Genomic DNA, 72,089 nt, shown 5'->3' on the forward strand with positions numbered 1-72,089 from the left:
TTGTACACACATGCCACAGTTTCTATTTTTTTTTATTATTGTATACAAATGGGATACATGTTGTTTCTCTATTTGTACATGGAGTCAAGGCATACCATTTGTGTAATCATAAATTTACAAAGGGCAATGATGTTTGATTCATTATTTTTTCCCTTACCCCACCCCTCCCACCCCTCTTTTCCCTCTATACAGTCTTTCTTTCCTTCATTCTTACCACCCTCCTTATCCCTAACACTAAACCTAACACTAACCCTAACGCTAAACCCTCCCACCCCCCATTATATGTCTTCATCTGCTTATCAGCAAGATCATTCATCCTTTAGTTTTTTGAGATTGGCTTATCTCACTTAGCATGATATTCTCCAATTTCATCCATTTGCCTGCAAATGCCATAATTTTATCATTCTTTATGCCAGAGTAATATTCCATTGTATACATATGCCACAGTTTCTTTATTGATTCATCAATTGAAGGACATCTAGGTTGGTTCCACAATCAGGCTACGGTGAATTGAGCAGCATTGAACATTGATGTGGCTGTATTCCAGTAGTATGCTGATTTTAAGTCTTTTGGGTATAGGCCAAGGAGTGGGATAGCTGGGTCAAATGGTGGGTCCATTCCAAGATATCTGAGGAATCTCCATACTGCTTTCCAGAGTGGCTGCACTAATTTGCAACCCCACCAGCAATGTATGAGTGTACCATTTTCCCCACATCCTTGCCAACACCTATTGTTGCTTGTGTTCTTGATAATCGCCATTCTAAATGAGGTGAGATGAATCTTAGGGTAGTTTTGATTTGCATTTCTCTTATTACTAGAGATGCTGAACATTTTTTCATATATCTGTTGGTTGCTTGTAATTCTTCTACTGTGAAGTGTCCATTTCCTCAGCCCATTTGTTGATTGGATTATATTTGCCTAGTATGAGAAAATTGTATTTATTTGAGTTTGTGTCCATGTCCTCTATTCTGTACCATTGATCTACTATCTATTTTGGTACCAATACCATGCTTTTTTTGTTACTATTGCTTTGTAGTAGAGTTGAAGATCTGGTATTGTGATACCCCCTGCTTCGCTCTTTCTACTGAGGATTGCTTTAGCTATTCTGGGTTTCGTATTCTTCCAGATGAATTTCATGATTGCTTGCTCTATTTCTGTAAGGTAAATCATTGGGATTTTAATTGGAATTGCATTGAATCTGTATAGCACTTTAGGTAGTATGGGAATTTTGACAATATTAATTCTGCCTATTCAAGAACATGGGAGATCTTTCCATTTTCTAAGGTTTTCTTGAATTTCTTTCTTTAGTGTTCTGTAGTTCTCATTGTAGAGGACTTTCACCTATTTTGTGAGATTGATTCCCAAATATTTTACTTTTTAAGATCCTATTGTGAATGGGGTAGTTTCCCTAACCTCTCTTTCTGATGATTCATCACTTATGTATAAAAATTCATTGGATTTATGAGCATTGATCTTGTAACCTGCTACTTTACTGAATTCACTTATGAGTTCTAAAAGTTTTCTGGTGGAATTTCCAGGTTCCTCTAAATATATAATCATGTCATCAGTGAACAGGGATAGTTTGAGTTCTTTTTTCCAATTCGTATCCCTTTAATTTCTTTGGTTTGTCTAACTGCTCTGGCTAGAGTTTCAAAGACGATGTTGAATAGAAGTGGTGAAAGGGGGCATCCCTGCCTTTTTCCAGTTTTTAGGGGGAATGCTTTCAGTTTTTCACCATTTAGAATGATATTAGCCATGGGCTTAGCGTAGATGGCCTTTACAATGTTAAGGAATGTTCCTACTATCCCAATTTTTTCTAGTGTTTTGAGCATGAAGGGGTGCTGTATTTTATCAAATGCTTTTTCTGCATCTATAGAAATAATCATGTGATTCTTAACTTTAAGTCTGTTGATATGGTGATTGACATTTATTGATTTCCGGATGTTGAACCAACCTTGCATCCCTGGGATAAAACCCACTTGATTGTGGTGCACTATCTTTTTAATATACTTTTAGATGTGATTTGCTAAAATTAATTGAGAATTTTTGCGTCGATGTTCATTAAGGATATTGGTCTGAAATTTTCTTTCCTCGATGTGTCTCTGTCTGCTTTAGGTATTAGGGTGATATTGACTTTATAGAATGAGTTTGGGAGGGTTCCCTCCTCTTCTATTTCATGGAATACTTTGAGGAGAATTGGAATGAGCTCTTCTTTAAAGGTTTTGTAGAACTCAGCTGAGAACCCATCTGGTCCCGGATTTTCTTTGTTGGTAGGCTTTGGATGACCTCTTCTATTTCATTGCTTGAAGTTGATTTATTTAAGTTGTGTATAACCTCCTCATTCAGTTTAGATAATTCATATGTCTCTAGAAACTTGTTGATGTCTTCGAGGTTTTCTGTTTTGTTGTAATATCGATTTTCAAAATAGCTTCTAATTGTGTTTTGTATTTCACTCATGTCTGTTGTGATATTTCCTTGTTCATTTCGAATTTTAGTAATTTGAGTTTTCTCCCTCTTTCTCTTTGTTAGGGTGGCTAAGGGTTTATCAATTTTGTTTATTTTTTCAAAGAACCAACTATTTATTTTGTTAATTTTTCCAATTGTTTCTTTTGTTTCAATTTCATTGATTTCAGCTCTGATTTTAGGTATTTCCTGTCTTCTACTACTTTTGTTGTTGTTCTGCTCTTCTTTTTCTAGGGCTTTGAGCTGTAGTGTTAGGTCGTTTATTTGTTGATTTCTACTTCTTTTGTTGAATGCACCCCATGAAATAAATCTTCCTCTAAGTACTGCTTTCAGAGTGTCCCAGAGATTTTGATATGATGTGTCTTTGTTTCTCGTTTACTTCTAAGAATTTTTTTATTTCCCTCCTGATGTCTTCTGTTATCCATTCATCATATAATAGTGTATTATTTAATCTCCAGGTATTAAAGAAGTTTCATTTTTTATTCTGTCATTTGTTTCTAATTTCAATCCATTATGATCTGATAGAATACAAGGTAGTATCTCTATCTTCTGCTATTTGCTAACCAGTACCTTTGTGGCATAAAATATGCTCTATTTTAGAGAAGGATCCATGTGCTGCTGAGAAGAAAGTGTACTCACTCTTTGTTGCATGGTATATTCTATATATGTCGGTTAAGTCTAAATTGTTGATTGTGTTATTGAGATCTATGGTTTCTTTATTCAATTTTTGTTTGGAAGATCTATCCATTGGTGAGAGAGGTGTATTAAAATCGCCTAGTATTATTTTGTTGTGGTCTATTTGATTTCTGTAATTAAGAAGGATTTGTTTGATGTACATGGATGAGCCAATGTTCTGGGCATAGATATTTATGATTGTTATGTCTTGCTGATTTATGCTACCCTTAAGCAGTATGTAATGTCCTTCTTTATCCCTTCTGACTAGTTTTGGCTTGATGTCCACATTATCTGAAATGAGGATGGATACTCCAGCTTTTTGCTGTGTCCATGTGCATGGTATGTTTTTTTCCATCCTATCACCTTTAGTCTATGGGTATCTCTTTCTATGAGATGAGTCTCTTGCAGGCAGCATATGTTTGGATTTTTCTTTTTATTCCAATCTGCCACTCTATGTCTTTTGATTGATGAGTTCAGGCCATTAACATTCAGGGTTATTATTGTGATATGATTTGTATTCCCAGTCATTTGACTCATATTTGTTTTTTGACATGATTTGTTTTCTCCTTTATTTGCTATTCCTTTAGGCTAGTTCCTCCTGTTACTATTTGCATTGTTGTTTTTCATCTCTTCCTCATGGAATATTTTGCTGAGAATGTTCTGTAATGCTGGCTTTCTTTTTGTAAATACCTTTAGCTTTTGTTTATCATGGAAGGATCTTATTTCGTCGTCAAATCTGAAATTAAGTTTTGCTGGGTATAAGATTCTTGGTTGGCATCTGTTTTCTTTCAGGGTTGGTAAATGTTGTTCCAGGTCCTTCTAGGTTTTAGGGTCTGGATTGAAAAATCTGCTGATATTCTTATTGGTTTCCCCCTGAATGTAATTTGATTCTTTTTCTCACGGCCTTTAGAAATCTGTCTTTATTTTGTATGTTAGGTATTTTCATAATAATGTGCCTTGGTGTGGGTCTGGTGTAGTTTTGTATATTTGGAGACCTATAAGCCTCTTGGACTTGATTTTCCATTTCATTCTTCAGATTTGGAAAATTTTCTGATATTATTTCATTGAATAGATTGTTCATTCCTTTGGTTTGTTTCTCTAAGTCTTCCTCAATCTCAATAATTCTTAAATTTGGCCTTTTCATGATATCCCATAATTCTTGTAAATTCTGTTCATGATTTCTTACCATCTTCTCTGTTTGTTCAACTTTGTTTTCAAGGTTAAATATTTTGTCTTCAAAGTCTGAGGTTCTGTCTTCCAGGTGTTCTATCCTATTGGTTATGCTTTTGATGGAGTTTTTAAATTGGTTTCTTGTTTCCTTCATTTCAAGGATTTCTATTTGCTTTTTTTTTCAGCATCTCTAAATCTTTATTGAAATGATCTCTTGCTTCCCATATTTGCTCTTTTAACTGTTGATTGGTGCGATCATTTAATGCCTGCATGTGCTCTTTCATCTCCTCCTTCAATACCTGTATTTGCTCTTTCATCTCCTCATTTGCTTCCCTGATTGTTTTACTTATGTACATTCTGAACTCCCTTTCTGACATTTCTTCTGCTGTGCTGTCATTGGGTTTTATTGATATTGTATCTAGGTTTGTTTGGGACATTTTCTTCCCTTGTTTTCTCATATTGGTCAGCTATCAGTGGGACCCTGACATATTGCAGATTTCCTCTATTGGCTTATAGTGTCCCTGTAGATTTCCAGTATATCACCTCCCTGTCTTCAGTAGCCTGAAGTCTTGGAGGAACTTGATAATGCAGTGCTTCCAAATAAAGCTGCCCCAAACCTGCTACTGGTTCCAGGGCTTGGAGCTGGCACTCTGTAGAAAGGTTCTCACTGGGGAACCTGCTCTGAGAAGCTGGTCGTGGAAGGAACCCACCGCCTGAGGGAGCAGGGCTGCCCTGGGAAGACTCTAGCTTCCCTGCCCTGCTCTGAGTAGTCGTCCCTGTCTGGGCCTGCCGCCCGGGCCGAGCTCAGCCAGTGGGTGAGACTCACCCCATGGCTCTATGTTAGTCCGAGTCTCTCAATGCCTCCCCTTCTTGATTCCTGGGTTCTGGAGCAACAGGAGATGCAGTCACCCTCTAGTCTGCCATCTTAGATCCTGTCATATATTATTGATTATATGAATTATAACATAGATGATCTTCTGGTAGGTAATCTATATAACTTGCATCCAACCTATGTTGAAAATTTTTTAAAAAATTTAACAGCAGGCACATCTTTATACTACAAGATATGTATTTATTCTAAATATTCATTTTGTATATTAAGTTCCAATATTCTTCATGGGAAAGGGAACCCATGATGTCTTGGTGAAGACTTTCCTCTCAAATGTGCACTTGAAAGTTGATTGATTTAAAACATCCATTCTGATAATTGAGTAAATGTTAGTACTGATCCCAGAAACTGATATGGAGTTGCCCACAGGCAGGAAAACTCACAAATGAACTGTTGTTGGCGAGACCCGGGGCCCAGGGTTACGCCACATGCATCCAAGATGGCGACTGGCAGAGAGCCAAAGGGCGTGCTGAATGCACCTTGAGAAAAACAGGAAGCGTTTACCATTGGATGTATGATAATTAGTTCAGCTGCTTAGCGCGTGGACAGATATATCTTACATGTATGCTTGAGCTCGTGATCGCTTGACCTTTAATAGGATTGGATGAACATATCTTGTTACAATTGCTTATGCATGAGACTGCTTATATATTGAGGATGTTATCCGAATAAAGCGGAAGCTGCTTCATGAACTTCTGAAGTGTATGTGTTGTTTGTCCCGCTGGTCGGTGGCAAGCAGCAATGAACTGTACAGATGTATGCCTCATCTATTAATCCCTTATGCCTTTAGTGCAGTGTCACAAACAAAAATAGATAGTAATTGGTGCTCAAGGAATGGATCACTTGCAGACAAAAAAGCAACAAGCTGTTTCTTGGGAGAAGCTGCTGAAGAGCCATCTTCATGTATGGAAACCCCCACCTGACTCCTTCAAAGAATGAGTTCATTTGCTCTTTATCCTGGAGTACCAGTATAGAATCAAAAAATGTTAGTTGGGCAGGAAGGAAAGAAATTTTGTAAGTCATCCCTGAGGTACAGATTCACCATGTGGGGAAAGAACCTATCATTTTTCAACTCCTGTCTCCATGTTTAAACCCTCATCTTATTCATTAATAAAGTTATTTCCTGAGAAGAATTGAAGAATCAGAAATCTTTCTCGACAACACAAATGCAAATTTTTGATCCTCAGCATCATTTGTGTAACTGGGAGAACAAAGTAGAATGGGACCATCTAGGACCATTGATTGTGTCTGATTGTTTTAGCCTGAAACTCCGTAAAACTCAAAAATATAAAAGGAAACGAACATGGAGTTTTTCTAGTTGAACCAGGTGAATAATCTGCATCATCCATGCCCACTCCATGACCATAAGGCAAACTGTAGTCAAATGACTCCGGGAGTCATCCTGAAAAATCACTGACTGAGGAAAAATATTGAGGAAAAAATAAAAAAGGATGATAGGGAGAGGTAGAAGACATTCTGTGCACAGTTCTTGTGTTAGTCAACTTTATGTTACTAAACAAATACTCAAGGTAATCCATTTTGTCATGATTAAATCTTTTGGCCAGGTGCAGAGGCACACGCCTATAATCCCAGCAATTTAGGAGGCTGAGGCAGGAGGATCACAAGTTCAAAGCCAGCCTCCACAACTTATCAAGGACCTATGCAACTTAGTAAGACCCTGTCTCACAATAAAAAATAAAAAGGGCTGGGCATGTGGCTCAGTGGTTAAGCACACCTGTGTTCAATTCCTGGTACTGAAAAAAAAATTCTTTTGGCTAACAGTTTCATAGGTTTCTGTCCATAATCCACTGATGACATCATTGTTTTGGACTGTGATGAGTTAGCACATACTGATGGGAGCAGGTGGTGGCAAAAACAGGTCACCTCATGACCTGGAAACAAAGAGAGAGAGAGAGACAGCAAGAGACCAGGATCTTATAATCCTTTTCAGAGCATACTCCAAATAAATATCTAAAGACCTCTCAAAAGGTCCCACCTCTTCAAGATTCCATCACTTTCCAAGTATGCCAACTTGGGTACAAAGCTTTTAACGTAAGTATCTTTAAAGGGGGTTTTAGTGTTCAAATTGTAGCAGTTCCCAAAATATTCTTTCTTATAGGTAAATTGTGCATTACACTCACATAACTCCCCACAAATTCCTCATAGCTAGTTGTGGGTTTTATTCATTCATTTATTTATTTATTACCTTTATTCTGGTAATTGTCTGGTAACATTTTCCTTGCTTAATATTTTCCAGCCCACATAGAATATCTCTGATTTCAGTATTATATGAAATCCTTCTATAGTTCAGTTCTTTCCTAGCTGCCTGACTTCCAACCATTTATATTTTGTTCCCCCATGTGTTTCTGGTCCATATGTCCTCAATGTAGTTCATGTTTCAGGCATTCAAGCTTCCTGATTGCCTTCACACATCAAGACTTTGAAATGATTAAGATTTAATGGATAAGTTTTAATGGGAGCAATGTGTGCACACAGGCAAATGAGTCTCAAATTGTGTTAAAGATGCATCCCTTAGAGAATCCTTTCAAAACTCTCTTCATGACTGGATCAAGATGGTGGAAATGAGGTAGGCTGCAGGTCTCAACTCCACAGTTTGGAAACAAAGCAGTGAGAGAATCACATAATGGAGAGGTGGGTGAGAGAGGGAATACACTGATTCACAGTACTGAACTACCAGAGCATTGTAGGGACTTGAAAATTCTGGTTACTAGAAATAACAAACAAACAAAACAGAAAAGAATGTGTTACCCAAGAGGCAGCACCTGCAGCATCAGGGCAAGTCTGGGGGGAGAGGAATAAGATATGGAGAAAGAAGGGGCAAAGCTGACAAGCTTAGTTCAGAAAAGCAGAAAAGAGAGAAAGACAGAGTTAGTGCAGAAGTTGCAAAGACACGTGTCGAGCAAGAAATGTTCTATTCTCTCAATTTGCCAGTGTAGAACTGTGGTGGGCAGCCCTTTTGTAGAGACCATATCTCAGCTTACAGTTAGGGAAAGCCTTCCTACCCAGATATAACAACAAATATTATCATAGGGAACACCTTTAAATGAGGCAGCTGAGTAAACTGTGCAGTGGGATCACAGTCTGTGAGGTGAAGACACCCGAACTGTCCCACCTGCTCTGGCTTCTGCAGAGTGAAGTGGAGCAGAACAGAGCACATGACACTACCAGGGAGCACAGCACCTATGGTGTGCTGCACACTTCTTCCCCAGGCCACCACTTTTTGCTTCTGCCAGGAGTTGCGACCCCCATAAAATGGCAGGTACCTCTGCTGTTGGCCACCAACAAATAACCAGTCTTTCTTCACCACCCCATGCCTCAGTTGCCAGGCTGTCCCATCCCTCTGCTACTGCACTCTGTGCACTGAAACTCACAGTTGTTTTGACAAACTCAAGCATATACTGCATTTCTATAGGCAAGTGCACAAGGCTGTAGTCCCAGGCAGAGAGAGACCTGTCCACTATTGTGCAATTAAGGGTCATTTCCTCTGCCCTTCCTGAGAGTTACTAGGTGTCAGTCATGCTGAGGAAGTGCAGAACCCAACTAGGTTCATTCCAGAAGTGGGGAGACTGAGGTCTGTGTACATAGATGTAATGACCTGAGTTCTGCACAGTTCTTTAAGGAGAAAGATGAGCTGAGTGCAGAATAAACTAAATATACAGCTCCTTGTTCCATCATGGGGACAGCTAGTATTGTTACTACCTTTGAGAAACTTGGAGAATAAGCTGAGGAGACATGCACATTTACTACACTCTCCAGAACCTGACAGAATCCAAATCTGGAAACCCCAGTAAGAAATCTCTCTATCTCAAATAACCTGTCTTGGAATAATTTTATACTCCTTAGTGTTCATTTTCTTTCTGGAATTGTCTACTGTGTTTATTTGATAGGTTCTTCTCCCCCAATTATTTGACTTTGCATACTTTAATCCTAATTCATGTATTTTACAAAATGTTTTAATGTCTATCTTTTTTATGTTTAACATTCTTTCTCTCTCTCTCTCTTCCCACCCACCCACCTCATACAGGGAATTGAACCCAGGATTACGGCACCCACTGAATTACTGCATTATATCTCCACCATCTTTTTCTTCTCCTCCTCCTCCTGTCTATTCTGGTATTATCCACTTCAGTCTCTCCACACCCCCTCCCTTTTTTTTGTTTTTGTTTTTTTTAAATGACAGATCAAATATCCTGAAACATACATATATTTTGATAGTCTTCTAATCCCAGTTGAGTTCAAATATTAAAGTAACACACACACAAGATAATTCAATATTGTCCCAAGGCACTTATAGATTCTCCATGACTAGATGAAAACAAGAACAATTAGGATGACAATTAGCATATAATAAAAATTAATTTTGCTTACAATTTGCAAAATGCGTTATTATTGCAGTCTTTGTTTCCTGACAACCTGCAATGCTGACTGCATGAATCCAGTGATTTTAAAATTCAGAAACTATTTTCTAAAACTTCAGAACAAATAATTTACAATTACACAAAGATTTAGACCATGCAAAATTTCTTACATCTTCTTTTAATAATATTTTATGACTGCAACTTTATCAAATCATATACCTACTCTCCCTTTACATATACAAAATAATGCATATATGATAAAACAGCAAAAGAGTAGTCCTTCAACTCAATTTATCCTGAAAATATTACCATATTAACAGGTCTACATGCAGTGTGCAACAGGATTAAGAGATAGTAAGGCAATAATACTTGAAGTTACAAAATAAACAATATGTAATACTTTTTCCTAAAGCAGGTAGATGGTCCCAGCAAAGTAATATTATGGTAACAATATACATTGCTGTTAGTCCCACATTTTCAAGATGGAATACTATAAATCTGGCTTTAGTGGCACTTAAATTTTCCAGTACAATTTAAAGTGTCTTTTAGTTTCTTGAATCATGTTCATTCTGAAAGTGTTTGGGTTTTCCACATCGATTACCAAAACCAGTCTCTTGGTTTCTGTTGAACTTTCTGCTATTTGAGCTTTCTTGTCACTGAAAGTAGGTGGACATTCTGTACAAGTCTCTGTGTGAATGCCTCCTAATGGATGATCACATTTTCCATTTCCAGAGGTTATCGAGCCTTTAGATTCTCTTTGTTCAGACCATTCCTGAATTTGAAGTTCATTTCATTCTTCTCTTATAAATGTATAATGTTCACTTGCCAATACAAAGATTCAGCAGTTCTTTCAGGTAGGGGTGGTGATGAATCTTCACTAACATCACCATCTTTTTCCGCACCCAAATGTATATCATTCCTGCCATATCATGTCTAGCAAAGGACATTAGCAATACTTTCCTAGTAGAAATGCTTTCAGTACTAGTGGCAGCAGAAACCGTGGCACTTGTTTAAATATTAGTTTCATTCTTGGGCACAGCACCATCAGATTTCCTTTCATCTGACTCTGAGTCATCAGAGTGAAGAGGATTAGTAAAACTAAGAGGTGCTCTGAATAGAGGTGAACTATTTTGATGATCCACAATATCAAAGGTTTCAACTTGTGCTGTAGGGCTCAGTGTTAAATTCAGTTTTCATAGTTTGACAGTGAATATCTGAGGATTTGCCTTCAGATGAATGAGGTGTGGCATTTTCAGGTCCATGAAATGACCACATTACATGCCCTTGCTTATCAAGAGGAAGGCAGTCTGACCTGGGAAGTGTGTCTAAATTCTTCAGTGATTCTTCTGGTGCAATAACAGAGGAGCTTTGTTCAACTGTACTGCACTACTAGTCCACATAAGAATTCGGAGAATATCATCAACTTTTAGATCCCCTGAACTTAACTCCTGTGACTTAGAGATTTTATAAATTATACAAAATAAAGCAGATTTAATTTTATTTGCATGTCTCCTATTCAAGAGTGTGTTCCCAACAAAACTTTTTGGTCCCTCTTGGATAGCAACTTTCTTAATCTCAAAACTTATATTTCACTCCAATTTTTTATCTATTTGTTCAATAGTTGATTCATTTTTTTCCCTGGAAAAGATACTGAGGTCTATTGAGTGTTGTTCTGAGGAAGCCTCTTGCAATACTGGCTTTGGGTGGTATCTACCATTGTCCTGCCACACAGTAGTGACTGTTGGAAAAGCTAAAGGGAAACAAGGTGTCAAGATGGGTGGTTGCAGTATTTCTTCCTTAGCACCCCCTTCCACAAGGCAACTATGAGTCCTTGGTGGTTTTGAAGGAGGAGAATCTTATTTTTCCATTATCTATGGAGCAGACCATACTTTCAGAGCTAATTTCATTCCCTTCCTCAGCAATTTTCTGGGTTTCATGAATTACATATACCCGTAGTTGTTTTTTAAACAGTTGGGTGATAGCTCTATGAACAAGCTCATATTGCTCCTTTGTACTGCAGAGTGCCTTTGAGTTGTCATTTCTTGTATTAAATTAAATACATTAAATTCTTCTAGTATTTTCCCAGCTTTAAGTAAATTCCACATATAATCTGTGGCACAAATGGCACCTGTTCTTCCACAACCTGCACTGCAATGGATTCATACAGGAACATCTTCATGTTCTTGGTATTTCCTCAGTAAGCTTATCATATTCAGAATATAATCAAATGATGAAGGAACATCATGGACTGGTCAGTTCACGTAATGAAACTGATACAGCTTAAAGATTCATTTTGAAATTCAAAAAACAGTGTCCTAAGGAAGTAGTCTGTCCTTGCTTGTTTATCTTCACAAGAAATTTTGAATGGTACTAATGTTATAGGGTCTTCACACAAAGGCCAGTAGCGCTCACATTTTTTCCTTCCCATATCAAAATCTGGACAGGTTATTACAATGATTACAATATTGCACTCCCATTCATCCAAGAATTAATCACTGTATTTGCTAAAGGTCCTTGTGTCACCACACAAGGTTTTGGCCCACAGACACCCTTCATAAAATTTGCAATGATACAGTCTGAATCTTGAGAAAGGAGTCTTTAAGGTCAACTTAGCTCTAATAGAACGGCGGTATGTCCTTCTATCAGTTATTTTTTAACATTTTCTTCTTTTTCTCCAGTAGCTGTGGGATAAATCTTTTCTGTTCTATATTTGGAACCTAATCTTCTTAATCACAACATTCCTTTGTCGCCTAGTGAAGCTGTCACTGTAATCACAACTACTTGGGAGGGCTGAGGCAGGAGCATTGGGAATTGGAGGGTGGCCCGAGTCACATGAAATCCTGGGTGAAGTTGTCCTCCGCAATGTGGTTCAGATTCTTCATGGTCAGGACCCTTTAGATTAATTTCTTCAGGATCTCTACTTGCTCCAACCTCCTGCATTCCCCAGGCTGTTGTGGCTGGCCTTGGCGCCAGCCTGCTCAGGGTCCACAAACCGCGCTGGGTTCTCCCAGCTCACTCCGCCTAGCCTGTCCCTCCCTCCCGAACCCCGCCCACCCTCCACTCCCTACTCCTCCCCACCGCCCCTATGGCAGCTGTGGCTGCACCCCGCCCGGGTTTCCGGACCCTGCAACTTCCAGGAGCAGCCAGCCGCTCTCCCACAGTATGAGGTGAGGTGAGCTCCTGCGGCTAGCGCCAACCCCAAACCGCAGCTTCCTCCAACCTCCTTCCCGCCACCTTCCCTCTCCTCCCCCTCCCCTCTCCCCGCCTCCCCTCTCCCCCTCCTCTTCTTCCTCCCTCCCCCTCCTCCTCCTCCCTCCCCCTCCTCCCTCCCCCTCCTCCCTCCCCCTCCTCTTCCAGCCTCGGCCGCCGCTGCTTTGGAACGCGGCTCTCCTTTCGACCTGCCGCGTCGTCCCTGGTTCTTTCTCAACTCCTCCACCAATGAGCCTCTGCCGCCCCCGCCTCCTCTCAGCCTCTCTCGGCCTCTTTCTCCCTCTCTCTCTACCCTCCTTTATTCATTTATTTTTACTTCCTCTTATTTCTTTTAAAACCCTATATAGTTTAATAGTAATACTTAGGATCAAATAAAAATGAGAACTTAGGCAAGAGAAAGAAATAACAGGTCTATAATTAGGAATGGAAAAATTCAAATTGTTCCTATTTGCAGATAATATGATCTTATGCTTACAAAATCCTAACGTTTCCCCCACAAGACTTATAGATGTGATAAAAAAAATTCTGTAAAGTATCAATATAAAATCAACATGCAAAAATCAACAACTTTTCTATGCACGAATAGCGAATTTGCTGAGAAATAAAGTCAGGAAACCAATTCCAATCACAATAGTTTTTAAAAAATACCTAGGAATAAGGGTAACAAAGAAAGTGAACGACTTCTACATTAAAAATTATAAAACACTAAAGAAAAATAAAAGGAGACCAGATGAAAAGAGCTCCCATGTTTATGGATAGTCAGAATTAATATCATTAAAATGGCCATACTACCAAATGTGATCTACAGATTGAATGCAATACCTATTAAAATACCAATGACACTCTTCGCAGATCTAGAAAAAACAATCCTAAAACTCATATGGAGGAACAAAACTCACAGAATAGCTGAATCAATACTGAGGATCATTGGAGGCATCACAGTACCTGATTTCAAATTATACTACCGAGCCATAGTAACTAAAACTGCATGGTACTGGCATAAAAACAGACACATGGAGCAATGGAACAGAGTAGAAGACACAGAGGCAATCCCACATAGCTATAGTCATCTGACTCTTGACAAAACTGACATAAACCTACATGGAAGAATAGAAAGTCTATTTAACAAGTGGTCCTAGAAAAACTAGATATCCTTATGGATCCATATGGATACAGATCTCATAGCCTGCACAAAAGTAAACTCTAAAATTAAGTGAAGGCAAAAGTATTAGATCAAAAACTTTGCAACTATTAGAAGAAAAAATTGGGGAAACTCTTCGATATACTGGCACAGGTAAAGATTTCCTGAATAGGACCACTATACCTCAGGAAATATGATAAAGAATCAGTAAATCAGCATCAACTTTAAAAGCTTCTGTACAACAAAGGAAATAATTATCAGAGTAAGAGACCACCTATAGAATGGGAGAAAATCTTTGGCAGCCACTCTTCAGAAAATAAATATCCCAAATGAATAAAGAAATATAAAATCTCACCATTAAAACAAATAGTTCAATCAATACATGTACAAATGAACTGAACAGGTACTTATCAAAAGAAATACACATTAAAAAATGTCCATCTTTGTTTAGCAATTAAGAAAATGCTAATTAAAACTACACTGAGATTCCCTCTCCTGTTAGAATGGCAAGCAAGAAGAATACAAATAACAATAAATTATGTGGGGAAAAGAAACACTTATACACAGTTGATGAGGACTTAAATTTGTATAGTTACTGTAGAAATGAGTATGGAGCTTCCCCAAAAGGCTAAAAGTAGAACCACCATATGATCAAGTTCTGTCATTCTTTGTTATTTATCCAGAAGAATAAAAGTCAGTAGACTTTAAAAAAATATGCATACAAATGTTTACCACAGCACAATTCACAATTGTCAAGTTATGGAATCAGCCTAGATGTCTGTCAACAAATGAATGGATAAAGAAAATATTATATACAAACACACACACACACACACACACACACACACACACATACACAATGGGGTTTATTCAGTCATAAAGCACAAAATTGTATCATTTGTGGGGAAACTGATGAACCTGGAGAATGTAATTTTGAGTGAAATAAGTCAGACTCAGAAAATATTGTATGTGGAAACTAGAAGGGTGGGTGGAGGTGACACCATGAAAGTAGAAGAGAGACCAAGAGAGTACCAGGAAGAGGATCTGGGAGCAAGGATGGGGGAGGCATTGAGAAGTTAAGTTAATCAAATTGTTTACATAGATACACAAACACACCATTTTGTAAAGTAGACATCAATAGGGCAGGGACGGGAAGATGAACCTCTCTTCAAGAGTGAAAAAATTTCTCCCCCAAACACAAAAAGTTGAAAAAAAACCCCTGGCAAACAAAATTGAGGTGATTAAGAGCTCCTGCTTCCTACTGTCACTCCCTTAAATTACGTGACCAAGAACCAGGCTGAGAAGCAGTAGAAATCAGGTTGGGAAGAGCACTAAAGACTATGGACAGGAGTGCTGGACACTTGCACTGAGGCATTTAGAAGGGCTCTGGTAGATGGTGTGGGGCATTGCAGTGTGTGGACAAGGGGAATAAGCCAATCAAACCATACCTTAGGTGAAAGTTTGCTTTAGCAATGCTTAGGATGTACTGGGATGAATTGATAGATTACTGCAGAAGGCTAATTGAAAGGTTGAGGTGGGACACAAAGTTGAATGCAATGCGCAATGGAAGGAGAGGAGGGAAAGGGAAGGTACTGAGGAATGAGATTGATCAATTTATGATATGTGCATGTATGAATATTGCACAATGAATTCCATTATGTATGGTTATACACCTATAACAAGGATAATGAATTTTTTAAAAGGAAAGGACTTATAGGGAAGTGAATAAAGAAAGAACTAAATTAATGCAATCAATGAAAATCACCTGAAGAAGTCCCCAAATTTTAAAAACTGAGAAAATAGCCAAAATAAGCAAGCTGAAGCAGCTTCTGGCAGAGGAAAAAAAAGATGAGTTCCAGGGCAAAACACACCTGCAGTGTTCTGTGGGTTTGCCACCACCAAAGAGAATCCCCAGTAAGAACTAGATGGAAGGGCTTGCCTGAGGTTTGAAATCTTTTTTATATTGTACAGGTGACCTAACTCGAGTTTTCCTTCTCTGGTGGGGACAAAGTGTCGTCATGCCATTCACACTTGAACAGTTAGAAGGGCCTTGGTAGCAAGGCCTTCCTGTAGGGAGGGGTTGGGTAAGGTTCAGACAGGGCAATAATTGGAGAGAATATGGTCTCTCCTGCAACTGTCACCCATGAGAGCAGCACCTGGCTAGAACCCCTGCTCCCTCTTAAAAGTATCTCTAAGTCTTTGGAACCAGGGGGGCTCAGGCTGAGGCTCCTCCAACACTTTGTCCTCAAGTGGTCTATTTTATGTGCTCTGATTGCTCCCTGCTTTAGTCAGCTCATGGTACTACAACAAACCATAGCCTGGATAGCTGAGGCAACAGACATTTAAACATTTTTCACCTTTCTAGAGCTGGAAGTGGAAGATCGGAAGGCCAGTTATGGTTGGGTTCTGGTGAGAACTTTCACCCCAGATTGTAAACCCAGGCTTTTTTGTGTGTCCTCACATAGTAGAGAGAGAGGGGGGAAGCAGATTCTCTCCTTCAAGAGGACTAAGCTCTTTCATGACAGTTTCATCTCTGTGACCAAATTACCTAACAAAAGCTCCATCTTCCTAATAAACACAATGACCTGGGGGACTAAGCCTTCAAAATATAAATGATGAGGGGGAGACATAAGCATTTAATCCATGGCACCCCAAATACTGGAAATGGAAGGAGATAATCCCATAGACAATGGATTGAGGAATGGATACACTCAGAATTATGAAGGTTCATGTTTCAATTTGTACTTGTTTACATTTCTCCTGATCAGTGTCTTAGAAGTCAGAACTCAAGGGAAGACTTGGACAGTGACTGACATGTCATGCACTGCACACACCTAACACCAAGTAGCAGCACAAAGACAGATGGATGCTAGCAACAGGCTTTGAAGGGGAATTGTTCGAAGCTCATAGAAGGCACCTCTTTCTCTACAGGTATGTCCAGGATGTGTTTCCAAGATCCTTTCTGCATGTTGCATTAGATGACTCCCAGTTTGTCTCATGGCTATTGATTTTAATTCTAATATATTTCGCCAAGTTTATACTGAAATATTATTATTCAATGAAATTTATCAGTCTTGAAAATGCCCTCTACAGTTTTAAAACAAATTCCCCTAAGGTTTCTTGTATGACATTTAAAGTATTTTTATAACAATACATTATTTTGAAATAAATTTAGGTTTGCAGAAAAATTGCAAAGGCAGCACAGAGAATTCCTACATGTTCTTTACCCAGACTTTTCTATGTCACATGATACCATTTTCAATGCAAAGAAATTAAAATTTATGCATCACCATTAGCTAAACTGGACTATTCACATTTACTGAGTTTTTCCACTGCTGCCTTATTTCTTCTTGTTGTTCCAGTATGCAATACAAGACACCTTGTTGCATTTAGTCACCATGTCTCCTCAAGTTTCTTCAGTCTGAACACTTACCAATTTCTCCAGACCAACTGAATGTGCCCTATCACCGGGACCCAGACCAACTGATTGCACCTGGCCTCCAGGATCCCACAACTACACCAGACACACCGGACCTCCAGGACCTCTGCCGGACCAACTGCATCCCGTCTCCAGGACCTCCAGCTGACCACGTCCACCCCTGAGCTGCAGCTCCCCATTTGCCAACACGTTTTGAAGCCAGAGCGGCCATCTTGGATAATCCTGGAAGCCTTACCTCCGATCTTTGGGTGGGGAAAATCCCATCCTGTGACGCCTGCTGGAGGCTTGAAGCTCATTGTCAGGTACCTCTCATGCATCAGGCTACTGAACGCTGGGAGGTTTCATTAGTATATGACTGTTATACAGATTTTCTTTTTTCTCCTCTTTTAAAAAAAATTAAGTTTTTATTTCTTTACCTTTCCTGCTTTCTTTTCCTTTTGTTTACCTGTTCCCTCAGAGACTCTTTCTCCCTTTTATGCATGCTAACAGCTGATTTCTTTTGATTACACTCTCACACTTTCTATTTTCTAGAACTTCCATATATTCTTTTCTTATACCATTAACAGCTACATCCTACATCCCTCTGCATCCTCTTTGTCCTCCATTAGAAACTGCAGACCTTATTGCAAAGCTGTTTGTTATACCGAAGATAATATTTGAACTCATTTTGTATATTATGACAATTTTGTTATTGTCCCCATAGGGGCTATTTGGTCTAGGATTGCATAGTGTCTGAATTGGGCACTGCTAACATTGATCTCCCCTTAAAGAAAGGGTTTTGGAAACCTATAGGGCCACTATAAGCCTATAGGGGGAAATCTGCAATACCCCAGATCTGCACTGCTAGAGGGGAAGATACATGAACAACATGAAAAAACAAGGGAAGAAAATGTCCCAAACAAATTAAGATTCTATATTCATAGAATTCAATGACAGTATGTTAGAAGAAATGTCAGGAAAGGACTTCAGATTATACATGATTAAGATGATTCGTGAAGCAAAGGATGAGATAAGAGAGCAAATGCAGGCAATGAATGATAATACCAATAAGCTGAAAGAGAACCTGCAGGAAGCAAAAGATCATTTCAACAAAGAGATAGAGATTCTCAAAAAAAACCCAAATGGAAATCCTTGAAATGAAGGAGACAATAAACCAAATAAAAAATTCAAGGGAAAGCATCACCAACAGACGAGACCACTTGGAAGACAGAACTTCAGACAATGAAGACAAAATATTTAATCTTGAAAATAAAGTCATCCAAACAGAGAAGATGGTAAGAAATCATGAACAGAATCTCTAAGAACTATGGGACATCATGAAAAGACCAAATTTAAGAATTATTGGGATTGAGGAAAGCACAGAGATACAAACCAAAGGAATGAACAACCTATTCAATGAAATAATATCAGAAAATTTCCCAAACCTGAAGAATGAAATGGAAAATCAAATACAAGAGGCTTACAGAACACCAAATGCACAGAATCACAACAGATCCACACCAAGGCACGTTATAATGAAAATGACTAACATTCAAAATAAAGATAGGATTTTGAAGGCTGCGAGAGAAAAGCATCAGATTATATATAGGGGGAGACCAATATGGATAGCAGTCAACTTCTCAACCCAGACTCTAAAAGCTAGAAGGGCCTGGACTAACATATTTCAAGTTCTGAAAGAACATGGTTGCTAACCAAGAATCCTATACCCAGCAAAACTAACCTTCATATTTGAAGATGAAATAAAATCCTTCCATGATAAACAAAAGTTCAAAGAATCTACAAATAGAAAGCCTGCACTACAGAATGTTCTCAACAAAATATTCCATGAGGAGGAAATGAAAAACAACAATGTAGGTCAGCAAAGGGAGGAACTACCTTAGAGAAAAACCACTCAAAGGAGAAACCAAGCCAAATTAAAAACCAAAAATAAGTCAAATGACTGGGAATACAAATCATTTCTCAATAATAACCCTGAACATTAATGGCCTAAACTCATCAATCAAAAGACATAGACTGGCAGAATGGATTAAAAAGAAAGACCCAACAATATGCTGCCTGCAAGAGACTCATCTCATAGAAAAAGACATCCACAGACTAAAGGTGAAAGGATGGGAAAAAACCTACCATGCATATGGACTCAGTAAAAAAGGGGGGTTTCCATTCTTATATCAGATAAAGTGGACTTCAAGCCAAAGTTAGTCAGAAGGGATAAACAAGGACATTTCATCCTGCTTAAGGGAACCATAAATCAGGAAGACATAATGGTAGTAAATATTTATGCCCCAAACAATGGTGCATCCCTGTACATCAAACAAATCCTTCTCAATTTCAAGAATCACATAGATCACAACACAATAATTCTGGATGACTTTAACGCACCGCTGTCACCACTAGATAGATCTTCCAAACAAAATCCAACCAAAGAAACCATAGAACTCAATAACACGATCAATAACCCAGACTTAATAGACATATATAGAATATTCCATCCATCAATGAGCAGATACACTTTCTTCTCAGCAGTACATGGAACCTTCTTGAAAATAGGCCATATGTTATTCAACAAAGCAGCCATTAGGAAATGCAGAAAAATAGAGATACTGCCTTGTGTTCTATCAGATCATAACGAACTGAGAGTAGAAATCAATGACAAAATAAAAAAGGGAAATTACTCCAACACTTGGAGACTAAATAATATGCTATTGAATGAAACGTGGATAACAAAAAAATTCAGGGAGGAGATTAAAAAATTCTTAGTGGTCAATGAGAACAATGATACAACATATCAAAATCTCTGGGACACTATGAAAGCGGTACTAAGAGGAAAATTCATTACATGGAGCGCATTCCAGTAAAGAATGAAAAGTCAACAACTAAATGACCTAAAATTACAGCTCAAAGCCCTAGAAAAAGAAGAACAGAATAACAGCAAAAGTAGTAGAAGACAGGAAATCATTAAAATCAGAGCGGAAATGAATGAAATTTAAACAAAAGAAAATATTCAAAAAACTGACAAAACTAAAAGTTGGTTCTTTGAGAAAGTAAACAAAATAGACAAACCCTTAGCCACACTAACAAAGAGAAGAAGAGAGAAGACTCAAATTACTAAAATACATGATGCAAAAGGAAATATCACAACAGAAACCACTGAGATACAGAACATGATGACAAGCTACTTTGAAAATCTGTATTCCAACAAAAGAGAAACTACCGAAGACATTGACAAATTTCTAGAGACATATGCTCTTTCCAAACTGAACCAGGAGGACATACACGATTTAAACAGATCAATATCAAGCAATGAAATAGAAGAAGCCATTAAAAACCTACCATCCAAGAAAAGCCCAGGACCAGACGGATTCTCAGCCAAGTTCTACAAGACCTTCAAAGAAGAACTCATTCCAATACTTCTCAAAGTATTCCAGGAAATAGAAAAGGAGGGTACCCTACCGAACTCATTCTATGAAGCTAATATCACCCTCATACCCAAACCAGGAAAATACACATCAAGGAAAGAAAATTTTAGACCAATATCCTTGATGAATATAGATGCAAAGATCCTTAACAAGATATTTGCAAACCGTATCCAAAAACATATTAAGAAAATTGTGCACCACGATCAAGTGGGGTTCATTCCTGGAATGCAAGGAGGGTTCAACATTCGTAAATCAATAAACGTAATCCATCATGTCAATAGACTTAAGGATAAGAATCATGTGGTTATTTCAATTGATGCAGAAAAAGCGTTTGACAAAATACAACACCCCTTCATGCTCAAAACACTAGAAAAAATAGGGGTAGTAGGAACATACCCGAACATTGTAAAGGCTATTTATGCTAAACCCATGGCCAACATCATTCTTAATGGAGAAAAACTGAAACCATTCCCTTTAAAAACGGGAACAAGACAGGGATGTCCTCATTCACCACTTCTATTCAACATTGTCCTCGAAACTCTAGCCAGAGCAATTAAGCAGACTAAAGAAATTAAAAGGATACGAATAGGAAAAAAGGAAGTTAAGCGGTCACTATTTGCGGATGACATTATTCTATATTTAAAGGATCCAAAAACTTCCTCCAGAAAACTTCTAGACCTCTTCAATGAATTCAGCAGAATAGCAGGCTGTAAAATCAAAATGCATAAATCTAAAGCATTTTTATATGCAAGTGACAAAACATCTGAAAGGGAAATGAGGAAAACAACTCCATTTGCAATAGCCTCAAAAAAATAAAATAAAATACTTGGGCATCAATCTAACCAAAGACATAAAAGATCTATACAATGAAAACTACAAAACATTGAGGAAAGAAATTAAGGAAGACCTTAGAAGATGGAAAGATCTCCCATGTTCTTGGATAGGCGGAATTAATATTGTCAAAATGGCCACACTACCAAAAGTGCTATACAGATTCAATACAATTCCAATTAAAATCCCAATGACTTACCTTACAGAAATAGAGCAAACAATCATGAAATTCATCTGGAAGAATAAGAAACCCAGAATAGCTAAAGCAATCCTTAGTAGGAAGAATGAAATAGGGGGTATCACAATACCAGAACTTCAACTATACTATAAAGCAATAGTAACAAATATGGCATGGTATTGGCACCAAAATAGACAGGTAGATCAATGGTACAGAATAGAGGACATGGACACAAACCCAAATAAATACAATTTTCTCATACTAGACAAAGGGGCCAAAAATATGCAATGGAGAAAAGATAGCCTCTTCAACAAATGGTGCTGGGAAAACTGGAAATCCATATGCAACAGAATGAAACTAAACCGCTATCTCTCACCCTGCACAAAACTCAACTCACAATGGATCAAGGACCTTGAAATCAGACCAGAGATCCTGCATCTTATAGAAGCAAAAGTAGATCCAAATCTTCACCTTGTTGACTTAGGATCAGACTCCCTTAACAGGACTCCCATAGCACAAGAAATAAAAGCAAGAATCAATAACTGGGATAGATTCAAATTAAATAGCTTTCTCTCAGCAAAGGAAACTATCAGCAATGCAAAGAGAGAGCCTACAGAGTGGGAGAATATCTTTGCCACTCATACTTCAGATAGAGCACTAATTTCCAGAATATATAAAGAACTCAAAGAACTTTACACTAAGAATACTAATAACCCAATCAAGAAATGGGCTAAGGATATGAACAGACACTTCACAGAAGAAGATCTACAAGCAATCAACAAACATATGAAAAAATGTTCAGCATCTCTAGTAATAAGAGAAATGCAAATCAAAACTACCCTAAAATTCCATCTCACCCCAATTAGAATGGTGAATATCAAGAACACAAGCAACAATAGGTGTTGGCAAGGATGTGGGGAAAAAGTACACTCATACATTGCTGGTGGGGTTGCAAATTAGTGCAGCCGCTCTGGAAAGCAGTATGGAGATTCCTCAGAAAGCTTGGAATGGACCCACTATTTGACCCAGCTATCCCACTCCTTGGTCTATACCCAAAGGACTTAAAATCAGCATACTACAGAGATACAGCCACATCAATGTTCATTGCTGCTCAATTCACCATAGTCAGACTCTGGAACCAACCTAGATGCCCTTCAGTTGATGAATGGATAAAGAAACGGTGGCATATATACACAATGGAATATTACTCCGCCATGAAGAATGATAAAGTTATGGCATTTGCAGGCAAATGGATGAAATTGGAGAATATCATGCTAAGTGAGATAAGCCAATCTCAAAAAACTAAAGAAGAATGAGACATATAATGGGGGGTGGGAGGTTTTAGTGTTAGGGTTACGGTTAGGTTTAGGGTTAGGGATAAGGAGGGTGGTAAGAATGGTGGAAGGAAAGACTGTATAGAGGAAAAAGAAGGGTGGGAGGGGTGGGGCGGTGGGGCGGAAGTGAAAAAAATAACAGAATGAATCAAACAACCTTGCCCTATGTAAATTTATGATTACAGAAATGGTATTCCTTGACTCCATGTACAAATAGAGAAACAACATGTATCCCATTTGTTTATAATAAAATAAATAAATAAATAAAGAGAAAAAAACAATAAAAACACAGTTAAAAAAAAAGAATACAAGCAACAATATGTGTTGGAGAGGATGTGGGGAAAAAGGTACACTCATATATTCCTGGTGGGACTGCAAATTAGTGCAGCCACTCTGGAAAGCAGTGTGGAGATTCCTTAGAAAACTTGGAATGGAAACACCATTTGACCCAGCTATCCCACTCCTTGGCCTATACCCAAAGGACTTAAAATCAGCATATTACAGAGATACAGCCACATCAATGTTCATAGCTGCTCAATTCACAATAGCCAGACTATGGAACCAACCTAGATTCCCTTCAATTGATGAATGTATAAAGAAACTGTGGTATATATATACAATGCAATATTACTCAGCTATAAAGAAAAATAAAATTATGTCATTTGCAGGCAAATGGATGAAATTGGAGAATATCATGTTAAGTGAGATAAGCCAATCTCAAAAATCCAAAAGGCAAATGATCTGAGTGATAAGCGGATGATGACATGTAATGGGGGGTAGGAGGGGGGCAAGAATGGAGGAAGGAGGGACTGTATAGAGGGAAAAGAGAGATGGGAGGACTCGGGGGAAAGGAAAAAAATAACGGAATGAATCAAACATCATTACTCTATGTAAATGTATGAATATGCAAATGGTATGCTGTTACTCCATGTACAAACAGAAACAACATGTATCCCATTTGTTTACAATAAAAATAAATTTTAAAAAAAGTCAATACTCTTTTCATATGTGAGGGGGTGTGACAGGTCTGGCCATACCTGCTCTGGCCTCTTTACAATAACATGGAGTTGCCCAACTCTCCTTTATTCATCATTTTACAGATAAGGGGGCAAGGACTGGGAGGAGCTTCTGATGGACAGGATAGGGGGGAGTTTGGGAAGCCATTCTCTTAGAGGGAAAATTCCAGAAGGAGACAGGGAACCACTCCCACACAGTGCCACATACTTCCCAGCAGTTGCTAGAAGCCAGGCCCCTTCATTGCATGGCTCAACCTAGTCTGATTCTGCTAAATAAGAATGGCTTCCCACAAGAAGGTATACCAGGTGTGGTGGCACATGACTATAATCCCAGCAGCGCAAGAGGCTGAGACAGGAGGATCACAAGTTTAATGCCAACCTCAGCAACTTAGCAAGGCCCTAAGCAACTTAGCAAGACCCTATATCTAAATAAAACATAAAAGTGGCTGGGGATGAGGTTCAGTGGTTAAGCTCCCCTTCGTTCAATCCTGGTACCAAGGGGAAAAAAAAAAAAACAGAAGAAGAAAGGAAAAAAGTCAACAGATGTTTCGGCAGCAGTGTTGTCATGATGTTCTAATGGTGATTTTCTATTCCCTGCCTTTCTTCTACATGTGTTTACTATAGACTTGTAAGGAAGATTTGTTCCTTCCCTTCTGTTAATTTATTCATTCAGTTTGTTGGATATAGAATTGAACTCCAGAAAGATTAAAGATCAAAATAAGAAAACTGAGAATATAAAGCTAATCTGGGCATTCAGAAAACATAAACACACCAAAAAATAAGCTTTAACAACAAGCGTTACCAGAGACATTAACAGGCATGGTACAAGGCATTGGAGGCATACTTCAGTTTTTAGAAACTAAAAGATAAATCAATCTAAAAAGATAATAAGTCAATGTCTAGTATTGCCAAACATTCTTATGAATGAACTATAAAAACCACAATAATGACAACAGAGGTAAGAGGTTGCCTTTAAAAAATTCACAAAGGATGTGGATGGACAATTGCCAGGAAGGGACTAGTAAATCTGAAAAAGATGCTTACTTTTCTCATAAATAAGGAAATGTAAATTTTTAAAATGAGCTAATATTAAAGATAGATGAGAATGTGTGTTACGCAAGATGTGAGGAAACAGGTCACTTAAGTCCTCTGGTGCAAGTGTGTATCACAGAGCATTCAGGGAAGGAATCTAGTTAAAGTAAGTACGTGTTCATCTTCTCATGGCCATTTCATCCCTACATGCATCTGAGACATTCTTAACAGGTCTACAGGTCCCTGAGGAGACACATGAGAAGGATCAGTTGGTTGTGGCAGGGAATTAGAAACAACTAGCTTTTCACTACTAGGAAAAGGGATAAGAAAAATGTGCCTGGTGCTGGCTGTGAAATATTCCTCAGCAAATAGGAACAACAAAGTAAAGTACAAATAGTGACACAGGTAGGTCTATGGTGTCAATGGGAAAGGGGAAGATTCAGAATGAGATTTACAGCACAAAAAACCATTAGCAGAGATTGAAAGCACACATTCAAAACAAGTACAGATTTTACCAGGATGTGGGCATGTTTAATGACACACCTCAAACATAGTGAGTGAGTGTTTTTGAAGCAAAAGAATAGATTGGGGACAAGGATGAAATGAAAAAGTAATGAGTGAGTCTTGCATGCTGGTGATTCTATTAATTTCTGTATTGAGGAAGTTGATTAATTCAGAGAGATGCCTGAGGGCAAATGGGTATGGACCCATTTGCAGACAGCAGACATGTTTAAAGGAAATGTGGCATGTTCACATAAAAAGGTGACAACATGGATGAACCTTAAAAATATTATGCCATATGGATGAAGAGACAGACAGAAAAAGACAAATAGTGTATGAATCCATTTGTATGAAACATTCAGAACAGGTATACCCAGCAGACAGAAGGGTTAATGGTTGCCAGAGGCTGGGGAGAGGGGAGATTAGGGAATGACTGCTTAATGAAAGTAGGGTCTCCTTTTGGGATGATGACAATATTTCAGAACCAGATGGAAGGATGGGTGCAAAATGTGAATGTATTAAATGCCAATGAATTGTTCACTTCAAAATGATATTTATATGTTAATGTGAACTTTACTCAAAGGATAATTTTCACAAACATTAGGGAAAAGAGTAGATACCTCTGAAAGTACACAGACTTATGTAAAGCCAGGTTTACTAATATTGCTAATAATTAATTAGTCTCAGACCTGAAAACTAGGGGAAGCATATCTCTCAGGTTGATTAATTAGAGAACCAGGATGTAATTTTAGTCTTTATAATCTGCAGTATAATCAAGCAGCATTTAGTGGATATATACCAATATATATACACACATACAAGCTGTGTGTGAAGATTATGCATGCACACACACACATACACACACATAGATGATGGGGGATCATGATGGAAGTGAAGTTTGATGCCTTGTCATGAAAAGATGTGTTGATCTTATTCAGGGTCAGGTTCCCCTTCATCTTGTGAACAATCACAGTGCACTAAGCAGGGGATTGTCTAACTTGGCACACTTTTGAGAAGACCAGCCTGGCTGCATGTGGAGAGTGCATGGCAGGAGTCAAGGGTGGATGCCGGTGTCTCTGCTGAGGGCAAGAATAGGTTAGTTGAATTTGGAAGATGTGGAGACAGAAACTTCATGCCTGGATTTGAAGCAGCCTTAGGAGAAGGACCAGACTGATTGGATATTGGGAGAGAAAGATGTCAGGGACACTGCTGGGTCTGCCTTTCACAGCTGGTGAGATAATAATACCCTCACCCAAAGGACCAGGTATGGAATCATGGGTCCATTTCACACATGGTGGGTTTGGGATGTATTTGATGATTCCTGACAAGTATTCAATATGTACAGGCTGAGGCTGGGGCATAACAACTATTCTCTTATTAGGTGTTAACAGAAGCTACTGACATGGAGATGATGGATTATTGGATTCTAAAGTGAAATCTTTGAAAAAAATATCAATATCTACTTGATGAGTGAGGGAAGATCTTGCAGTATAGACAAATTTACAGTTGTATGCCAATATTAGAGCTAAAAGGGTATAAATAATGATATTTCATGTAAACACAAAGTTGCATAGCTTAACTAGTTATTGTTCTCACAAGCAAATAACCTTGACTTTTCTGAACCAAAGTGAATTTGTAAATAATAGTCTTTGCTTCCTTTCATTAAAAAATAGCACTACATGAAGTTTTTTATTCCAGAAGAAAACTCCTGCAGGTGAATACTCCATGATCCTTGCTTTACATGTCTCGAGGGCTTACTATCCTTGTATTGGTCTGGTTCATGGCATCCACTAGCTTATAAACCTTCAAGTGAAGGCTAATGGATGGCTATTCCCATGTTTGTTGAATATGTGTGTATGTGAGTTTCACATAGGTGGTGAATTAATATGTGACCAATATGTTTAATCTTATTATTAATCAGAAAAATTCAAATGAAATTCCTTGTGATATGCCTTTTTAGACGGAAAATGAATGATATTTTAAACATTCAATAATATTAGTATTTGGCCTGGTTTGTAGAGAAACAGAAATTTATATAGCCCCCAATTGGGCAATGTTTTTAAACTATATATGTGCTTGCCATAATTAAATTTCTAAGTACCTGTTGTAGAAAAATTGTTTTTCAAGTGAGTCATATCTATGACTTTGTAGAACTTAGTTATTCAAATAAATGGATTTAATGACTGGGAAATATGGGAAAACATGTCCATCTAGGAATCATGCTAGATTCATGTTGCTACCCAAATTCAGCCAGATAATAGCACTGAAAACCAAAACTGCAACAAGGAAGCATTAAGTAGAAACCTCAAAAATAAAACAACAGAAGTATATCTAAACACGCTTTATAGCAAATTAATATTTTGTGACATACTCCACTAGTAAAATATGAGATGAGTCTAAAGTCAGTTCACGTGATTAACTTCAACCACGTGGCATTGAAAGGGCCCCCTGAGTTAAAAGGGGCTGCTGAAGCTAGTGTTGCAAGGATGCAGATAAGTGGGAAATAAACCCTTTTATATGCTTCCCTGATCCTGTCTTCTTCCCCTCCAAATGAGCTTTGTTTACCTGCTTCTTAAATACACATTCATTTTTGCCTTCAAATTTACACCAGTAAAATTTGTTAAAAGATGCTTGAAAAAAATCTGTTGCACACAGAATTAAGGTACAAATATCAACAAGGCTCAGAGGCAAAGTCACTAACTCGAATTTATTTTCTCAAATCAGTTTATGGCGTCATCTATCACTCCAAATACTTAGTTAATTGTACTTTTTTTTCCCCATGAAAGCAGTAACCTAACTTTGAAGAATTTAAATATTTTTGGTTTTTGTTGTGTCCTACTCCCAGGAACAACTCAAGTTGGGCATGGCACATGGTAACTGATAAACAAATGTTGTTAGATAAGATTGGAAGATTTTCCATGAGTTCTAAAGAAGTACTTATTAATTTTTCTAAAAATTAAATGTGATTAGGGATTATGTTCAGCCCTTTCTAGCTCACATTGCCCAGTTTTAACAAGATTAGAGAAAACATAGTAATAACATGGATTCACTGCTACTTTATGAACAAGATCTGTAAATACACAAGCTTTGTTCTGTGCTCTTCAAAAAAGGACAGACATAAATGCAATCACATACAACATGATTAAAAAAATGCATACAAAATTTCATAATTAACTCTAAGTTTGAATGGCGATATACTTGGGGTTGTTAACAGCCAGATGAGTTAGTCTGGGTCAAGTTTCTCCATAGAACTGCATGCACTTTGAGGTCAGTCCCTGCAGCGGCCTCTGCTGCCTGAGGCCTCCTTCAGCCAGCAGCTCGCACCACCTGGGGCTGGCGTCTCAGGCCGGCGGGATTTAGGTAGCTGACAGGCGCTGCGGTGGTGGACAGTGGAGCTCTCCTCTCGCTTTGGTTCCTGATCAACGCTGCGGGGCTCCGATCCCGCGGCGGCATCTCCACAGGGCGAGTCAGCGCCGCCTGTGCGCTGTGAGGTGAGTGGGCGGTGGGAGGGAGGCACAGCCAAGTGTCCAGCCGCCCGCACTGACCCGCTCTGCCAGCAGGGGAACACTTGGTGGCAGAGAGGGTCGTGGGTCACTTCTCCTGGGTCCAGATGTCCTCGTGGTGCCCGAGTCGTCCTTGTGGCACCCACAGGTCGGGCCCCAAGCTGCACCAGCCACAGTGTCTAAGCACGCTGGGAGCCCCTGGGGATGCCTTTGGCTCCTCCAACCATTGTGCTCCTGGGCCCATCTGTGCCACTGATGATTTTAAAGTAGTCTGCCACCTCGGTGTTAAATGTGGTGCCACACTCAAAACCAGCAGACTTCTTTTGGAACTAGATAAAGAATCAAATATTGATGTCATTGGTATCAGTTTTCACATGGAGAATGGCTGCACTGATCCTGAGACTTTCCTGCAGGCCATCTCTGATGCCCACTGTCTTTGGCATTGGAGCTGAGGTTAGTTTCATCATGTATCTGCTTGATATTGGTGGAGGCTTTCCTGGATCTGAAGAAGTAAAGCCTAAATTTGAAGAGATCACCAGTGTGATTAACCCAGCACTGGACAAATACTTTCTGTGGGACTCTGGAGTGAAGACCATAACTGAACAAGGTAGATATTATGTTGCTTCAGCTTTCATGCTTGCAGGAAAATATCATTGCCAAAAAAAAAAAAATCATATTAAAGGAACAGGCAGGCTCTGATGATGATGAGTCAAGTAAATAGACTTTTATGTATTATGTGAATGATGGAGTACACAGATTATTTAATTACATCCTTTATGATCATGCACATGAAAAACCTCTGTTGCAGAAGAGACCTAAACCAGATGAGAAGTATTATTCATTCAGCATATGGGGAATGACATGTGATGGTCTTAATGGGATTGTTGAGGGCTACTGAAAATGCATGTGGGTAATTGGATGATTTTTGAAAACATGGTCGCATATACTATTGCCACTGCTTTTACATTTCATTGGATTTCAGAGGCCAACTGTCTGCTATGTGATGTCACAACCAACATGGCAGTGCATACAGCAAATCCAGAACCATGGCTTCCCACCTGAAGTAAAGGAGCAGGACATTGGCACTCTGCCTGTGCCTTGTGCTCAGGAAAGCAAGATCAAATGTTATTTGGCAGCGTGTGCCTCCACTAGTATCAACCTGTAGATGCCACTCTGTAGCTGTTAACTGCAAGGTTAAGTTAAGGGATCTGGGGGAACTACTTAACTTAATTACTGCTATTTTTGAAATGTCTTTCTAAGAGTAGAATTGGCACAGATGCAGCACTGTGGACTAGAAGTTGGGGTCACACTTATCTATGTTTTTATGGAAACTATTTGAATATTTGTTTATGGATTTTTATTCACTTTTCAAACAATCTACTGAAGAGTGTCCCCTCGGCTGGCCAGCAAGCATTTGTAGCTTGTACAATGGACGAATGGGTAAAAAGCTTAATGTTGTGACCTATTTTGAAAATAAAGTATCATGAAATAATTAGGTATTGGGGGAGAAAAAAGAACTGCACTCTGAAGGAAATCTTCTGGGATTGAACATAAGCATCATCTAAGAAAGAAGTTGGAGCAATTATCTGCTTCAGCCTCAAACAAATCCAAACAAAATAGAGGTTGTTCAAAGAAAACCCAGGCATCAGTTCTTTTCTCTTAGACAACAAAATCAGAATCTCCAAACGTCCTGATAATAATAATAGAGGTTTAATTAACTGGATAATCAATATGTTCTCATTTTCTGGGTAAGTTTCCATTAGGTCCTCTGTTATAGTTTGGATCTGGAATGTTCCCTGAAGGCTCATCTGTTGAAGACTTTGTCCCCAACATAGTAGTGTTCAGAGGTGATGTTTTCAGAAAGTGGTTGGATCATGAAGGTTTTGACATCATTGACTGATTATTCTACCAACAGATTCATAATTCGATGGCATTACTGGGATGAATTGGAAACCATAGTAAGTGGGATCTAGTTGGAGTACGTGGGTCCATGGGAACATGCCTGAGAAGACTTGTCCCTGGCAGCTTCTCCTCTCTCTGCTTCCTGAGTGCCATAATGTGAGCAGTTTTCCTTCATCACACCCTCCACACCATGACATTCTGCTTCACCACAGGCTCCGAAACAATGGAGCCTAGTACCATGGACTAAATCCTCTGAAATGTGAGGAAAAAATAAACCTTTTCTCCTGTTTTTGATGTTTTTATTAGTGCCTTATAGTTATACATAACAGTGGGGTTCATTGTGACATCTTCATAAATGCATATAACATAGATTGCTCTGTTTCAATCCATAGTACATCCCCTTTCTCTTCCCTCCTTCCTCTCCCTGATTCCCTTCCTATACTTTATTGGTCTTCTGTTCATTTTTTAATTTATGCATTGTACTTATATATAAAATTGTGATATATGTCATAGATGACCATAGTATATTTTAGTCAACTTCATACCCAACTCTTCCCCTTTCCCTCCTATTGTTCATCTAACCTCTATTTCACTTCTATTTTTGAGAGATCACTTTAAAATTTTTTTTTTCTCTCCATCTTTCCTGTTTGAGAGAAAACATTTAACCTTTGGTTTCTGAATCTGGTTTATTTCTCTTAGACTGACTCTCTCCAGTTCCATCCATTTACCAGCATATGACAAAGCTTTGTTTTTCTTTATGACTGAGTCAAACCTGTGTGTGTGCGTGTGTGTGTGTGTGTGTGTGTGTGTGTGTGCTTATACCACATTTTCTTTATCCATTCATCTATTGACGGGCACCTAGGCTGGCCATGAGAGAACATCTGTCATCTGTAGGATAAGTATTTACAGTCACCCCAATAGACATGTCAGTCCAAGTAGTATTGTAGAGCTTTCAGTCTTTAGCTATCTGAACCCTCCTGTGAGAGCTGCACCTAATGTAGGCCTCCCACTGGGCTCTACCAGGAATAGGAGTCCAGGGAACCTGGGAAGGAAGTGAGTCAGGGTGACAACCAAGTGTCCTGGTGCCTGCATTCCTGCTTCCTGGAGACCTTGGTGTTAACATTTTCTATTTCTTCCTAGGCGGGAATCCAGAGGTTTGCCTCCAAGAGCCCAAGACAATTGGATACTGTGAGGAAACACTGGAGGAAAAAGGGAGGGAAGAGCAGAAATGAGAAGACTTGGTCACATGGAAAATAGGTTCTTGAGAAGATGCCAATGGGGTGAGTGGCTAAAGTGTTACACTTTGCTTGTTTAATTTTGTCTTCTCTCTCTCTCTCTCTCTCTCTCTCTCTCTCTCTCTCTCTCTCTCTCTGTGTGTGTGTGTATGAGTGTGTGTGTGTGTGTGTGTGTGAGAGAGAGAGAGAAAGAGTGTTAGTTACTGGCATGGAATTCAGGGCTTTGCACATCAAATCTCACATGCTATAAGCATTGGTATGTATTTATCTCCACAGTATGCTGATTTTAATTCTTTTAGATAAATACCAAGGAGTGGGATATCTGGGTTATATGGTGAATTTATTCCTGGTCTTTTGAGGAATCTCCATAATACTTTCCAAAGTGGTTGTACTAATATGCTTTCCCACCAATAATGTGTGTGTACCTTTTCCCCTCTACCCTTGCCAGCAGTTATCATTATTTTGATGATTGCCATTATGAGCAAGATGAAATCTTAGGATAATTTTGATTTGCATATTCCTGATTGCTAAAGATGTTGAACATTTTTTTCATATATTTGTTGTTCATTTGTATTTCTTCTTTAGAAAAACTCTAATTAGATTGTTTTTGGCTATTTATTGAGTAGGTTTTTTTAATTTTTTTTTTTTTTTGCTACTAAGTGTTTTGAGTTTTGTTTTTTGTTTTTTGTTTTTTTGGTCTAAATGTTTTTATTGAAATAAATAGTTGCAAGAACTTACTTTCCTCATTCTAAACTAAAACATAACAATACAGGCAAAATTCATTTGGTAGCATAGTTCCAATATGTGAACTTTCTCCTCATCATGGTTAGGGTAGTGTTGTTCATAAGCAGTTGTTCTTCTGTAAAATATTACCCCAGACTACTAGAGTCACACAAGGTGGTCTTAATTCTGTGTGTGGGCAGTATGTTATATAGGTGCAGAAAGGTGGGAGAGGTACAAACACAACTTTTAAGAAAGAAGTACAAACACAAATGTTTAAGAAAACTAAATAATTGAAAGTCGAATTTTTAATTCCCCCCATCTCCCATAATAAAAAGTAGTGCTGGGATCTGACACCTACATTTGGTTTTTATCCTGACCATTTACAAAGTGTTCCCCCATAACTTGCATTGTTAGGAGTATGGGTAATATAGTACATTCACGCTGAAGACAGGTATATCCACTCCTTCCTCTTCTTCCCTCCTTGTTCATGTTCTTTATGGTATGTGCTATCTGAGGGTCTTTAAGAGTCACCCTACTGTTTAGCTCCTTCCAAAAACTTGTCCAAACCAAAAGAATCTTCTTCAAACTGAACTGGTCCTTCTTGGCCTCTCCATCTATGATCTGAACCAGAAATCTCCTTGTCAGGAACAAATCTGTTGGTCTTTATTCTAGTTTCTAGGTCATCACCATACATGTCCTTGTCCAGATTTTTACTGGGCCTATAAACACTCTGAGCCATATCTTAACCACCTCTCCCTGCTTGATCATATACACTGTAAATTTCATCTTCTCCACCTGCAAATCCATTGTCTACACCCTAGATTGGTTGAAAATCCTTTGGTCATACTGCAGTTCATTGGAATTCCAAGGATTGGGCACACAAGAGCAATGAGTTCACTGATATTTTGATTTTCATTTCTCTGCAGCTTTGATCTCTTATCAAGAGCTTCCCTAAAAAGATTCCAGTCATGCTGTCTCTCTTTTCATCTATCATGACAGATTTCATCTCTCTCAGGTGTCTCCCCATCCTCTTTTTCCACATGGGTTTTGATCCTACTTCCCTCTCTCTGGCTTCTTGGTCCATTTCTTTAAGTTTCTCTGTTTCTCCTTTTCTTTTTGAGTCATCTTTTGCTGTATTTGGACACGCATTTCCACAGCTTCATGAATCTTCCAAAGTTCTCATTTAGATTTATTGTCTAAAGTCCTCTTCCATCAGTAGCTAGATGTTTATCTAATGGAATTGTATAACCCTTTGCATTTTTCCACTTGGAAATAGGAGAAATCTTCCACTATTGTTCCTTTACAGTCATCTTTTGACTAGGAAAATGCATGATAGGTGCAGGAAGAGGTGTTCCCTGGGGAATATTCTTATTAATCTTAAACTTTGGAGGTTCCATTGGATCTTACTGCATTTCTACCATTTGACTAGCTCTCTGTTTAGCTCCAGAGTTGAAAACTACTCCCTGCTGAGATGGTGTGTAGTGGATGTACTGAGCAGGAACCAGTTTATCAGCTGCTGGTTCTGGCACGGCTGTGGCAACCTTCTGTTACACAGATTTCTCTAAAGCTACCCTTGTCTTTTCTGTTATCTCTTTAATAAAGGTATACCCAGGATATCAGCCCATGTTGTTCTGAGCTCCAGACAAAGAGAAGAAAAAGGTGGCTACTCCCAGACCCTTCAATATGGAGGATCCGATTCCTTTTGAGTTTTTATATACTCTGGATACTAAACCCTTGTCAGAAGAGTAACTGGCAAAGATTTTCCCTCATTCTGTAGACTCTTTTCTTTACAGTCTTAATGACTTCCTTTGCTGTGCAGAATCTTTTTAATTTAATGACATTGCACATTGATTCTTGGTTTTATTTCTTGAGCTATAGGAGTCTTATTAAGGTTGTTGCCTGTGCCAACATATCGGAGTGTTGAATTTATTTTCTTCTAGGAGTTTTACTGTTTCTGGTCTAATTACTATGGTTTTTATCTACTTTGAGTTGACTACTGTGGAGGGTGAGGGGTAGGGATCTAGTTTCATTCTTCTACATATAGATACCCAGTTTTCCCATCACCACTTGTTAAAAGGACTTTTTTCAATGTATGTTTTTGGCACCTTGGTCAAGGATCAGATGACTGTGTTTATGTGTATTTGTCTATGTGTCCTCTAGTCTATTCCACTGATCTTCATATTTATTTTTATGCCAATACTGATTTTGTTATTAAAACTCTGTAGTATAATTTGAGATCATGTATTGTGAAGCTTCCCAGCTTGCTCTTACTGCTCAGGATTGCTTTGGCTATTCTGAGCCTTTTATTCTTGCATATACATTTGAGAACAGTGTTTTCTAGTTCTGTCAGGACCACCATTGGCACTTGATATGAATCTCTAGATTTCTTTTGGTAATATGGTCTTTTGATTATTTTAATTTTACCTATTCATAAACATGTTCAGTCTTTCCATCTTTCTAAGGTCTTCAATTTATTTCTTCAGTGTTTTATAATTTTAGTTGTAGAGATATTTACCTCATTATATTCATTCATAAGTTTTTTTTTTTTTTTGAGGCTACTGTGAATCAAGTAGTTTCCTTGATTTCTTTCTTCATGGATTCATTATTTTTCTTTTCTTTTTTTTATTTTAAAAAACTTTTAATTTATTTTTTAAATTATTTTTTATTTTTACAGACTGCATTTTGATTCATTGTACACAAATGGGGTACATCTTTTGTTTCTATGGTTATGCATAATGTAGATTCATCCATTCATATATTGAAGCATAAGAAAGCTATTGATTTTTTTGTATGTCAATCTTTTATGCTACTGCTTTGCTGAATTTGTTGATCAGGTGTAGAAATCTTCTGGTGAATTATTTTTGCTGGGAGGGAATGTCCTCTCTGTATAGGATCATGTCATCAGCAAACAGAAATAGTTCGACTTCTTCATTTCCGATTTGCATGCCTTTAATTTTCTTCTCTTGTTTCATTGCTCTGGCTAGAGTTGCAAGGACTGTATTGAATAGGAGTGGTGAGAGTGGATTTAGAGGAAAAAGCTTCAGTTTTTATATTAACTTCCTGTTTGTCATATATAACCTTTATGATATTGAAGTAAATTCCTTCCATCCCAAGTTTTTTCACTGCTTTTAACATAACTAGGTGGTAAATTTTGCCATTGACTTTTTCTGCATCTGTAGAGACGATTGTGAAATTTTTGTTCTTGAGTCTATATGATGAATTACATTGATTTATGTATTTTGAACCAATCTTGCATCCCTTGGATGAATACAACTTAATCATGGTATACAATCTTCTTAATGTGTTTTTAAACATATTTGCTAAAATTTTACTAAGTATTTTTGCATGTATGTTCAGTGGTCTTGGTCTGCAGTTTTCTTTCCTTGATGTGTGCTTTTGTACTTTTGGTATCAAGATGATGTTGCCCTCATAAAATGAGTTTGAGAGTGTTCCCATCCTTTTTATTTCATGTAAGAATATGAGAAGAATTGGCATCAGTTATTTAAGGGTTTGGTAGAACTCAGATGAGAATCCATCTGGTCCTGGGGTTTTCTTTGTTGAATGACTTTTAATTGCTGCTGCAATCTCATTGTTTGTTATTGGTCTGTTTATATTTTCTCTATCCTTTTGATTCAGTTTGAGAAGGACATATGCGTCTAGAAATTTGTCAATATCTTCTAGATCTTCCAATTTATTGGGATATAAGTTTTCAGAATAGACCTTAAAAGTTCTCTGGATTTTAGAAATGACTGGTGATGTCTCTTTTTATCTCTAATTTTGTTGATTTGGGTCTTCTCTTTCTTTTGGTTAGTTTGGCTAGGGATTTATTAATATTGTTTATCTTTTCAAAAACCAATTTTTTGCAGCTTTGATTCTTTGTATTTAAAATATTTCAATGATTTTGGCTGTGATCTTTATTTTTTTCTGTCTTCCACTGATTTTGGAATTAGTTTGTTCCTGTGTTTCTAGAGCTTTGACATGTAGCTTTAGATTGTTCATTTGGTATCATTCTGATTTTTTGTGTGTGATGTGGTTGCTCTTGTTGTTTTGTGTGTGTGCGTGTATAGTCACTTAATGCTAAATGTCCTCCTATTAAAAGTGGCTTCATAGTGTCACAGAGATTTTAGTGTATTGTATCTCCATTCTCGTTTGATTTTAGTAATTTTTAAAAAAATCTCTGCTCTCATTTTTTCTATGCTCCATTCATTTAAAAGATATTGTTCAATCTCTATGTGTTCATATGGTTCCTATATTTTTTAGTATTGATTTTTAATTTTATTTTATTATGCTCTGATAAGATACTAAGGATAACAACAATTTTTTGTTGTTGTTTTTTCTTCAAGACTTGCTCAATGACTTAAAACAGGGTCTGTTTTGGAAAAACTATCACAAGTTCTTAAGGGAAAAAAAATTCAGCTGTTGGGTAAATTTTATATAGATATATGTTATGTTCATTTATAGCATTATATGGATCACAATTGTGTTCATTGATTTTATCTCTGGATCACCTAATCTACTATGGGAGAGGTGTGTTCAAATCACCCAGTATCATTGTTTTGGAGTCTGATTGGGACTTATAGTCAATAAGTGTTTATTTCATGTAATTAAGTGCACCAACATTTGGGGCATAAATATTTCCTATCATTATATCTTTTGGTTGGGTTGTTCCCTTTAACTGTATGTAGTGAATTATCTCTTCCGATTAATTTTTGCTTAAAACCTGTTTTATCAGCCATGAGAAGAGCTATTCCTTGTTTTTGGACTCCATTTGCATAAATTATATTTTTTCATTTTTTGCTTTCAGTCTTGGATGTCTTGGCATTTAATATGAGTAACTTGCAAACAGTATATGCTGGGTTTTGTTTTTCAATACATTCTGTCAATCAGACTGTTCAGTGTTATGTCTATTGTTCTGAGACATTTTGTTTTGTTTCTGAGATTTAATTCATTCTTAATTTTTACATACTTTACTGCTCTTCTGGAGAGCATCACCAACTTGAGAGCTCTGGGATTTGTTTTTGAGTTCTTTGTAAAGTATATCTTTGGTTTAGTTGATCATGAATTGTTTTGGTTTATTCAAATAGTTCTTTCTTTAAGTTGATTTATCATGTATTTTGTCACAGTAACAAAAGCTGACTAATAAATCTTTCAACTTGCCTGGGCCTCTGAAGGTGCAGAACGCTAATTAGTTTCCTCCTATTAAATATCCTAATATGTTCATTATTTTATTATTCTTATTTTTTTCTCTGTTCAAAATGACTTATACTTTTGTACATATTCTGGATTTTTACACAGTCTTAACAGATGAAGAAAATTAAATTGAATGCGGTTTTGGTTATCATAATTAAAGTTGTATAACAGATATTTTTTTTATGGTGCTGGGGATTGAACCTGGGGCCTTGTGCATGCTAGGCAAGCACTCAACCAACTGAGCTATCTCCCCAGTTCCATACAAATAATTTTAAAAGCATTTTTAACAATCAAACATTATCACCTATAGGAACTGGATTACAAAAGTCATCTCACTGAATGGCTCTTTTCAAACAATCTCAGCTTTATTCATTCTACACACTAGCAGTATGCCATATGATGGCATAATATTGTGGTGTCCTTATATTAATGTTCCACTTTCTCTCCTCTGTTATGCTTTATAATGGCAATCTTGCCTTTTTATATTGCACTAAGCCAGCAGACTATATAGTGCCTAATGACATGTGTTCCTACTATCAAAACACTTTTTTAAAAAAATAAATTTTTTAGTTGTGGGTGGACACAATACCTTTATTTTTATTTTTATGTGGTGCTGAAGATTGAACCCAGTCCTCACCCATGCTAGGTGAGTGCTCTACCACTGAGCCACAACCCCAGCCCCATCAAAATACTTTATATGAAGTCTTACAGAATTTGAATATAAAGTCTTAGCAAATATTTTACCATTACTAAAGTGTATGTATGCTCATAAATGAAAAAATTTATTCTAATAAAAAGAATATAAACATGATGATGCAGACAACCCATGGAATGCTCTTGTTATACTTTACGCAGGTTTCTAATTCCCAGTCCCTGCCACCAGCTCTTGTCTACTAATGAATCAGTAAGGATGGTGCTAAGCCCAGATATAATTCTTCATTTGTGATGACTGAATCTCAGAGAGCAAGTTAAAATATTTTTCCAACTTCTCTGAATCTTTTCCTGGCATCCAGCTTCAGCTGGACAGATTTCTCTGCTCACTCTACTGTGCCAAAGATCACACAGTGTGTGAAATGACACCTGCTGAAGGTGACTGGTAGTGCAGGCAATGTGCAGTACATCAAAGAATGTGCTCTCTTCTTTCAAACCATAATCTCTGTTCCAAAGAGATTGATTTTAACATCAGAATTAAGTTGGTCCTCTCTCTGGGCTTGCCCTTAATACATTGGCCTTCATCATACAAGTGACAGCAGAGGACTATTTCATCAAAACTTGACTATTGATTAAACACCTCTGTCCTGGAGAGAAACCTTACTCCCTCTGTCAATATATAAAGGCAGAAATGGAGTTTCAGATCTAACTTTGCTTAAGGGACACATGAATGTCACTTTGCCTGATAGCTATGACTCTTTTTCAAGAAAAGCAATTTGCTGATTTTCTTGAGTGACTATTCTTTTTTCCCTTTTTAATTCTCATTAATGATTTTGCTAAGAAATAATTTCCCATTTCTATATGCTTCGTCTTCTTGGTGTTCTGTAATTCATAATTTTCATCTTCTTCCTAAACTTTGCTCTTCATAAACTTTCAATGTTTCCATATGAGATACTACTTTTCAGCCCATGGAGTTTATATTATTGCTTTTTCTCTTTACCATCTTGCAAATTCTCTTAACCATTATCTGAACTTGATAACATTCTAAACACAGAAAGGCACTTTCATTAGAGAAAAACTGGTACAATGATGTACAGAAAACATAGAAAATTATCACTGAGAGTCATTCAACACCTTCTTTCTTAACATATACTGTGGTGGTGTTGGTTAATTTGGAAGCATTTTGAAAGCCATCAGACCATCAATGCAGATATATACATATGACATTTACAACTCTGCACTATTTGATGGACTCTTCTCTCTGTCATCCCTCAGCAGCATTCTGAGTTTATGCCACCCTCCATCATCTCAGATCCATGAACCTCTGGTTATCATTCACCTCCAGCCAATGGAAAGCACTGCTGGGAAGAAGTGGGCTAGAGGATAAAGAGACCAGGGTGCTCATTCCAAAGCCTTAATTGTCTTTCTTGAAGTTTTTCTAAGACCATTGTTGAGGCGGCAGCAGTTCTTCCATGACTACCTCAGGCCAAAGCCCAGGAATACATCCTTCCCTGCCCCTGATACCTGGAGATGCAACCATCTTTCTGCTGTCATGGGTCCATCAATGGACTCTACAGTACTGCCCACACCTCTCTGAAATGTCCCTGCCTCAAAGGCCCTTCAACAACCCCTCTGTGTATGCCATTTATTCCAAGATTTGGTGATTTTGACTTAAAATTTGAATACCATCCTTTCTTTTTCTATGAACTTTGGAAGGACCACAAACTATCTCTAGGAAAACATTTATCTTTCACCCAGTTGTGAAAATGGCCCATGAAAGACCATTTCTATTCAAAAATAGTTCTTCATGGGTCCTTCTATACTTTTTTATAATGTTCAAGTTACATGGAGAGAAAGGTGTTTTCTTTAGTTCAGTTAGAGAACCAGCATGAAGGCAAAACACTGAGCCCACTATAATAATGTAAAGGCAAATATTATGTGGGCTAAGCCTCAAGGATGCCTTAGCTATACAGGGACCACACGTTTATTCAGACATAAATATCACCTACATCAGAGAGCTCTGGAATTACTGAGTCCATCTGTACCTGTAGGCTGGTGTTTCTTGGTTCCAAAGAGTGTGGCTGTATCAGTTAATTCCAAAACTGATGAGGGGCAAGGGGGGATTAGAAAAGACAGACATACACACGGAGAAAGCTGAGACCATGTAGATTTTTTTTTCTTTTTTTTAAAATTTAGCTTTTAATTTTTTACAGACTGCATTTCAATTCATTGTACACAAATGGAATACATAATTTTGTTTCTATGGTTGTACACAGTGTAGATTCATACCATTTGTGTAATCATACATGTACATAGGGTAATGATGTCTCATTCCAAAAATTTTTTCATACCCCCGTCCCTCTCATTTTCTTCTACATATTCTAAAGTTCCCCCATTATTCTCTCATTCCCCACCCCCAACCCCATTATATATCATCCTTCACTTATCAGGGAAAACATTCAGCCTTTGGTTTTTGGGCTTGACTTATTTCACTTAGCATGATATTCTCCAATTCCATCCATTTATTTGCAAATGCCATAATATTATTCTTCTTTATGGCTGAATAGTATTCCATTGTGTATATATACCAGAGTTTCTTTATCCATTCATCTGTTGAAGGGCATCTAGGTTGGTTCCACAATCTAGCTATTGTGAACTGAGCTGCTATAAACATTGATGTGACTGTGTTACTGTAGTTTGCTGATTTTTATACTTGGTTGGAGATATAATGACTTGGAACTAGCTCAGCATGTTTATTATTATAGGTTTTAACATCAAAATGATTTTTTGTGAGAAAGTTTCTTCAAAGCATGCAGGATGAAGGACAAAGTTCTGGGCAATCCATTATAATTATCAACTTGCACTCATAATTCTCTACCCCCAGAAGCTGGTGCCTGAATTCAGGGTCAAGACTGATAGTGCTGTGGCATGCATGGAACCTCTTTTGAGCAGGGTGTCACCATAGCATCCGGGCAGTCTTAACTAGTGCTTTTGCACACGGACTTCCCAGCACAGGCATGCTCCTGTCACGTGACAGAGACCATGATTAAGATCATAGCTCCTGACAGATTGTTACAATATTGAAATATTTCTACAGTGGTTGATGAAGAATCCTGAATAGCCCCCTTTTACTGGCCTACCCCTACCTCTTTTATAGCACCATCGATAGTTCCATGTTCTCTTTGCAGCTAAAGCCTTCTGGGTTGAATCCACCCCTACAGATGACATCAATTCTCATTGGTTGCAGTCTGTGCCATTCTTGGGTTAAGTTTCTGAATATCATATGTAGAGATCCTGTTTTTATTTAAATCTTTGACATTTTGGAGTTCATCATAGTTTTGGTATTAATTTGGATTTTTGGAACTAATAAACTAAATATTATTTACTTTGACTACTAATTTTTGCACCCCTTATATTTTCTACTTAATCTTTATTTTCTTCACTCTGGAACTCTCCCATCTGTATCCACTCTAGAATTCAGTTTTCAAATTGGATAGTGCTAATCAATTTCATCAAAAGCATTAAAATAATGAGAATGGTGTTAGTTACTGCTGGACACAGTGACAGACTCATATGGGACCTTGTCTTTCAGGGACATAGGCAAAGGGTTGCTGTGAAAGAAGGAAAGGGTCTACTTTCTCTGGTTAGACCTCTCTACAGAAAGGTATGTGCATTAGTCATCATGTGTTGTCATAACAAAGTGCCATGACAGGGTTGCTTGAACAACAAAAAGATATTTATTAACAGTTCTGGAAATGATGACTTAGATTTTGTACATGAGGGAAAACAGGCTATGCTTTCCTTAACTGCCTGACTTATTTCACTTAACTCCATGTCCTTGAGTTCCATCAGTTTTCCTACAAATGACAGGATTATATTATTCTTTATGGTTGAAAAGTACTCCCTGTAGTATATATACTATACTTTTTAAAATTTGTGTATATGTTGACAGGCACCTAGACTGATTCCTTATCTTTTCCATTGTGAATAGTGCTCCAATAAACATGGGCATTCGGGTATCAATTTGTATACTGACTTTATTTACTTTGGAGAAATACCCAGCAGTGGTATACCTGGATCATATGATAGTTCTTTTTTTAGTTTTCTGAGCAAGATCCACATTGTTTTCTATAGAGGTTGTACTCATTGACATTCTTACAATCGGTGTAAAAGAGTTCCTTTTACTCTATATCCTCACCAGTATTTGTTATTTTTTAAATTTTTTTATAGTAGTCATTCCAGCTGGGGTAAAATAAAATTTCATTGTAGTTCTGATTTATATTTTCCTGATGGCTAAAGATGTTGAACATTTTTTCTTTTATTGACTGGTCATTTATATTTCTTTTGTGAAGTACATTCAGATAATTTTTCTCATTCTTATTTTATTACATATTTATTGGTTGTTGAGTTTTTGAGTTTTAAAAAATATATTCTGCATATTATTCCTCTGTCAAATGAATAGCTGAAAAAGATTTTCTCTCACTAAGTTGTCTTTTCACTCTGTTTATTATACCCTTAGCTGTGCAGAGGTTTTCTAATTTGATTCATTATCTCATTGTTAGTGAATAGGTGGCACTAGTGCCTCCCTTGCCCTAAGAGTTCAGTTTCCTATGGACCTGGGGTCCATGGTGAAAAGGGGCAACCCCCATGCAGAGGGGCTGAAAGTGGGGTCTCAGTCAATCATTCCCTCTGAGCACAGGCTGATGAGGGGCTGTGGGTACCTCTCTATAGAAGTTGCCAATGACAGTATCTAGTTATAACCAAATAAGAGTGACTTGTGGCTTAAAGGTTTCCTTTCAAGAACCTACAGACCATGATGCAGGACCAGGAAGCAAGGAGGAAATAGTGGCCCAAATAGAGCTGTGCTCCTCTGCTGGTGGGCTTCTTCTGCCAACTGACCAGTAAAACCAATGGCAAACTAACCACACCTGCAAGAAATGAGGAATTGCTGAGAGGACTTTGGAAGTACATTTATTAAGCTGCCAGTGGCAAGGAACTTTGCCCTGGCAGAAAAATCCTTTGGAATAGAGGTTTTCATTTGTCGCAAGTACTATGCAATCCTTTTTGTGCATGTGTGGTCAGCTGGTGGTTCAGCCCCACCTTGTGGACATAGACTGGCTTCATTGAGACTGTTCGCCATTTTGATGCTTTCTTTAGAAACTCAACCTCTTCCCCTTTCACTAAGCTCTCGATTTCCTTCTTCAGGGTCTGGATCTTGCTTTTCTCCTTGAGGAGACCTGGTAAATGGAGTCAAACTTGTTGATGAGCCTCTTCTCTTTTTCCTTTATCTTGCCTATCTAGTTGGCCTCAGAGGTAACAATGAGAACTTTGTTTCCTTGTATTCCTGTCTCAGCTGCTCCATCTTCCTGTTGGCAACCTCCTGCAAGCTCTGCTGTCTGGTTCTTACCTTCTCCAGTGTTCTTGGGGCTCTGTTGATGGTTAGTTTATGCCTCAGTTTATTCTCCTGACTCAGGGACACTGGAAATCAGGCCTTGTGCTCCACCAGGTAGATGTGGCAGATACATTCATCATGTGTGGGGCAAAATAAGTCCCACAGTTGTACTGAGAACATTTGCAGCTCAGCAGGTTTCAAACCCGTAACTGCAACAGGTCTTGGAAGGCAGGGCTCTTGAGGTGTGGTCATAAGTGCTCCTGATAGGAGGCCATGCACATTCAGGGCCTCTGCCTTAAGGCAGTGGTCACACACCTGCTGGGTGACTGGACTGGGGACCAGGGAACTGGCATCCTGTTGGTGTTGGGCACATGCTTCAGCTAGGCCTGTAGAAACTGGTCCACCACCATGCACAGCACCATGTTCTTCATCTCCAGGAGCGCTGGGGAGATAGCACGACACTGCTGGCACTGGTATGGCTTGCCTTGGATGGCCCATGTCTCCTCCAGGCACAACTGACAAAGTTGAGGCCACACGGGATGGTGACCAGCTTCTTGAAGATCTCCAGGCAAATGGAACACAACAGCTTCTCTGCCAGTCGGAATAGCTCAGTCATGGCGCTTCTGAGGACACCCCCGACAAGTCACCCAGGCACAGCGAGAAACCAACACATGACCATCCCCAGGCTATGTAGGACACTATCATGTCGTACTCAAAGTTTAAACAATCATACACTGCTGTACAGGCACATCCAGTGGTCTTGTGATGGTAGGCATAAAACCTACAAGCCATCTAACTTATTTTCAGGGGTGGCGAGGTCCTGGAGATTGAATCAAGGGGTGCTTTATCATGAGCCACATCCCCAGTTCTTTTTTTTTTTTTTTTTTTTTTTATTAGGATCTTGCTAAGTTGCTGAGGCTGGCTTTGAACTTGCTATCCTCCTGCCTCAGTTTCCTGACTCTCTAGGATTATAAGCATGTACCACTATGCCCAACTCATCTAACTTAACTTGACATTGTGAAATTGTGAATCCTGTACTGAAATCAAGCAGATGCATTTTGATGATTGTAGAAGATAGTGGCACTGTCTACACTCATTTTTTTTCAAACATTCCTTTCACTTTTTTAAACAATAATTTTAGTTGTCTATTTATTTATATATGGTGCTAAGATTTAAACCCAATGCCTCACACATGTTAGGCAAGTGCTCTACCACTGAGCCACACCTCCAGCCCTACACTCATGAGATTTAAAAATATGAGCAAAATGGGGCTAAGTCTTAAATTGAAATAAGTTTGTCCTAAACCAGTCTCCTTACTTGTGTGATAAAGTTTATCCCAAAGAGGCCTGGGTATATGATGAACTGTAACCTAGCTTGCTATGCAAACAAATTGAAACCCAATCTAAGGTAGGAATGCACTCGTAACCAAGCAACTAAGTCTCAGCCAATCATAGCAGTGCAGCTTCAGATAATCACGTGGTACAGACTGCTCTGACCATGTACATATAGGTCAGAAATGCTGACTGCTGCCAATCAGATGGTTTCCATATGGCACTTCCTCTTCTCTGGCAGTGAGTGTTATCTGCAGAGGTGATGAGGGTAGCAGTCTTTGGTCCCTGTAATGTATAAAGCTGCTCCCCCGCCTCCCAACCACTTGTCAATCCGTGAACATCCTAGCTAGCTATTGGTTCATCAGTCAGCTTGCAAGTATCCTTCTCCGATATTGGTCCCCTGTTAGCCCAGCGGAATTCAATGTCTTTACTGTAGCTACCCGCCATCTTTTCTCATCCTTCTGTCTCTCCTCCTCACTTTCTCTATCCTCCTGGCTTTTACACTCTCTCTAGCGCATGCCCTTTCTCATTCTCTTTCTTTTCCTCTCATTTTCTCTCTTACCCTGCAGGCAGACACTCTGTTTGCTTAATAAACTCCCTTATGTGATTTCCCGTGTCCAGCGTGGTTTCCATGGGATTCCTTACAGTGCCAAGTGCCACCTGTGCTAGAAACCTCCTTTCTTTCTGTAGGCAAACTTTGCTAAATTAAGTGTTCTCAATTTTCTTAAAACAATTCCCATCTAGGAACTAATTGTGAGAATCTGCCTATGTCCTTTCTGGCATTTGGGGGAACTCAAAGACTATTTTCTGACCATTTTTGAGCCATCTAGGAGTGGACTAAGCTGAAGAAAAAGAAACACAGCGAGACTGCCTTGGGCGTAACCGCTTCCCACCGCAGGGTCAAAAGTTAGACCGATCTTAAGAGCCCTGGGGTGAGGAGAGTGATGGTCACAGCAAGAGTACTACCAGATGAGGGAGTTGAGGGGGAAACTGTGAGGACCAGCCAGGGGAAGTACAGGAGCAAGGCCCTAGAAACCACAGGGAATGGCCATGAAAGAGTCCCCTCTGAACTCATGTCTAATCCAGACAGCATCCTTGTGGGCTCAGGGAAGAGCAGTACCCATCAAGTGTTATTTTTTGCTCTTTTACTCCCATGGTAGCTGCTGGACTTGAAGTGGTCAGAAGACAAGCTCTCCAGGCCCGTGTGGCAGAAGAGGTAGATGTACCAAATGCAAATGGAGAAGTCTGCATGCTGTTTGCTGACCTAGCTCTTCAGGATTCCAGTGGATTTTTCCTTATCTGAACATGAACAGGTAAGCCATGGGGACCCTAGATTTCACCCAAGGACTGGAGACACCAGCACCAAAGAGCTGGTGTGCATATTCAGTGTGGAGAAAACAGTCAGTTTTGGAGAACTCCATGAGTGCGGCTTGTTCACAGTCAAAGCAGCAGTCACTGGGATTACATAAAACAATCCTTTAACACCAAAATAAATTAGTAGAAATCACTAAATATCATGTTAAAAAAAGTATTTGAAAAATTACTTGAAGGAATATTTTTTTCTCAGAACTGTAAACCTCCGGTATATATTAAACATTACTTTTTATGCTAGAAAATTAATTTCTTAATTCTGGAAATAATGTACCAGAATTATGTACACTTTATTTAGCAAGTAAAAGTCAAGTTGGCAATCATGCAGTAAAAATAAAAATCATACATTTAAGTTGGTAATAATAATAATAAAATAAAAATTTTAAAAAATATATCAAAGTCATCCAATAGAAATTATGCGAAGTGTTTTAATATTGGAACTCATTTCCCCCTCACTACAATATTATTAAATTCATTCTCATTTTAGAAAGTTTATCTTTGGAGACACTAAGTGACTTGCCTAAGTCATATTCTTGGAATGTGGAAAATTTCTCTCCAGGGACCACAGTGTACAAAGGAAATTCATACACCTCTTAAAGTTTTTCTTGATGTTGGACATAGGTATGTAAAGTGTTCCTACCAACAGATTATGGCAGGAATATAAAAGGGTGGTGGGATGGTCTTGCTTGCAAAGTTTCAGGAGGATTCCTGAGCTGATAGATGTCTGTCTGGACAAGTGGTTGTTGGCAAAAAAATGGTAGAGATTTTGACATCAGGAAGCAGGTGCCAGCAATTTCAAGTACTGGACAAAGGGGAAAAGAAGAGCTGCTGACATAATGAGAGTGAATGAGGGTGAGAAAAGCTAATGCACAAAAATGTTCAGGACTGCAGACTGTGCCAGTCACGTTTCCTAGATGAGAATTTAGCATTTTCTAATCCCCAGTTACTGTGGCTGGCACAGTATTATTTTATACCTTTCTAGACATTAGTTTCACCTATGTGGTTTGCATAACTGGTACAATGGGTGTGAGAAACATGGGCCACATGTTTATGGGGAGATGGGGTATTCTGGATATCACAGCTCAGCTCAGGGAGGGGCACCCTAGCAAACCTCTGAGACCTACACCTGTTTGGAAAATGCAGCAATCCACATTGACCCCGGAAATAATTATTTTTTACAAATTGTATTACAAAAACATTGGTTATGAATGTGACTAACCTTAGAGAATACAGGGGGAAGCCACTGGGTCTGTCTGGAGCTGGATATGCTATACTGTTCAGGTGGTGAGAAAGACAGAAAGCACAGCTGTGTCTGGGGAAGCTTGGAGGATTTTCTTCCTGTGAGAATTCTTTAGAAGTAAATGTGCTTGAAATTGTCAACAGCATTGTAGTCTATGAAGGGGAATTGTTCTTAGAGATAACATTGTTGAATGCCTCCCTGTTTTTGTTTTGTTTTGGTTTTATTTATTTGCAAAAGAGCTTTTTCCCTTGGGGTATGAAGATAGCATCACATATTTTACCACTCCATATTGTATTCTGGAGTGCCTGATTTGTTGAAGTCAGTGTGTGATAAATAAAGGTCTATTTCAAAGTTGAATTTGCAATCAATTCAAAATGTCATTTAGAGAGTCTTCCATCTGTGTATTTAAAAAGTCACTTCAAGCTGAGCATGGTAGTACACATCTATAATCCCAGGTACTCAGGAGTCTGAAGGAGGATGATTGCAAGTTGGAAGCCAGCCTCAGCAACTTAGCAAGACCAAGTCTCAAAATGAAATTAAAAAGGAGCTTGGGGTATAGCTCGGTGGTGCAGCATGTGTTTGTACTAGACCCTAGATTCAATCTCTAGTACTGCAAAGCGAAACAAAACAAATGACTTTATTTACAAAATGTTTTGATGTGAAAAATTTTGAAAAGAAAGGAGATGTATTTTTGTTATATCTTACTTTTTTATTTTCTGTTTCTTGCTATGTATAAAAATACTGAAATGTTTATGAGATTTACAGTAGGTAAATCTTAATAAAATAAAATTCAGGTGGTAGCTATAAAGTCTGTAATGTAAATATCTTTGTACTGGATTGAACCCCCTGGATTACCTCTCCTGGATAAAGTTCTGAGTTTCTGCCATGAAAACTGGACACAAATCATTGAGGTGACGTGTGCCATATACATGTGCAGTGACTGATGGGAATGTTGCTTTAATGCAAACTGTTCATTGCTGTTTTGCACACCTTATTGAGCTATGAATTCCTACTGAGGGACAACACATTCAGCATTTCATAATAAATGACTATTTATTATGAATGTTTGTTTTCAGACTTTACAACCACTTCTAAAGATTGAGGAGTAATCACTTAATTTAACCATATTAAAAATCATTTTGAAAAGGATACTAGTAGGCTGGGTGTAGCAGAGCACACCTATAATTTCAGCACCTAGGGAGGCTGAGGCAGGAGGATCACAAGTTCAAAGCCAGCATCAGCAAATTAGCAAGGCCCTAAGCAACTCAGTGAGACCCTATCTCTAAATGAAATACAAAAAAGGACTGAGGATGTGGCTCAGTGGTTGAGTGCCCCTGCGTTCAATCCCTAGTACCAAAAACAAAAACAAGAAAAGGATACACTATTCTTTGTAAAGCATTTTCTGTATAGAATCTTTCCTAATTTCTTTACTGTTGCTGGGATAACCTACACTTACTCTGTATAAGTTCCACTATAAAAAACCAAATAGTCCAATATAGAATATTAGATGAGATCCATCATCATTTTGCTTTGTTTTATGATTTGATGACATTATAAGGGAGTACAGTAGAAAAATTAATAGATATAAATTTGTACTTATGGAGAAAGGGACTTCTTGCTGAATCAGATAGACTTAAGGAGCTCTTATATAAGCTCCACTCCTTTTAATGAAAGGACTATGACCATTTTATAATGATGGATAATCTGAGAGACTCCACCATTGACACATGCTTGGCAAATGTCTTTAAAATAAATAAAACAAGAACAATGGGTTGCTTATGAGTGATAAGAAATGTGTAGTCTTACCAATTGCATCTTTTGGAAAGTGCTGATGCATATAATAAATGACACTTTTCATTATAGATTATTCTAATATAAATATGATTAAATGTACAATTTTCTCAATTCAGATGTTTCAATGTTCCTTACTAGTAGTTTCATTAGTCTCTGTGTGTATCTCACACATGGATTTAGTGATATATTTTGAAGGATTCTTAACTGAATCAATGTTTCCTTTTTTAGCCCTATAATGAATATATAACAGAGCTTGATTTCCTGAATCTTAGAAAACATAATTTTCTTAGAATTCTTTTCGAAATAAAATCTTCTACTTAGTTCATCAGTTTAAGCTCTGTTGATTGAACATTGACACTTTTATGTTTCAGAAATGTATAATATCATTTGAGGACTTTACCACATTTTAAGGAACAAAACATTATGACCATAAAGGACTAAATATAACCTTCCCAGAGGATAAAATATTGCCAGAAATCTCATTTGTAAAAAAAAAAAAAATCTTTCAATGATTCTTAGCTTGTTTTCATTTGAAAATAAAGCAAATTCTTCAAATTTGACACTACCTGCTATGTGTAGAATAATACGCTAGTTGGAGAGCCCCTTGGAAGTTGGATGTGAGTCCAGATGCCTCTTTGCTGGTTTATTTCATTCCTAGAGTCCATTTGCTACAGGCCTTTATCGTGTTTCCAAAGTGGTCAATCTTGAATTCAGTTCTTGTCTGCAATGAAATAAAATGTAACATTCATACATTTGACTTGTCAATAACTAAAGCTGGACAAACAAGATTTCTCTCACTGGAGGTTGGCAGCATTTATTCATGTTTAAAATTTGTCATTCTGTAAATTGTGGGACAGAGATGAGGTTAGTGAAAACCTGTAGAGGAAGGAATTTTTCAGGTCTGTATTTGGAATCTGTAGTTCTGTTCAGAGGCAATGGAATTACAGAGGAACAGAAGTTCCCAAGGATTTTCCCAGTGAGAGAACACCATTTGGGAGGCCATGTTGACAGTGTCTCCGTGTTCCAGTGTTCGGGCGGGAAGATAAGGCTGGGGTATCCATCCTGTGCTTCCAGTTGGCTAAGTGATTTCAGATCTACTGGGAAGGAAGAATGGATGTGGTCTCTGTGGGAAGTCACTGTGTGTCAAGTCTCCATGGGAACTTTATGAGGTATCTATGTGACATCTCTGCATGGGTCTCTCAAAATCCATGTAAAGTCTGAATGAGGTCTCTGTGTGAGGACCCTTCATGTAGTCACTGTATCTGTGAGATGTCTCAGTACTAGCTCCTGATGGTCTCTGTGATGAGTTCTCTGTGAGGAATTTTTAGGACATCTCTGTGGAGATGTTTTCTCAAGGTCTGGAACTCTGTGGTAGGTCTATGTGAGAGATCACTGCATAAGTACCATGTGGCAGTGAAAGATTGTGTTAGGTCTCTGAGGTCTCTCTTGGTACAAGTCTGTCAGAGTTCCCTCTGGGGGGTCTGTGTCAGGAGTTCTGTGAAATCTCTATGTTGAGGACCCTGAAATTGTGTTATTTCTGAGGGAGGTTCTTACATTTATGTGACTGCTGTCTTGGAGGTTCTGTGGTGGTCTCTGTGGCAATCATTTAGTTGGGTCTCTGGAGAGCTATGTGGGAGGGTCTCACTTGTGTCTGACAGAGGATTCTGAAAGAAGTCTCTGCAGGGGGTCTCATTGTGTCTCTGTGGGATCTCCTGGTTGTTGGCATTAATGCCTCTCATAGATGACAGAGCTGACAGAGCAGAGGGCACAGTGGTTTCCTCCCTCATTCTTCTAGCTTTCCGTCAGTGTTGCTATCTGTGGCATTATTCCCTCAGGATCCCTGGGATCCATGTCCAGCTCCTCTGCACTAAGACCCTGCCTCTGAGCTCTAAGAGGATCCAGCAAGACCAGATTCAAGAACCTAACTCTATTCTAGCCCATTTTGTCTCTGGGTTTGTTCTCTATGCCAAGCCCACTCTGGGGTCTGCTGTGATCAACGAAGGGACAGGACCTGGCTCAGGGTGGCCTACAGGGCCTGTGCCAACCCCAGGAGGGACTGACCCCACATATGCAGTACTCTCAGTCATGAAAGCAGGGCCACGCCGATGTCATATGCCTTGGTTGCACCTTCTGCTTAGGACTCAATATCAGGGAACAAACAGGGCAGAGGGCCTTAGGGTGGTGCTTGGGGGTGTGGCACATACCCTTATATTTCTTTTGTTCTTTTACCAGAATGGCATGCTTCCCATTCACCACACCCTGTATGCCAAGCCAATGCTAGTCTGCCTGCTTTCTTGGCTCCATTCTTTCTAATTTTTCCACATCCCACTCTCTGCCCACTGTGCCCACTATAAATGGTTACGTATGTATGTATGTATGTATTTTTACTACCAGGGATTGAACTCAGGGACTCTTAACCACTGAACCACAGTCGCACCCCTTTTTAAAGATTTTTTATTTAGAAACAGGGCCTCTCCAAGCTGCTTAGGGCCTTGCTAAGTTTCTAAGTATGGCTTTGAATTTGCAGTCCTCCTGCCTCAACTGGGATTACAGATGTGCACCACTACACGAGTATGTAGATGGTTATTGCATGCACATTTAAGCTCATAGGGGGATACGTGGACCATGGACAGGGGTGATACACCCACGTGGCCCTTAGCAGTTAAGTCACGGTTCCCACACCCACACTTGTAGTGCTCCAAGTTCCAAGCTAGCCACTGCTCTTGAGTGTGAAGAAGGCAGGGGCAGAGGCAGGTAACATGGCCATGTCATAAGGACTGAACTAAGAGGGGCTTGTGGGACCCATCTCCATGCCAGCATCTATCAGTCAAAGCAGGAGCCCTAAGGCAGGGTTCATTTATTTCCCCTGGAGATCCAAGCAGATCTGTGATCTCAGCTACTTAGGAGGCTGAAGCAGGATGATCCCAAGTTTAAGGCCAGTTGCAGTAGCTTAATGAGACACAATCAAAATAAAAAACTAAAAGGACTGGGGGCATAGCTCTGTGGTAGAGAGCCATGGTTCAATCCCCAGGACCACACACACACACGCACACACACACACACACAAAGATATGGGGGTTAGACTGTGCTACCTCTGAACTCAGTGCCAGCAAACTAAGCCCCTCCCAAACTTTCCTGTGCCCATTCTGTGGCATGTGAGGCTACCACATCCCATGTACCTCTGTATACCTGTCACCATAGTTGTCCAAAATTCAAGGGAGGGGGAAATCAGGGGAGAGGCAGGTTGAACCAGATTTTGGAGTATGGTCTTTGTAGGGTTTCCTCATACTGGTTAAGTCTTGAGTGTTTTCTATTATTTGTATATGTAATGACCAAATGATGAATACATAATACAATGAGGGGATCTAGGTGAGGGTGGTCCTCAATGTCACTTTCACCTCTCTGCATGTCCTCTCCCTTCTAGAAACCATAGGAGAAAGAGTAGATGCCGACCCCTTCCATGTGCCTCACCATAGTACAGACCGAAGGCACTACCTCAGATGAGAAAGAGTGTGTGTTAGAAAACAATAGACAACTCAGTAGGAAGACGCCCTTAGCACAATGTGATGTGGTCATGACAAAACAGATTTTTCTCCACCTGCAATGAGCTTTTTCTTGGGAAAAAGATTTCTTAACAGAAAAGAAGTGAGAAGCACGATGATATTCATCAGACAACAAACTTCTCTGAAGACAAAGGTACATGTAACAGTGGACATGGTGGCCTAAGACATCTGCTGGCAGGGAATGGTGGGTGGTGTAGACACCCTGGGCAGCAAGGCCTGATTGCCATTCTTGTCACTGATCCATCTCTTCTTGATAGGAAGGCTGTGGCCCCTGAGGCCAGGTTGGTGACTACAAGCCAAATTACACATCACTCCTTTTTGCTCTGGGAGGAGGGTCCCTGGTGGTAATAGGAATATCTACCAACCAGGTTCTGGAGTTCTTCTTTGTGCAAATTATCCTTTGAGGTAGAAAATTCATGCCAAAGCTCCATTTTCTTTTCTAGGATTGATGCAACAATGGTTATGAGTATCTGGGCATCAGCTGCCCTCCACCCCCCCGTCTAAACTTTATGCTTGCTATTGACATAAGGATTGGGAACTGTCTGATGGGATTTACTATTTTCAAGACATGTGCATTCCCTTTACCTTTACTGGGGAATATGAACTTCAGAAAGTTCCTTATACTCTTCGTGAAGTGCCTTTCTGAAGGAGCCTATCCTTTCTCGAGAGGGAACCTCAGAGGACTTGTCCCCAGAGTGTCTCCTATTTCCCTGACTCCGAAAGGAGCATATGCACCAGAGGGCTTCCATTCTGAAAACCTTCCTTCCTGCATGCCTGACCTGAGCCCTCACATAACCCTCTGTCTTGTCAGTTGGACCAAACATGTTCCTCTTGTTCTTCCATGGGTCCTGCAAGTTTGGGATCTTGGGCTCCTGCAGGTCCTGGCTGCTCTTTTTGCTGGTTAAGAGACACACATCCCCTGGGATGTTGACAGGCTGCTACTGGATATGTTCAGGAAGGTGGAAAGAGTTTTCAGGGAAGCCAGGATGTCAGGGGTACAGTCCTGAAGGAATACATCAGTGGCACAGTCCTGAAGGATGACATCTATGGCCATATCTTGAGGCTGATTCTCTGGTGCAGCTTCTGTTCTCAGGCAGGAGTCTTCTGGGTCTTGGGAAATAGAACTTCTAGAGAGGGAGGGGATTTTACTGGTCCCAGAACTTGGATTCACATGAACGATTTGGGAGTTGGACATCTTGCTGGTTCTCATTGTGACTACCTTATCAGAGGGCTCCTCCTCAGCCCTCTCTATCTCCTTAATGTCTTCAGCTTTTGAAGTTTGGAACTCTACATTGATCTAGTGTTGACATGCTGTGGCATGGGTCTTGTGAACCTACACCCCACACTCCAGTGGCTCATGCCTGCCCTATTCTGGGCTTGGACTTGGCTCCCAGCTATCTCTTCCAGATCCCAGGACAGTATTGCTATGCCAGATTCTGCCCACAAGAACCTAAGTGGGAGCACTGAAAGGGCAGGCTGCCCTCCTATCCAGTTGGAGGGTTTCTGAAGGTGCACAGTTGTCACCAGGGACTCAAGTAAGGGGCCAGGAAGAGGATTCTGTATGGTGGAACCTTTCTGAGTGGGTTTTCACAGGACTTTGACATTGTGGACAAAGGAGTCATCCCTGGAATCACAGCAGGTTGATGAGGGAAGGGCAGACTATGGAAGGGCTGAGGCTTGCAACTTTCTCAACTTGAAGAAATTTATGTGCTTACAGACCTTGAGGGGTAGGCCCCATCTCACATGGAGACTTTTAATGTGTGCTTCCAATACCTGCTGAGTGCCAGCATCAAGGAAGGAGAGCTCCTGGATGGTGTTCCTACAGGTTCCCAACCTTTCAGGGATGGTCCATCCTCTGGTTCCATGTTTGTGTTTCAGTTTTCAGGCAGGGAAGAGATATGGCAAGCCTGGAATGATAATCACCCAGAGGGATCATGAGCTTTTTAATCTGCCCCTACTTCCTTCTTCAATGTACTTGCAAGGTATCTGTATGCTTTTTGTCTGGGTTTCTTGGTGAATCATTTCCTGAGTTACTTCTTAAGGTTCCTTTCCTGACTTTGTCTCAGAGATGACTTCTAGAAACTTCATTTGGAACCTATTTTAGGATCATCCTAAGAATGTGCCCCAGAACATTGCCTTAGTATTTCACCCCTGGACTATATCTCAGTTTCCTGCCCTTCTGACTGCTATCATCTGGAATCATGGAGCTCCAGAAAGATCCATAATTGTCGCTTGCCATATCTGTTCTTGGCAATTTCACGGCCTGGGTCTGAAGATGGCTGGATCTTGTGTAATACTCCACACCAGTGCTGAGTGAACCTCTTTTCAAAGGTGTTACTCCGTTTCTTCTGGTGCTCTTTGCTGATAAAATACCTTGTAAGTTTGGCAGTGGACTTTTGTTTCCATGAGACCATGTGTTAGCTGTGAGTTATCCAAAGATTTCCTGACATGTTTTGATCACATAGGGTAAATCCCTCATACATTCTAGTTGCTTCTTCATAAAGTGATGTTCTAAATGTTAAATAGCAGAACAGGACACTGCATTCCCTTCTTGGATTGTAAGGCATGAAATGCAACAGGCATTATTCAGAGGTGAACAGCTGACAGGATTTGGAGAGACAGTGTTAGATAGCCCTGGTTCTGAATCTGAGCCAGTGGTGAAGACTGACACCAGGATAAGGTTGGAGTCAAAGATTGAGGTTTGACAACATGGTGGAGCAAGGGCTGGAGGAAATGTGTCAGGCAAGTACTTTAGTCTAAACTTGTAGTAGGATGGCATTATGAAGTCCATTGAATAAAATGGAGGAATTCCTAGTGGGGGTTCCCCATTGTATGTACTGTTGTATTGCTGTAAGTGGAACCCCAAGACCTTGGGGTAAAAATGCTACTGAGAAACAAAAATCTGCTGTGGCTTACATTTTGTGTTTCAGAAGAGTTGTGGGGCAATAGTGTCATGCTAATTGCCCAGTGACTTTACTGTGCTCCCAGATAATGAAGGGAATCATCTGATTCCTTTTATGCTCTCAAGTTACAAATTTTCAGTTCTGATCTCTTGATCACCAGTATCTCCTGTAGTTTTTGGACATCAGAGTTGATGAAATAGGTAGCTTCTGCCTCTGCCTGCATGAATGGGTGGTTTGTACAGAATGAGTACTCTCATGGGTTCGGAAAAATGATCTCTCTGGGATTCACTGTATGAGGAGTTGGAGAGGCATGAGACTCTGACAGCCACCTGCCATTAGGAGAGGATATAATGGGAGAGGTGGAGAGAACATGGCCTGAGATTGCTGAGACAGGGCAAAAAATGGAACAGAAGAAGGCGATAGGATAGGAGAAGGCGATGGGATAGGAGATGATGATAGGACAGGAGAAGGCAATGGGACAAGAGATTGCAATAGGAAAATATTATGGTTTGGAAGTGAGGTATCCCCCAGAAGCTCTTGTGTGAGACAATGCAAAAAGGTGCAGAGGAGAAATGATTGGGTTGTGAGAGTCTTACCCTAATCAGTGAATTAATCCCCAGATAGGGATTAACTGAGTGGTAACTGAAGTGGTAAGGTGTGACTGAAGGGGAGTGGTTCATTGGAGGCATGGATATGAGGTATATAATTTGTATCTGGAGAGAGAACTCTCTCTCTGCTTCCTGATCACCATGTGAGCTGCCTCCTTCTGCCACACTCTTCCACCATGATGTTCTGTCTCACTTCAAGCCCTGAAGAATAAAGCTGACTTTCAATGGACTAAGACAGGAGCCTGAGCCCTCAAATAAACCTTTTCTCCTTTATGTTGTTCTGGTTGGGTCCTTTAGTCACAGCAGCGCAAAAGCTGACTAAAACAGAAAAACTTGTGTTTTATAAAATATTTTAAAGGCTCCTAGTTAAGTCTGCAATTAGTTCAGGTTTTTTTTTTTTTTTTCATTCAAGTTAGTTCTTAACTGATAATTTCAATCTTATTATCCTTCTCCATAATTCCATGGAAATGACTTTCCTTCATGGTGGAAATGACGATGAGGAAAGAAACAGTAATGAGTACAGTATTTGTTTCTGCTATTAAGTAAAAGAGATGCTGTGCACACCTTTGGAAGTTCATGATCAGTAGATGAATGGATAAAGAAAATATGGTCTATGTGATAGAATATTACTCAACCTTGAAGAAGAATAAAATGATGGCATTTGATGGTAAATGGATGGAGTTGGAGAATTTCATGCTAGGCAAAATAAGCCAATCCCAGAAAACCAAAAGCTGAATGTTTTCTCTGATATGCAGAAACTAATTCACAATAAGGTGACTGGGAGAATAATGGTATTTTTGACTAAACAGAGGGGAGAGTAGCGGGGAGAGGGAACAAGGGGGTAGGAAGGACAGTAAAATAAATTGGACATTATTACCCTATTATGCATATGTGATTACTTGACCTGTGTAATTATACCATGTATAACCAGATGAATGAGAAGTTATGCTCCATTTATGTATGGGTGTCAAAATGCATTCTACTGTCATGTATAACTAATTAGAAAAAAATAAAAAATTTAGAATCAAAAAATAATAATATTCAGTTTTTCTATCCGTGTTATCATCAAGTACCTTCCCGTTCTTTGATTTATTCCCTCACAATTTTAAAGTTTTCCTCATGTACATATTATAAATATTTTTTTAGTTGTCTTTCAGAATAATTTGGAGGCTAATGAAAATAATGATATTTTTTAAATTTCATATTCTACTTGTTCATTGCTGGTATGTGAGGAAGAGATAAATTTTTCTATATTAATCTTCTATCTTACAATTTTGTTATAATTATTTATTCATCCAAGGTGTTTTCTTTTTTACCTTGTTTGATTTTTTAATTTATTCTAATTAGTTGTACATGACAGTAGAATGCACTTTGATACATCATGTATAGATGGAGTGTAATTTCTCATTCTTCTGGTTGTACATGATATAGAATCCCACCAGTCATATAGTTATATATGTACATAGGGTAATAATGTCTGATTCATTCTACTATTCTTCCTACTCCCATACCCCCTCCCCTCCCTTCACTCCCTTCTACCTAAAGTAACTTTATTCTTCCCTAGCCCCACCTACCCATTGTGAGTTAGCATCTGCATATCAGAAAAAATATTTGGCCTTTGGTTTTCTGGGATTGGCTTATTTCACTTAGCATGATAATCTCCAGTTCCATCCATTTACTGTCAAATGCCATAATATCAGTCTTCTTTAAGGCTGAGTAATAATCCATCATATATATATGTGTGTATATATATATATATATATACACATTATATGTATATCTATATATTATATGTATATATGTATATAAATACATATATGTATATGTATGCATATATACAATTATATGTATATATACACATATATGTATATATATATACATATAATATTCATATATATATATATATATATATACACACCACATTTTCTTTATCCATACATCTGTTGAAAGGCTATAAACATTGACGTGGCTGCATCACTGTATCATGCTTGCTTTAAGTCCTTTGGGTATAAACCTAGAAGTGGGATGACTGAGGCAAATGGTGGTTCCATCCTGAGTTTTCTGATGAATCTCCATACCACTTTCTATAATGGTTATAACTATTTGCATTACCACCAGCAATGTATGAGTGTACCTTTTCCTCCATATCCTTGCTAGCATTTATTGTTGCTTGTATTCTTGATTATCACCATTCTGACTGATGTGAGATGAAATCTTAGAGTAGTTTTGATTTGCATTTCTCTAATTGCTAAATGATGAACATTGTTTCATATATTAGTCAACCGATTGTATTTCTTCTTCTGTGAAGTGTCTATTCAGTTCCTTAGCCCATTTATTGATTGGGTTATTTGTTTTTTTGGTGTTAAGTTTTTTGAGTTCTTTATATATCCTGGAGATTAATGCTGTATCTGAGGTGCATGTGGTAAAGATTTTCTCCCATTCTGTATGCTTTCTCTTCACATTCTTGTTTCTTTTTCTAAGAAGAAGCTTCTTATTGATTCTTGTTTTTACTTCTTGAACTTTGGGAGTCTTGTTAAGAAAGTCATTCCCTAAACCAACTTGGGAAGATTTAGGACTACTTTTTCTCAGTTCTAGTGCCTAAGACTTTGATCCACTTTCAGTTGATTTTTGTGCAGGGGTTTCTTTTTTTTTTTTTTAATTTTCTATGTAGACAATTCTGTCACAGGCAAAGGCAGTTTTATTACTCCCTTCCAAATCTATGTACTTTTTCATCTTTAGTCTTTTAATATGAGAGATTATGTTAATTGATTTATGAGTGTTGACATGGAGATAAATCTCAGTTGGTTTTACTACGTAATTCTTTATATTTATTGTTAAATATATTTGTTTATATTTTGTTAATTCTTTTGCATCTCTTTATGAAAGATATTGGTCTGTAATTTTCTTTTCTTATACTATTTTTTTCAAATTTTGTTAATATAGTAATATAGACCCAATAGAATGAGTTAGAAAATTATCCCTCTGCTTCTATCTTCTGAAAGAGATTGTAGAGAATTTATTCCTTAAAGTGTTTTTTAGGATTAACCAGGAAAACATCTTGGCCTGATGATTTCTGTTTTGGAAGGTTATTAAATATTGATTCAATTTCTATGATAGTTATATTTCTGTTCAGATTGTCTATTCTTTTGTGTGAATTTTGGCAGATTTATCTTTCAATAAACTAGTTCACTTCATATAGTAGGCAAAAAGTTGTTCAGTGTTCCTTTATTATCCAGTTGACATCCATGGGAGTCACTGTTAATGCAGCTTCCTTAATTTTTGTTATTCGTGAGTTGTACTTTTTAGGTTTGATAACCTGTCTAGAGATCTATTGATTTTACTTTTTAATATTAAAGTTAAAAATTATTGACATTGTGAGTAAGGTGTAGACATTTTGAAAAGCTTAGGCTACAACTATTAAAGCCTTACATCCATAATTTATCACAGGATTTACTTCCCAAAGTGTTAATCACAACTGGATTGATAGAGTACTTGGGAAATGTGGCTATATGGTTTATAAAAGTATCCCACATTATAAATCTACTGGAGATCCTAAGTGATTGGATTTTGTGGTATTTGACAAAAGAACAAGCACCAAAATTATTAAGGTACAACCATATCCTAAGAAAAGTAAAGCAAAAAGTGTAACAAGAGTCACAAGTGGTAGAATTTTGTTTTGCAATCATTTCAGTTTCTTAAAAGTCTACCAGAAGCAGCACCAAGAACACTTGCCAAAATAGTGAAAAACAAGCCTATTCCAGCCAGAGTAGTTGCTATTTAATATTGAAATATATGCAACTAAAATAAAATTAATGGTAACATTTTTAAGAAAAGGAAAAAAGGAAACGCTGAATGAAAAAGGAAGACAATGTCCAGGTCAAAGAGTTAAATATGGACATAGGCAACCTAATCATCTGTAAAACGAAAGATCAAGGGCCATGTCTGAGGACTTTGAAACAGAATCACCTGAATACCAAACACAACCTGCAAAGAAGAGAAAAAAAAAAAAAAAAAACAGGAAAGAGAATTATTCAACTTACCTGGATTCAGAACAAGAATGAGGAAGAGAAGTAGTTCTGAAGATGGAAAATATCTAGCTCCGAGATCAATAGTGAGGAAAATGGTTCAGAAAGATCACATTAATAAAAAAAGAAGAAGAAGCTCCTGAAGTTTCCAAAGTAAACACAGGTAGAACATTAAGGTTATGGATAGATATGCATAGGTGTTTAAATCACCTTATAGCCATAAATGTCTTTAACTGTATTTTGATTTCTCTAGATATACAATTCTCTGCAGAACACAAAAAGAATACTGGCAATACAAAAGACAGTTCTCTACTAAAAATAAGAATGAAGTATAAGAAAAAACATATAGGGAGACATAAAATGGTAGAAAACATGATCCATGTATACACTGTAGAATAATTACATCAAGCCAATTAGCATATTCTATTCAATACCTTACATACTTATAATTTAGTAGTGGCCAGAACATTTAAAATCTATCCTTCTAGCAATTTTGAAATATATATTATCAACTATAGTCGCCATGTTATGTGAAGGTCTTGTCAAACTGAAATCTTGTACTCTGATATCTCCCTCTTTCCCAATTATCTACTTGTGTTCTTAATTTTCTCTATTGATTTCCTATTTTTAATTTCATGGACTTCTGCTCTAATTTTTTTCCCTTTTTTTCCTTCTCCTTTTGGTATTTACTCTTCTTTGGTAACCTAAGGATAAAACTGAATTATTGATCTGGTTTCTCCTTACTACATAATATATGTATTCAATGCTATAAATCTTCATCTAAGCACTGTTTTCACTGCATCCCATGAATTTTTTTCAGGTATAGATCAACACAATACCTTTATTTTATGTATTTATTTTTATGTGGTACTGAGGATTGAACCCAGTGCCTCACATGTGCTAGGAAAAGTGCTCTACCACTGAGTCACAACCCCAGTCCCAGTCATCCCATGGATTTTGATAAGTGGTATTTTTATTTTCATTTAGTGTGAAAATAGTTTAAAATATCTTGTTAGATATCTCCTGTGATTCATGTGTTATTTAGAAATGTATTGTTTATTCTCCAAAATGATTTCAGATTTTTCACTTTTGTTTATTGATTTCTAGTTTAATTCCATTATGATCTGAAGCAAACAATGTATTTATTTTCTTCAATGTGTTAAGGTATGTCTTATGGGCCAGGAGTTGGTCTGCCTTGATGAATGTTACATGTGAGCTTGACTAGACTTACTACTGGATCTGTTGATTTCTAATGGAGTGGTGTTTACATGTCCAATATAAAGTCATCTATTCCTCCTTGCAGATCTATCACGTTTGGCCTTACCTCTTTTGCTGTTTTGTCAATAGGCACATATATTTGAAGGATTATTTTGTTTTCTTAGGGAACTGATTACCTGTAATGCTTCCCTTTAATGTTAATAATTTCCATTGCTCTAAAGTTGGCTCTGTTTGAAATTAATATAGACTCCCACATTCTTTGGATTTTGGATTTTGGCATGGTATATCTCTACCCACACCCCCCCCCTTTTTTTTTTTTTTTTTTTTTGGTACCAATGATTGAACCAGGACACTCAATCACTGATCTACATTCCCAGCTGTTTTTATTTTTATTTATTTTAAATTTTAAGACAGAGGCTTAATCAGTTACTTAGAACCTCACTAAGTTGCTGAGGCTGCTTTTGAACTTGCAATCCTCCTGCCTCAGCCTCCTGAATAACTGGAGTTACATGTGTGCAACCCTGCACCTGGCCATCCCTTTACTATCTGTACCTTTATGATTAAAGTGGATTTTGTACAGAAAACATAGAGGGGGTCTTAACTTTTTTTTTCTACTATGACAGGTCTTCTTTTAGTTGTTTTAAACTATTGATGTTCCAAATTATTGTTAATGTGTGAATGAATATCTCCATATCTGTTACTGTTTTATATTGTTAATCCTCATTCTTTGTTTCTCTTTTGGCATTCCATTAATTTTCTGCTTTTTGTGGATTGACTATTTTATATAATTTCATTTTCTCTTCTTTCTTAGTGTATCAGCTGTGCTTTGTGAATCTTTCAGTGGTTGCTGAGAGATCTCAATATACAACTAATCCAAATTAGTTGTAACTATACCACTTTGTGAGTACTGTGACTTCTTTCTAATAATAAAAACAATTCTAATTGTTTTTCCCACTCTGTATAATTGATGTAATTCATTTCAATTATATATAAGTATACATAGCACCTATCCACCTATTTACTTATCCTTGATCTGCATACAGATTAAATAGTTACTATTATTGCTTTTAGCAAACTGTTAGATAACTTAAGAATATGAAAAATGAAAAAAACATTTTTTGCTTTCACTTATTCTTTCTTTGATGCTCTTTTTTTCTTTCTGTAGTTCCAGGTCACTGACCTGTACCATATTTTTACTTTTGTGAAGATCTTTTTTTAACATTTTTTTTTTTTTTGCAAGAAATGTCTACCAAAAAAAAACAAAAACAAAAACAAAAAATTCAATTTTTTTTTTGAAAGAAAGACCTTATTTTTGTTCCATTTTATAAGGATATCAGACATACAGAAGTTGGATTCAATTTCTATTGGCAGGTCAATTGTGGCCAAAGGAAGCAGATCACTGAGGGCATAGCGTTAGGATTATAATTTTGTCCCTGGCTGTTTGTTGTTTGTTTTTTTTTTCTCTCTCTCCTCTTCTTGGCTGCCATGAACTTATAAATTTTCTTTTGCCATGCCCCTTACCGTGGGTCCAGAGCAGTAGTCAGCCGACCAAGAATTGAATCTCCAAAACTATGATCACCAAATAAACTCTTTCTCTGCAAGTAGTTCTTGTCAGATATTTGGATCACAGTGATAAAAAGTTGACTAACACAAGCAACATGAGCCATTGGAATGAACAAGCAGCAGCACATCACATTCATTGGAACGTTCTGAAGCAATGAAATTGCATGAAGAACTCAGTTCCTGTAGGCCAGGGTGTATCTCCTCAGCTGAGGCCCATGTGCCTTGTTGTTAGAGACCTTCCCAAAGTCACATGGTCAGTGAGTGGCATAAGAAGATCTGACACCCAGAATTTTAACTTGTGGTTATCCTCAACGTCTTAAACAGGGCCTCTGATTAGCCAAAAATAGATATTTGGAATCTAAAATGGGCCTAATATAGCTTATTAACATGTGGTCTTTGCCTTTAAGGAATCTGTAAGGTAAGAGAACTGACAAAAAGAAAGAGCCTGAGTAACTATGACGTAATCTATGACTGAATAAACAGTGATAGCCTCATAATAAAGTCTACCCAACTTTTAGGAAACTTTTCTTTCTGCACTTATAGACCTCAAATGCTGTACCACACACAGGTTACAGATCATCATCAGGTGTGAAAAAAGTGCATGAATTGGTTCTGACTTCACACATATTCTCTTCTTTAATGTGCTCTGGGTGTATAACATGTCATGGTTCCTTTAATTAAGCTCTGATCAGGCTGGTTAAAAACTACCAACTTGCCAAATTATTTTACATCCTCAATTAAATTAGAGAACTTTTGGATCTACCAAAGACATAAATTTTCTTCAGATGAAAGAGAGGGACAGGTAATTATTACCCTTCATCCAAAAGCATGTCAAGCCATGGGATTCCTTCGCACATCTCACCTTCTTGCTCTCGTAGTTGCTCTGCCTTTTGTTAATCTCTTCTGCTAGTATAGGTCTTGGGGGCAAGCACGCTGAGGCTCAGGTTTCTGCAGAAACTGGGATTACCATCAGTTACACACCTAGGTTGAAATGAATTGTGACATTGAAAATTGGTATCCTTTCAACCTATTCTGAAGGCTTTACTTTGAAATTTCTTCTTTCAGATTTTCCTTTATGAAATATGATTAGGTCTGTGAGCAGCTAGTGCTTGCTTAGAACAGGAAAAAGACTGGGGATGAGGTAGAAAAGAAAGGTCCAAAAAAATGACAATCACCATGTTTTAAAGGAAAGGATTTAACTTAAGAAACATACCTAATGAATGTAAATAACCTTAAATGATGTCAAATTCATAGTGTTTTGATACTAAATGCATGTCATGGAGTTTTTGTTGAAAAACACATAAAATAAAACTTGCTAATTTAATCATTTTTAAGTGTGCAATTCAGTCACATTAATTACTTTCACAGTGCTGTACAATAGTCAATATTAATCATTTCCTTTATTTTATTTTTTTTCCAAACAAAAATTCTATACCATTATGAAAGGTCCATATCCCTCCTCTCCTTGAACTTCTACCAATTTCTGTTGTAGATTATGTATTTATGAAATTTTCTATTCTACATATCTCCTATGTTGAATTGTTTCATAGTTGTCCTATGCCTGGTTAGCACCTAACATTAAGTTTTCAAGTTCATTCATGTTACTGCATACATCAGAGCTTCATTCCTTTTCACAGCTGAATGATACATTACATGTATGTACAACATATTGCTTATTCATCCACCTGTCTAGGGACATTTTGGTTGTTTTCACCTTTTGGTTAACATGAATAATGCTGTTATGGACATTGGTGTGGAATGAGTCACTGCGTTCAATTCTCTTTGGCACATGCCTAGAAGTGGATTTGTGGATTACATGATAACTTTATGTTTGGGAAACTGCCATAGTGTTTTGCAGGATAGTTGTACAATTTGCATTTTCACCAGAAAACACCAGAGTCTCATTTTTCCCACTTTCCCATGGTCATTAATTTTCCACAAAGTATTACGATAGTCATTGTACTGGACATAAACTGGTACTACCCTATGGTTTTAATTTGCTTTTCCCTAATGACTAGTGATGTTTTCTTATGTTTATTGACATTTGTACATCTTCTCTGGAAAAATGTTTGTTAAAGTTTTTATTCATTTTCAGATTAAGTTACTTCTTTGATATTTAGTTGTGGCCATTCTTTGTCAAATATAAATTGCAAATGTTTTCTCCTATTCTGTATATTATCTTCATTATTTATTTAATTCTATTTTAACAGGTTTATTAAGGTATGATTAATATACAATGAACTGCATCTGTACATATTTAAAATACATAATTTCTTTCATTTGTGTGGACCCTTACATTGTGAATGGAATGAAGGTAAGCAGTTGTATACTAGTAAAGTCTCTCTGGGGAGCCATAATTGGGCAACAAATTTGGAAAGAGCATCATGAAAGGTGTGCAATTGACTGAATATCAAGAACCTACTTATGTTAAGATACATACCCCTGGAAATATGGAGGCCGATGCTTTGATGAAGGTGTGCATCCTGGCCCCAGTGCAGGCAGTGGGCCTGATCCTGTGGTACATAAAAAGTGTACATCAAAGTGCTAAAGTAGAATGGAATGTAGCTGAAGAGATGGCCATGACCTAATGGCAGATGTACTCCCACCTCCAGCTCATCTTTCACCCAAGTATAGACAGGGACAGAAACAGTGAGCTTTTCAATCAGTGTGGGACTGATATATTGATCATACTGACCCTTTGACAAACATTAAAGATATAAATATGCTTTAAGAGCTACTGACTTTTTTCAAGATTTATCTGATAAGAGAGTTAATCAAACCACCACTACCAAAAATCTTGAGAAACTGATGTAATACATGATTTCCACACTGGGTTGACAGTGACCAAGATAATGATTTTGCAGGCCTTGCTGTTCAGAAGTGGCCCTAAGTTTTAGGTAGTAGTTGGTAATGAGCACTGAAAATAAACCATTCCCGTTTTGTTTTGTTTTTTGTTGTTTGTTTGCTTTCAGTATAGTGTCAATTAAATTACATGAGCTATTCAGTACATTATTAAGAAATAAGCTTTGTGTTAGTTGATATTATTCACTTATAGGCTGATGTGTTTTAAGCACATCTAAGATAAGTGAGGTTAAGTTGTGAGGTTTGGTAGATTAAGTATATTAAATGTGTTTTCAACATGATATTTTCAATTTATGAAGAGTTTATTTGAGCATAGTCCTATCTTAAATTGAGGAGCATCTGTATATAGTTTCAGTAGTTAAAAGGAAATAATTCAGAAGGAAATTACAGAACTAGAGATTACATCCTCTGTTGTCACTTATCTCAACTCGAAGAACCTCTACAGTGGGATTCCCAGCTTCTTGACCCCTCTTCTGTCTGTTTCTTTTATATTATTGACAATTATTGCTAACTGGTTTTTTTTCCTTCCATTTCTTCATTTGGAAATAAAAATTAATCCAAAATAAGAAGTTATTTCTTATTTACCAAACAGCCAAAATTTAAAAATCAGCCAATTTCCAGAAAAAGTATAGCTGTGTATCTACTCAGTGGCAGAGATATGATCCAGTATCATCACATCAGAAAACATTTTGTCTTAACCTGGTCTTGGTTAAAGATTGCAAACCATGGGAGATCCAAGAAGGTGGACTAGAGGGAGGCTGTGTTCCTTGTCGCTCTGTAACTCCAGTTTCAAGCAGAGGATATCTTTTTCTTGATTGCTCATTGTCAGGTGTCTATCATCTGCCATTTGACTGCCTCTTGCGTGTCCATCGCATGCCTTACACATATCCATCACCTACCGCACCAGGTTCACCTCCCAATCATCCGACAACAGTCAGCAAACTGATCGCCGATCGCCAGTGGAGCACCAGGTGCCTGCTGTTTCCTGGAAGTTCAATGTGACAGTACCTGCAGGTTTGAATACATGTGGCTGCCAACATTTTGAGACAATAGCCAGGCACTGTAGAACCCCTGGCCGGACTGTCTGAGCCCCGTCTCCAGGATCACTCAGCCCAACTGATCACTCCCTGCCTCCGGGGTCCTCACATCAACTGACTGCTCCCTGCCGTCAGGACCCCCAGACCAACAGACTGTGCCCTATCACCAGGACCCCAGACCGACTGATTGCAACCGGCCTCCAGGATCCTGCAACCACACCAAACACACTCTACCTCCAGAACCCCTGCCTGACCAACCACACACCTCTTCCAGGACCTCCCACCTGACCACGTCCACACCCCGAGCTGCAGCTCCCCATTTGCCAACACATTTAGAAACCAGAGCGGCCATCTGGGATAATCCTGGAAGCCGTAGCTCCAATCTTTAGGTGGGGCAAATCCCATCCTGAGACGCCTGCTGGAGACTTGAAGCTCATTGTCAGGTACCTCTCATGCATCAGGCTACTAAAGACTGGAATGTTTGAATACTATATGACTGTTACACTATAGATTTTCTTTTTTTCCTTATTGAAAAATTTTAAGTTTTTTTTTTTTATTTTTTTTATTTTTTTACATTTACATAGGGTAATGATGTTTATTTTATTTTTCCCCTCCCCCCACCCTTCCCACCCCTCTTTTCCCTCTACACAGTCCTTCTTTCCTTCATTCTTGCTGCTGTCCTTAGCCTAACTCTAAACCTAACCCTAAACCTAATGCTAGCCCCTCCCACCCCCCATTATATGTCCTCATCCTCTTATCAGTGAGATCATTCGACCTTTAGTTTTTTGAGATTGGCTTATCTCACTTAGCATGATATTCTCCAATTTCGTCCATTTGCCTACAAATGCCATAATTTTATCATTCTTCATTGCGGAGTAATATTCCATTGTATAAATATGCCACAGTTTCTTTATCCATTCATCAACTGAAGGGCATCTAGGTTGGTTCCACAATCTGGCTATGGTGAATTGAGCAGCAATGAACATTGATGTGGCTGTATCTCTGTAGTATGCTGATTTTAAGTCCTTTGGGTATAGGCCAAGGAGTGGGATAGCTGGGTCAAATGGTGTTTCCATTCCAAGCTTTCTGAGGAATCTCCACACTGCTTTCCAGAGTGGCTGCACTAATTTGCAACCCCACCAGCAATGTATGAGTGTTCCTTTTTCACCACATCCTCGCCAACACCTATTGTTGCTTGTATTCTTGATAATCGCCATTCTAATTGGGGTGAGATGAAATCTTAGGGTAGTTTTGATTTGCATTTCCCTTATTACTAGGGATGTTGAACATTTTTTCATATATCTGGTGATTACTTGTACATCTTCTTCTGTGAAGTGTCTGTTCATTTCCTTAGCCCATTTGTTGATTGGATTATTTGTATTCTTGGTGTAGAGTTTTTTGAGTTCTTTATAGATTCTGGAAATTAGCACTCTATCTGAGGTATGGTTGGCAAAGATATTCTCCCACTCTGTAGGCTCTCTCTTCACATTTCTGATAGTTTCCTTTGCTGAGAGAAAGCTTTTAAGTTTGAATCTATCCCAGTTGTTGATTCTTGCTTTTATTTCTTGTGCTATGGGTGTCCTGTTAAGGAAATCTGATCCTGAGCCAACAAGTTGAAGATTTAGACCTACTTTTTCTTCTATAAGATGCAGGGTCTCTGGTCTGATTCCGAGGTCCTTGATCCATTTTGAGTTGAGTTTTGTGTAGGGTGAGAGATAGGGGTTTAATTTCATTCTATTGCATTTGGTTTTCCAGTTTTCCCAGCACCATTTGTTGAAGAGGCTATCTTTTCTCCATTGCATATTGTTGGAACCTTTGTCTAGTATGAGAAAATTGTGTTTATTTGGGTTTGTGTCCATGTCCTCTATTCTGTACCATTGATCTACCTGTCTATTTTGGTACCAATACCATGCCGTTTTTGTTACTATTGCTTTGTAGTAGAGTTGAAGATCTGGTATTGCAATACCCCCTGCTTCGCTCTTGCTACTGAGGATTGCTTTAGCTATTCTAGGTTTTTTATTCTTCCAGATGAATTTCATAATTGCTTGCTCTATTTCAGTAAGGTACATCATTGGGATTTTAATTGGAATTGCATTGAATCTGTATAGCACTTTAGGTAGTATAGCCATTTTGACGATATTAATTCTGCCTATCCAGGAACATGGGAGATCTTTCCATCTTCTAAGGTTTTCTTTAATTTCTTTCTTTAGTGTTCTGTAGTTCTCATTGTAGAGGTCTTTCACCTCTTTTGTGAGATTGATTCCCAAGTATTTTATTTTTTTCGATGCTATTGTCAATGGGGTAGTTTTAAAATTTTAAGTTTTTATTTCTTTACTTTTTTTGCTCTCTTTTCCTTTTGTTTACCTCTTCCCTCAGAGTCTCTTTCTCCCTTTTTGCATGCTAACATCCAATTTCTTTTGATTACACTCTCCCCCTTTCTATTATCTAGAACTTCTGTATATTCTTTTCTTATCACATTAACAGCTATATCCTACATCCCTCTGCATCCTCTTTGTCCTCCATTAGAAACTGCAGACCTTATTACAAATCTGTTTGTTATACTGAAGATAATATTTGAACTCATTCTGTTTATTATGACAAAATTGTTATTGTCCTCATAGGGGCTATTTGGTCTAGGATTGCATAGTGTCTGAATTGGGCACTGCTAATATTGATCTCCCCTTAAAGAAAAGGTTTTAGAAACCTATAGGGCCACTATAAGCCTATAGGGGGAAATCTGCAATACCCCAGATCTACACTGCTAGAGGAGAAGATACATGAACAACATGAAAAAATAAGGGAACAAAATGATCCAAACAAATCTAGATTCTATATTAATAAAATCCAATGACAGTATGTTAGAAGAAATGTCAGAAAAGGACTTCAGACTATACATGATTAAGATGATTCACGAAGCAAAGGATGAGATAAGAGAGCAAATGCAGGTAATGAATGATAATACCAATAAGCAGTTGAAAGAGCAACTGCAGGAAGCAAAAGATCATTTCAACAAAGAGATAGAGATTCTCACAAAAAAAAAAAAAAAAAAAAAAAACAGAAATCCTTGAAATGAAGGAAACAATAAACCAAATAAAAAACTCAATGGAAAGCATCACCAACAGACTAGACCACTTGGAAGACAGAACCTCAGACAATGAAGACAAAATAAAGTTGCCCAAATAGAGAAGATGGTAAGAAATCATGAACAGAGTCTCCAAGAACTATGGGACATCATGAAAAGACCAAATTTAAGAATTATTGGGAATGAGGAAGGCACAGAGATAAAAACCAAAGGAATAAACAACCTATTCAATGAAATAATATCAGAAAATTTCTCAAACCTGAAGAATGAAATGGAAAATCAAATACAAGAGGCTTACAGAACACCAAATGCACAAAATCACAACAGATCCACACCAAGGCACATTATAATGAAGATACCTAACATAAAAAATAAAGATAGGATTTTGAAGGCCGCGAGAGAAAAGCATCAGATTACATATGGGGGAAACCAATAGGGACAGCAGCAGACTTCTCGACCCAGACTCTAAAAGCTAGAAGGGCCTGGAACAACATATTTCAAGCTCTGAAAGAGCATGGTTGCCAACCAAGAATCCTATACCCAGCACAACTAACCTTCATATTTGAAGATGAAATAAAATCCTTCCATGATAAAAAAAAGTTAAAAGAATTTACAAATAGAAAGCCTGCACTACAGAATGTTCTCAACAAAATATTCCATGAGGAGGAAATGAAAAACAATGTAGGTCGCAAAGGCAGGAACTACCTTAGAGAAAAACCACTCAAAGGAGAAACCAAGCCAACTAAAAAACAAAAATAAGTCCAAATGACTGGGAATACAAATCATATCTCAATGATAACCTGAACATTAATGGCCTAAACTCATCAATCAAAAGACATAGACTGGCAGAATGGATTAAAAAGAAAGACCCAACAATATGCTGCCTGCAAGAGACTCATCTCTTAGAAAAAGACATCCACAGACTATAGGTGAAAGGATGGGAAAAAACCTACCATGCACATGGACTCAGTAAAAAAGCAGTGGTTTCCATCCTTATATCAGATAAAGTGGACTTCAAGTCAAAGTTAGTCAGAAGGGAGAAAGAAGGACATTTCATACTGCTTAAGGGAACCATAAATCAGGAAGACGTAATGATAGTAAATATTTATGCGCCAATGGTGCATCCCTGTACATCAAACAAATCCTTCTCAATTTCAAGAATCACATAGATCACAACACAATAATTCTGGGTGACTTTAACACACCGCTGTCACCACTGGAT

At 38.2% G+C, this 72,089-nt stretch overlaps 5 pseudogenes; 2 read left to right on the top strand and 3 right to left on the bottom strand.

The window, feature by feature from the left end:
- Window positions 1-10,121: 10,121 nt before the first annotated feature.
- On the bottom strand, window positions 10,122-29,127 carry LOC124965328 (tyrosine-protein phosphatase non-receptor type 12-like; annotated as a pseudogene).
- Window positions 29,128-29,284: 157 nt separating this feature from the next.
- LOC124965329 (ornithine decarboxylase-like) lies at window positions 29,285-30,342 on the top strand (annotated as a pseudogene).
- Window positions 30,343-33,391: 3,049 nt separating this feature from the next.
- LOC124965330 (SNW domain-containing protein 1-like) lies at window positions 33,392-34,635 on the bottom strand (annotated as a pseudogene).
- A 9,277-nt stretch (window positions 34,636-43,912) lies between these two features.
- On the bottom strand, window positions 43,913-44,886 carry LOC124965331 (E3 ubiquitin/ISG15 ligase TRIM25-like; annotated as a pseudogene).
- Window positions 44,887-56,278: 11,392 nt separating this feature from the next.
- On the top strand, window positions 56,279-61,504 carry LOC124965332 (la-related protein 7-like; annotated as a pseudogene).
- Window positions 61,505-72,089: the final 10,585 nt, after the last annotated feature.

Source organism: Sciurus carolinensis, chromosome 15 (genome assembly GCF_902686445.1).
Source record: "Sciurus carolinensis chromosome 15, mSciCar1.2, whole genome shotgun sequence".
NCBI classification, from domain to species: Eukaryota; Metazoa; Chordata; class Mammalia; order Rodentia; family Sciuridae; genus Sciurus; species Sciurus carolinensis.